General features: G+C 54.1%; 1 protein-coding gene across 1 annotated transcript; it reads right to left on the reverse strand.

The window, feature by feature from the left end:
• Positions 1 to 6: 6 nt before the first annotated feature.
• LOC124090038 (cGMP-specific 3',5'-cyclic phosphodiesterase-like) lies at positions 7 to 49239 on the reverse strand. Its single transcript, XM_046440384.2, has 8 exons — positions 49180 to 49239; positions 42591 to 42673; positions 35282 to 35410; positions 33903 to 34026; positions 33263 to 33681; positions 17698 to 18286; positions 11351 to 11440; positions 7 to 467 (listed from the first exon to the last, which is right to left on the reverse strand). Exons 1-8 carry the CDS (start codon positions 49237 to 49239, stop codon positions 453 to 455), a joined length of 1509 nt encoding a protein of 502 aa, XP_046296340.1. The 3' UTR covers positions 7 to 452.
• Positions 49240 to 59430: the final 10191 nt, after the last annotated feature.

The following is a 59430-nucleotide window of genomic DNA, read 5'->3' on the forward strand; positions in this document are numbered from 1 at the left end:
TCACTGCTAGAGTCTCCGTCGATTCCTTCTTCACACCTGCCTGTCCCTTCCTCTGCCTGTTACACCGGTGCCCGTCCTGCTCGCTCTCTCTGAAGGCACCGATTTGACTGTACGCTCCTCAGCAGGCGGCTTTCCATGGGGCCTCAGGTTCCGCAAGGGGCCAGTGTCCCTGCGCTGGTGGACGGGACTCCCTCCGGCTGTGTGTGGCCTGGTCCTGCTGCTCCAGGGGTGGTGCAGTGTGTGGCTCTAGTGGCTGTCCCCCGCTCTCCACCTCCCACCTGGGCAAGCCCCAGCCTGTGAGTGCAGTTCCCTGGCCACCCGGCCCGCGCCCCACAGCCCACCTGTCTCTGGTCCCTTGCTCCTCTCGCCTGGGACTCCCCTCCTGGTTCCGGGCACCTGGTTTCTCCCTGCCGCAGCTTGTTTATAGACTTTCAAGTTTGTTTCAGGGGACTCTATTTCCCACTTGTCTGCAGAATGGAAGGTGGTCTGCCATCTACCAGTCTTCATCTGCCCAGTGGGCCGTGGGCTGTCTCGGCCCCGGGAATGGGCTCCAGGCCGCCCCGTAAAGCGGCCCGGTACTGACAGCCTCCCCTTGCCGAGTCACCGCAGAGGCCGTGAGTGCCCACAGAGGACGCCAGGCGTGTCTGCTGGCTGCACTGCCCAGGGACCAGGGACCAGGGACCAGGAAGCCTCACGCGTTTGTGTGCACACGACTTTCCCCACGACTCCGATCTGCAGTTGGCTGAATCCACGATGCAGAGTCAGCCAGGGAGGGCCAACTCCATTTACATTCTTCCCCTCCAACATTAAATAAAATACTTACCATTAGGTGATTTTATGGAATGAGGACTCCCAACAACGACTTTTTCATAGTTCTAGTAACCAGCTATTTCTCCACTATTAATTTTATACCTTAGGTATTAAATGCTAATTTATTTAATGGATAACTAATTGAATGTAACTTATGTATTTAATCCCTATATTTCTAATTTCTATATTCTAAACATAGTATATAATTTCTATATTTAAAAATGAGGCAATGGCACACGCTTGTGATCTCAGAAGTTCAGGAGGCTGAGGCAGGAGGATCTCAAGCTCAAAGCCAGCCTCAGTAACTTAGGGAGGCCCTAAGCAACTCAGTGAGACTCTATCTCTAAATAAAATACAAAAAGGGCTGGGGATGTGGCTCAGTGGTCAAGTGCCCCTGGGTTCAATCCCCAGGGCCCTCCCACCAAAACAAGGGAGAGAGAGTCTCTCACAAGAGACTCCTTGACCAGAAAACGTACCTACTATGTGCCCTGCCTCCATTTACACATGGAGACGTCTTAAATCTACACTGGCATGAAGAGCAGGCCTGGGGTACAAGAAGCTGCTTGGTGCTTCTGAGTCTCCAGATGGTCAGAGGACAGCAGCTGGCTCCTCAGACTTCCAGGGACCGGAGCAAGCCAGGCCCTGCCCTCCTGGTCCCCTCTTCGGTAGCCATCGGGACAAATCAGTGTGTTCCCCCCCACCCCAATCACAAGCTTTTAAATGTCACTTTTCAAGGAAGCTTTTCAAGTAAGTAGGTGTTAGTGAGCACCCTTCCTCCAAGGTCACAGGGAGCAACCCCTCCTCCAAGGTCACAGGGAGCAACCCCTCCAAGGTCACAGGGAGCAACCCCCTCCAAGGTCACTGGTAACAACCTCTCCTCCAAGGTCACAGGGAGCAACCCCTCCAAGGTCACAGAGAGCAATCCCTCCTCCAAGGTCACAGGGAGCAACCCCCTCCTCCAAGGTCACAGAGAGCAACCCCCTCCAAGGTCACTGGTAACAACCTCTCCTCCAAGGTCACAGAGAGCAACCCGTTCCTCCAAGGTCACGGGGAGCAATCCCTCCTCCAAGGTCACTGGTAACAACCTCTCCTCCAAGGTCACTGGTAACAACCTCTCCTCCAAGGTCACAGGGAGCAACTCCCCTCCAAGGTCACTGGTAACCTTTCCTTCAAGGTCACAGGGAGCAACCCCCTCCTCTTGGACCCCCCTCCTTCAACCCACAGGCACGGAGGCCACAAGACAACCTCTACACTTCCCTGACCCCACTGCTGGGGATGCTCAGCATGGAGACCAAGGCAAGGGGCCCGAGGAAGACAGCCTGCCAGCCCAGCTCTCCTGGCTGCGGGACGCTCCATGGACCCGGCTAACCTCCGTGGACCCGGCTAACCTCCGTGGACCCGGCTAACCTCCGTGGACCCGGCTAACCTCCGTGGACCCGGCTAACCTCCGTGGACCCGGCTAACCTCCGTGGACCCGACTAACCTCCCAACACCCTCCTTGCTGGACAGCGGGACGTAAGGCCTCCTGGGGGCAGCAGCACCTTGCCAGGTGCTCTTTTGGCTCTTCCTGGACGCACTCTTCCACTCGCCTTAAGGGTCCACTCCACTATCACAGGCCTGACACAGAGCAGTCTCTGTTCTGGGCAAGGAACAGAGAGACAAGGCAGGTGAAAAGTCCTGTCCCCAAGGAGCTGGCCTTCCAGAGCTCTAGACAGGGTGGACGGGATTCCCACCCCGCCCCACTCCTCCCTCACAGACACACAGCTGAAGAGGGCTGCTGTCAGCCTGACAGTCACGGGGACCGAGGTCCACTCCCATGCCGACACATCACAGAGGCCATGGTCCACTCCCAGGCTGATGAGGTCACAGAGGCCATGGTCCACTCCCAGGCTGATGGGGTCACACAGACCTGAGGTCCACTCCCAGGCTGATGGGGTCACAGAGGCCATGGTCCACTCCCAGGCTGATGGGGTCACACAGACCTGAGGTCCACTCCCAGGCTGGTGGGGTCACAGAGGCCATGGTCCACTCCCAGGCTGATGGGGTCACAGAGGCCATGGTCCACTCACAGGCTGATGGGGTCACACAGACCCGAGGTCCACTCCCAGGCTGATGGGGTCACACAGACCCGAGGTCCACTCCCAGGCTGATGGGGTCACACAGACCTGAGGTCCACTCCCAGGCTGATGGGGTCACAGAGGCCATGGTCCACTCCCAGGCTGATGGGGTCACACAGACCTGAGGTCCACTCCCAGGCTGGTGGGGTCACAGAGGCCATGGTCCACTCCCAGGCTGATGGGGTCACAGAGGCCATGGTCCACTCACAGGCTGATGGGGTCACACAGACCCGAGGTCCACTCCCAGGCTGATGGGGTCACACAGACCCGAGGTCCACTCCCAGGCTGATGGGGTCACACAGACCCGAGGTCCACTCCCAGGCTGATGGGGTCACAGAGGCCATGGTCCACTCCCAGGCTGGTGGGGTCACAGAGGCCATGGTCCACTCCCAGGCTGATGGGGTCACACAGACCATGGTCCACTCCCAGGCTGATGGGGTCACACAGACCCGAGGTCCACTCCCAGGCTGATGGGGTCACACAGACCTGAGGTCCACTCCCAGGCTGATGGGGTCACAGAGGCCATGGTCCACTCCCAGGCTGGTGGGGTCACAGAGGCCATGGTCCACTCCCAGGCTGATGGGGTCACACAGACCATGGTCCACTCCCAGGCTGATGGGGTCACACAGACCCGAGGTCCACTCCCAGGCTGATGGGGTCACAGAGGCCATGGTCCACTCCCAGGCTGATGGGGTCACAGAGGCCATGGTCCACTCCCAGGCTGATGGGGTCACACAGACCCGAGGTCCACTCCCAGGCTGGTGGGGTCACAGAGGCCATGGTCCACTCCCAGGCTGATGGGGTCACAGAGGCCATGGTCCACTCCCAGGCTGATGAAGTCACACAGACCCGAGGTCCACTCACAAACTGATGGGGTCACAAAGGCCCGAGGTCCACTCACAGGCTGGTGGGGTCACAGAGGCCATGGTCCACTCATGAGCTGACAGGGTTTCGGGGGCCAGAGGTCCATCACTCACAGGTTATCAGAGGCCGGAGGTTCCGGGTGCCTACCCAGGCTCAGTTGGGGTCCCCTGCGTATGCTTATCTGGTCAGCAGTCCTTTTGTGAAAGGAGAGGAACAACTTCTCACGGTGACTTTAGGGAACAAAGGCAGAGTGGCTGCTGAGACCCACTTGGACTACAAGCCTGTGACAGGCTCCAGAGCCAGGAGTGATGTGGGAACAGGGAAGCAGGCCTGCGGCCATACTTGGGTGACAAGGACGTCTGAAGGCAGGCCACCTTTGGGATCCCACAGCTCAGCAGGGGCCGCTGAGTTGGGGTGGCATGGCGTTCCGCGCTGGAGGCTGGCACTCTCTGGCTGATTGCTGCCGTGCTCAGGAACGCTGGCCGTGGGGCGAGGAACCAAGGCCCCTGCCCACAAGTGGACCTGGAGCCCAGTGAGCAGCCCGCCAGGAACCCAGCAGAGCCACCCCCTCACTGGGTCAGGCCAGGACCCCTGGGCCACAGGCCGGCAGGATGACAGACAGACCCTGGGCTCGCAAGGTGGCAAGAGAGAACCAATAGGGGCCCATGCCTGTCAAATAGTCTGTCACCGTCACAGAGACCTGGAATTCTAAATCCGGGTCACTTTCACTTTACTTCAGCGCTTGTGAACTGGTGCAAAAAGCAATATTCAAAAGTGTCAAAAGAGGACCATCTCTTGCTCTTTAAATTCAACCTGAATTATTAAATTTTCACTCTATGGTAAATGGAAGCAAGTAGCAATTTTTAGATGAGGGCTCACTATTACTTTTTATATAATATAGATATCTTAACATTTGTTGGATTTAACTGGGGGAGGGAGGAGCAGAAGGAAGGGGAGATACTAGATAATGAAACTGACCAAATCATACTGCTATGTTGTTTGCATACAAGAATACGTAACAATGAATCCCACCATTATACAAAATGGTACACGCCTGTAATTCCAGCAGCTCAGAGCTGACGCACGAGAATAGCAAGTTCAAAGCCCACCTCAGCAAAAACGAGGCACTAAGCAACTCAGTGAGACTCTGTCTCTAAATAAAATACAAAATAGGGCTGGGGATGTGGCTCAGTGGCCAAGTGCTCCTGAGTTCAATCCCTGGTATCCCCCTTCAGCCCCCAAAAAAGAAAAAAAGTTTTTGGACTTAAAAATAAAGGAATGTAAATTATTTAATATAGATTGGTGAATACAGATGTTTGCACATGTATCTATTAAGAGTAGCAATTTAACCGACAAACTCCTTAACCAGTTAAGAATGCAGGGAAACACAGAAATTATTTAATAGGCAAAGTCCATCCAAGGATCTAATTACGTAGTGCTGGGTCAGACATCACACAAAGATGTGATTCATGCATATCTGCAACTGGTTCTACATCTCCAACGTTCACATTCAGAGACTGCGTGAAGCTCCTCAGAATTAAACGTGTAAATGATGTGTTAAGTCCACGCTTCGGTGCATCCCCGCAAGCTAATGCTCAGCCTGAATGGCCTCCTTTGAAGCACAACGAAGACACACCTTCTGTTGGTAAGCAGCACTTGGTGTGGACCAAGGTTTCTCTGGCGCAGAGGCCACCCTGATTTAACCTCTAGTCCCAGGCTGACGTTCACTCCGGCTGCTGGACCCGGGTCAGACGGAGGCACTTGGCCCGACTGTGCCAGGCCCACGGACTCCCAAGGAAGAGAGAGTGGTCACGTCCTCCTGTGAGACAGGCTTATGGATGGTGTGAAGGGCAGTGGGGAGGGACGAGGGCCCCACTGGTCACCACACGAGACCAAGAAAACGGACGCCGTGGGGGCCCTTCTGCTATCTCCACAACAAAGCCACGGCAAGCGCACTGCTGGGGACCAACAGAACAAAGGGACAACTCCAGGTCTTTAAGGCTGAAACAGATCAACCGTCAGCTGACTCGGCTTGCTTTTGCAGTGTTTCCCTGTGTTGGAAGCAGAGTGAAGGGTCGTGCAGGAAGCCGTGAGTTCACTCTCACGGGGTTCTCTCATCAAAGCCAGGCAGCCCCAGGGACAGTGGGCAGAACTGGGGGCCTAGCCTCCCCCACGCTGCCCCAGGGAGCAAGCACTGTGCTGGGCTCTGAGCTCCCAGACTTCCCTTCCACCCTGGGAGCTGCACACTGGACCTGACCGACACTCCTCCTGCCCCTCATCCAGATACTGCATTTCTGGTGAACAAGATCCATCTCTTCAAATCAAAAAAATTTAAAAGCAAGTATGTTCTTTGCTTCATTAAAAACATTTGTCTTTTCTGCCCAGACTAGTACTCTACATATTTCAGTGATTCAACGATTTCTTGTTCAAAATAAGATACTTTCGGGAAAATAAGTGAGACTATTATAAAATAAGTAGATACAATCACCAAGCTTAAATCCTAGAAAATACTGCTTTGTACACTGTTGGAGTGACAGGTCTCATATGCATGCCTTACTTGTCATTTTTGGCAGACATAAAATGGCTTTGATTCATCAAAGTTTTTATCTCGTATAAATCTCATAAAAAATAGCTGATATTCTTGCATCTTTTCAGATTTGTTTAAAAAGAAGATATAAATAGCTTGATATTTAGCTAGAATGCTGGGTGGTCACATTGCCAAGAACTCATAAATCCTCCACTGTAACTGCCATGTTAGATTCACATCAAAGAATCTCACTATGATAACCCAAGACCAAGATGATAGCACAGAAATGAGGACTGCAGGGAGCTCGATCCCAAACTGGACTCTACTTCCTAATTGAGTTGATTCGCACGTCCCCGCACCTCCCAGCCCTCGCCCAGCAGAAGCAACAGCCACTGAAGTGGGCAGGAAACAGTGGCCATCGTCCATGGCAGAAGCTTTTGAAAGACCTGTCCATGTGAGGACCTGGGAGTCCACCGGACTGGATCAGCATTTCCCAGGCGTGCAGTGAGCGAGCTCCCTCAAGTCCAGCCCCCTCACCTGTCCAGGAACACGACGACACCCCCAGGGCGTTATGAAGACCAGAGGACCCACTGCCAGGCCGAGGGCAGCTCTGCAGGGCCTGCTGGACAATACCGCTGGTCCCCGCAAACAGCACTGTTCCCAGGCGCCCGTGAGCTCCACGGCTCTCATGCACAGCCGGGCCGTGCAGTCTTGTCCCTCGACGATCCTCCTTTTGAGGTTCAGTCACTTCCTGCAGCGGTGGCTCTCCAACCTCCCTCCTCAGGATTCTGGGGTGCTGCGGGTACTTCCCGCTTTGCCCCCTGTTCTCTTAGAGGGGGGCGAGGGAAGACGCAGAAGCCATCTGCCCTCTGCACTTGGTTCCAAAACTCACTGTCACAGAAGTTGAGGAAGAGACCCTGCTGCAACTGCCACTCGCAGTACTGACCACTGGTGACTCGCTGAAACACCCAACTAGCTGAGGCTCCTCTCAGCAGGGGCAGACAGAGTCGGGCCCAGGGACGCCCGCAGGTCTTCCTGAGCTCCCCGCCAGGGTGCACTGGGGCCCTCGGAACCTGCTCCTCCCACAGCTTCCAGGCCGGTCCCTGCACCTCGGGCGGCCAGTGCCACCAACAGGCACACCAGGGTGCTTCTAAGCCGTCGACCACTAGTGACTCAACACCGCAGTTCTTTCTTGGTCCCCTGGTAAGTAGTGGGAAAGAAGAGGGTCAGGGGCTCTGCTGGTGACCCCGGGTCCCGGCTGGCTGGTTACGACTGAGGACTTGCCACGTGGCTGCTGGGCTCCCTCAGAAGCTGCCAGTTCTGGCTTCTTTTAAAACAGTAGGTGACGCTGATCCTCCATCACGGGTCTCCCAACACCCTCCAGGGTCCTCCTGTTTCCAGCTTCTGCAGCCAGGAGGCGACGCCCCAGGTTATGGGCTCCATTCTGGGAGTCACGAGGAAGCAGTGACTCCCGAGTCCTGGCCAGGCCTCTAAACTTGGATCTCAAGATCTCCACAAGAGAGGAGAGGTGGACACACAGGCAGGCGGCCCTGAGGTCTGGAGTCACGCGGAGGCTGCGGCTGGCCCGTGACATTTATACCACCACCGCCACGCCTGCGCACGCCTAGCGCTTCTCTTTCTTCCTGTCCTCTGGAGACCGATTCTCTCTGGACGTAATTTCAGCTGGGCCACACAAATCTGGAAAGAGGAGAGGCGGGGAGGGGAGGCTGCCCGCAGTGCAGAGCCAGTGGGAACCCCCTGAGTGACATCGCCAAGCCCCCGGGGAGGGCGCCAAGCGCTCCATCCCACGAATGGCTGGTGTGAGTGGACGGTCCAGAAACCAGTCGTCACAGCAACGAGGCCAGGGCAGGAGACACGGGGGCCGGCACCAGGGAGAGGCTCAGGGCCCTGCAGGCTCTCAGGGAGGGCCCCGGCCACAGGACCTGCCGCTGACCCCAGCTTCATCAGACCTGCAAGCCAGCACTGCAGTCACACATTCTGTGATCAAATCTAAGTCACAGGCCACCAGAATGGCTACTGCCACAGGCCCCCAAGCACACGCTACCAAGGTGAGGAGCACTGGGTACTGGGGATGGCCACACGGAGGTGTGGCACATGTCATGAGGCTGACGCTCCTCTACCACGGGACCTGGCGCATCCCCTGCCGGACATGCTCCCACAAGAAACAGAGTCAAGTCCACAGGACGCGCTTCGCAGACACAGACAGCAGGTTCTCCAGAACTTAAAAAAATAGAAAAACACTCCACTGTCTACCAGCTCATGAGATGAACAGGTCACGGTCCTTACCCACACCCCGGAGGAGCCAGCAGGCCACAGGAGGGTGCACTGCCGCCCTGCCACCCCAGGCAGGAATCTCCAGCCAGGAGGTGGACACGGAGGCCACGTGCCACATGGGCCCATGCTGTGGCACCCTAAAACCAGCAAACACAGCCCCAAAGCAGACCAGACACTGTGGTGGGGTGGGGGGCGAGGAGGCACAGCTCTGGGGTGACGGGGCTCCATGGAACTCCATGTGGTGGGGTTTCCTGACCGTGTGCTCATCTGCCCAGTCTCACCAGCCACGCTTACAGTGGGCGAGCGCCTTGCATGTGAGTCCTACCTGGACTCTGCAGGGCGTGGGGCTGTCAGCCGACCAAGTCGTCCTCACGGGCAGCTGGTGGGTAAAGAGAAGCCAGATCCTGAGGACATTTCTAAGCAAGGAGCTGCCTCACTTCACTCTAGTGACCCTGCTGACCCTTCTCCTGGGTTGCCTGGACCTACTGTGGAGAGACCATTCTTGCTACCTAGAAAGAGAAGTTCAGCCAGAGCGGGATTTGGGCTAAATCCTTTCACCAGCACGAAGGAGTCTTGGGAGCCAAGATTTTGAAGCTAAAAGCTGAATGTGGTCTTCAAAAGTGTACAGAATCAGTCTGGCCCATACCAGGGCTGACAGATAGAATTCGAATAAACTCAGGTTCAGATGCCAACAAATAGCCTGTCGGCATGACTGTACCCCAGGTCCTGTGTGGCACATGTCCCCCCGCCCATCAGTACCACCGTCATGGGTCCAAGTAAGGCCCTTGGATTTTATTTATTCTCTCCCGTCTGACCTGATGAACCTCGCATGTGTGTCAAGGCTGCAGGTATTTTTAGGAACTTCTGCTGGACCTTCCTCTTAAGAAACTGTAGCTGAAGAAACATGCAGGTGCTGAAGATGTGGACTTCTGAGCAGCAACTGCCTCAGGACTTTATTAACCACAGGGCGACCACTGACCCAGGGCATCGCCACCTTGGTCCTCATTAGAAAAGAAGCTTGGGTTCCACCCGGACCTCTGGAGCGCAGAGTCTGCACTGGGCAGGATGGATAGGCAATTCCTATGCCGTTGCAACTGCAGAAGCACCAATTCAGAAGACCGTGTGCTGGAGAAATTCCCAGGGCAGGGACACACAGGGTGTTCTGAGGGGAACGGGCTGTGGGAGTGAAACCCTCACAGGAACGTCTGGAACGCACAAGCGCTGCCTAAAGATGCCAACTGCTGCGCAGCAGCAAAATGAACAGAACTGAAGCGAGAGACTCCCGGGCCACGTCAGCACACCTGGTTCCAACTGGGCGACAGGACAGAGACGCAGAACCCGAGCAGACTGACGAGGAGGGCAGCCGTGTGGGTCATGCATGTGATTCACCCGGCTGTGTCGGCTCCAGCTGGCCCTCCTGGCCTGGCCCACTGGGCCCTGACGCTCCTGCACTGCCCGCCCTCACTAGCATGCTCCCGTCCGACCCTGGTCTGGGCAAGACTGAGATTCAGAGTCTGAAGTACACTTCCTAGCAAATGTGCGTTGCTTTTGCACCTACAGGAGTCAAAGCCCTGCGGTCAGAGGGTGGCCAGTGGGACGGCACTTCCAAGGACGGTGTGGGCCCAGCCTGGGAAGCTACGGTGCCGGGAGCCCCAGGAAGCACGGCACGGGGGAGGGCTCCAGGGGGCAGCCTGCTGCGCACTCGGCCATGCTCTAGGACTGCCTGGGCTTCAAGGGGACTCCAGCGTCCAGACCCTGGCCGAGAGACTCGAGTTAACTGGTGTCACAGGGAACTTTACACGTCAGCCTGCTGGGTCCAGGGCCACCGGGACGGCTGGCCAACATTCCTTCTGTGTGTGTTGGTGACAGGTTTTCAGAGGGAAGAGCGCAGGAGTCAGGGTCTGCCTAGAGAAGACCCTCCCACCCGCGAGGGCAGGCACCTCCCATCCACCTAGCGCCCCAGGGAAGAAGAGCAGAGGGAGGTCCTGCCACGGGACTCACAGACTCTAGGGACAGGGACGGCTCTCACCAGCAGCCTCCCTCCTCAGGGCCGAGCATGCTGGCCAAGCACACTGCCCACTGCTGGGTGTCCAGCCCAAAGACGGAGGACCCTGGGCGTCCCGGCCGGCCACGGGACAACCCCTGACAAGTCCCCCGTCCATCTAGACACTGCAGACGCAGCCCGGACCGACAGAGTGAGCCCCCGTGCGGCAGAGCGGGAACACACAGCCGAGGACTCAGCTTATCTGAGGCTCTGTCCACTGTCTTTTCAAGTAAATATAAAATGATGCCGTCTCTCAGAATCGGCAGACTGACACGATTCACACTGAAATCTACACAACTGGAATTAGCTACGCTTTCTATTTTTTCAAAATCTCAATTTGAATCCAAAGGTCAACTGATGATCCTTAGAGCTGAATGATCATTCATGATCAAAACTTATTCCAATCACAGCTTGGTTACTCTTCTAAGGCAGAATAGGTGCCTGGAGGGGGCAGGCAGGAAATAGCACGAATGACATTTGTTCTAGTCAAAGGCCACAGTGAAGCTGTCAGGATTCGTCCTGGCAACCGAGGGCTCGGTGGGGACACCAAGCTGAACACCGAGCAGGACTTCGGGCGCCTGCACGTGTCACTGTCGTATTGTTTCACTCATATGCAAAGTAAAAAATATGTATATTTATATTCAAAGAGAAAAGTATTTTCAAATGACCTTTAAAAATGAAAAATTGCCTTACCTCCTCCCTGTGATTCTTAATTGGCATACAGAGAATACTTTGTGTCCTGTAGCCTGTGATTTGGTCGACTTCTGCATTGAACCGGGGATCCTAGGGAGGAAAAAGAAATTCAATTTGATGACTGATCTGTACAAAGACTGATGGGATTTTTCTAATTTATTAGATCAGAGAATCTAACCTTCGACTTAGCTGGCCGAACTGAGTAAAAATGTCACGATGTGGCAGGCAGTCAGTCACGTGAACACTGCCATTCTTTGACAAAGATGAATCCAAGACTTTTTTTTTTTAGCAACTAGTGTTTATGAGAAACCAACAACGACCAAACAAAAAACAAAACAAAACAAAAAAACCAAACCGAGACTTTTAAAAAGAAAGGAAATTAAAAGTACTATTTAGAGAATCTCACATTCAGGAAAAAATTGGTGGCTGTCACCTCTGTGACACAATCTGCCGGTCCCTGCTGTCTCGCGGCCTGGTTTTGCTGTGCCATCCAGAGAGCACAGCTCTGGAACGCCCCTGGGACCGGCGGCCTCAGAGCCTGCACTGACCTCCCCTGCGGAGGCCACTCCCCTGCTTGCCTTCGGGGCCTCTACCTCAAGGGCTCATGAGAATCTAACTTTCTGTGTGTGCAAAAGGGTGTGTGGATGGACTTGTACGACTCCTCTGGCTCTCTTTCCCTTTCTACAAAGCATGTGGTGCACATCTAAGAACCACAGAGGACCTTCGTGGGGGTGTGGAAGTGCTGAATGTGGTTACGGATGGAGACTCGAGGGCAATTTCTCCACTAGGCTTTAGAGTAGGAAGACCTAAAATTAGGCTGCAGACTCCAGGAGGGATTCACTATCAAATGACTCTGCCGCTATCCAGTGTGATCAGGAAGGAAACCCACAGACACCGGGCTTGAGTGAGATCAGAAGGAAGCAGACGTGCAGACCCTCCGAGGGCCCCGCTCCCTCCGCACAGCCCTGGAAGGGCTCCCGATCTCTGCACCTGGAATTCCCTCCCTGGAACGTGGCCGGCCCACCTGGGAAAACCTCACCCTTTGAAGGTCACATCTGTGTATTAATCTGAAGTCAGGCACAGACAGAGCTGTGGTGGGTAGGCCACTGCATGAGCGTGCGCCAAATGGGGTCAGAAATGAGGCCAGTTCTCCTCCGAGAGGCCACACTTGGCTTTAAAGATGATTTCAAAAGAAAAGTTATAAAATGACAGAATACTATAAACACTTACTTCATTTTTGCTTTTTTCCCCAAACATGCTCAAGATTATATTAACTAAGATACACAAAAGCCTTAGCTAAATATTTCCTAAAAATAGTTCCTGTTTATCTTTAGATCTTTAGGTATCTTTCAACTGCAAGGGAAAGGAGAGGAGACAGGATCCCGAGACGGACGGATCACAGAAGTGAGGAGCGAGTGACGAGGAGCAAGTCATTCCACAAACTTACAAATAAGAAGGATAAAAATGCACCTTCTGTAGCTAATTTTAAACAAACATTAGAATTGTGAGACCGATTTACAAAGCAGAGGACTTGACCAGTGGAGGCCTTGGACTGTGAAATCAGGAGGACGGCGTGGCTTCTTGGTGTCACGGTGACGTTCACCTCAGTGGCAATCCTGGAGGCTGCCCTTCAAGGAGGAGGGTGGGATAAACACACCCCTCAAATGCATTCTACCTGAAGGTCCAGATTCCTGGTACTGCAAAGAAAAGTGTCCTTCACCAATGAGGTCAGCACAGAGGGACCCACACAGAGGAGCGCTCACTCCTCCAGGCCAGGAAACAAAGGAAAAATGGAACTCTGCTACCCTGGGATGACAGCGGCTGCCAGCTGTGAGAGCACGCTGTGGGGAGACCCCCGCTGGGTGTCCCCCTCAGCAGGCTGCACACTCACAGGTACTGGACGTGCCCTCCCGAGAAGACCACCACCATCCCAGACGAAGCTGCAGCCGAGGCAGAGGGAGACACGTGCCCACCTCACAGCAATAAGCTTGGTGCCCGGGACGCTCCTGTCTTGGAGAAGCAGGTGCTGCCCACGGAGAAGACCTGAGAGACCTCCAACCTCCGTGGCTGGAACTCGTAAACTAAAGAGAGATGCTGAGTTGAGGGCGAAGCAGGAGTAAGCAAGGGTGGCAGAAGCAGGAGTGGCCAGTCCCCTTGGACATGCAAGGGCCAAGCACTGAGAGGGCAAGCAACGTGGCCTGCTGAGGGCCGACGCCGGGCAGGGAAGGGCCTGTGGACAGCGACACTCAGCGAGGGCAGGGCAGGCCACTCCTGGGGAGCGCGGATCACACCCCGTGTGGGTGGCTCCTGAGGCCAGTTCAGAACCGGAGCTCACCCTCCCCAACAAATAATAAGACGGAGCCTGGCAGGATCAAATGATGTGCCCCAATTCCACCTCCCGCCAGAAGCCCAAAGGCCCTGCACGGCAGGCACCCAGTGTGTACCCACAGTCACAACCCCCCGAGGACAGGAAAACCCACCCCACGGAAAGAGAAGGAGTCGACAGAAATGGCCCCGATGGCCAATGCTGGACCTAACAGGCGAGGCTTTACAGCACCTTGACAAACAGACGTAAGGACTTAGGAGAAACCGGGTGCAATCAGGCACAGGGGACTCTGCAACGAAAGGGAACAGCGACGTGGGAATTCTAGAACCGAAAAACTGTAAAACGAAAGGTTCGCTGATGAACCAGCAGACTGGTGATGGGGGAAAACAGGGTCCAAGAGCTGACCGCGGTCCAGCGGGAGGCACTGTTCAGAGGACTAGGGGGTGAGACCCGGAAGGTGCTGGTCTTGTGCTTCCAGGACATACATGACCGGAGTCCCAAAGAGAAGGCCGTCAAAGGGCATCCGATCATGATGGGGATTCCCAAAGCTGGGAAAGCCGTCAGCTTATTCTCCCAGTGAGAAAACAATCCACGGGGGAAGCACATAGGTGCAGACGGAGGACAACTGGACGCCCCCGAGAAAACTGAAGTGCAGGAACAAATAGGAAACCCATTTAAAGTGCTGACAGAAAACCGCCCTCAGCTGAGAATCGTGGTGCAGTGAAAATGTCCTTCAAAAACGCAAACAGCAGCATTTCCAGATAAACCGACCTGCCTCTGTCACCACCAGATACCAGACGTTCCAAGAGGGGTTCTCCACCTGAAGGGCAGCGGGCAGGGACTGCAGAGGGCAGAGCGAGGAGCTGGCTTGTGCAGGAGGTGATGTCTAGGAACGAGGGAGCCGCAGCTTCCTCCGTGGAGCAGGAGGTACCAGACAGAGAAAAGGAGAGGAAATCACGCGCCCCCGCGCCGGGCTGAAGCTGGAGGCCTAATGGGGTAAGCAGAGGCCCAGGAATGTGGTGCAGGTGCACACTGTACTTTACGTCTTCTCCCAGTTGTCTCCTGACACACCCACAGCCACGAGCAGGGGCCAGAGCCCTGAGCACGTCTGGCGCCGCCATCTTGGTTTCTAAACACCACTCCCTGCACCAAAGGAACCAGGTCCCCTGAGAAAAAGGACAGTTCTAGGGCTGCAGAGGGAAGAACAGACAGGCTCGAACGTCTGGATAAGCAGAAAGTGGGGGAACACCCAAAAGATGGCTCAGAAGGAGAGAGAAGTCGGCAGATCCCATACGCGCTGAGCACCAGGACAGACAAAGGGACAGCAGGTCGAGTTCAGAAGAAGCCGTGAGCCACACTGAGTGAGCCATGAAGGGAGGAGGAAGCGCTTTCTTACGCCAGAAGCTAGGAATGAACCAGAAGGCAAATGGAGGCCAACGCGTAACCGCAGGCCAGATTCGAGGTCACGGGCACCAGGGTGAACCCCAGAGACAAACCTGGCACAGACCTCCTTCTAAAACTGATGTGATTTCCCTGGAAACAGTTGCATTTTTTATATTTGTGACAAGCCACTTCCAACCAGACCCGAGTCCCTGCTGACAAGATGACTTAGAGGGGTGTGGGGTGAGTAGAGAGCCGTCCAGAGCTTCAGCCTGGGGCCGAGTACCAGGAAACCAGCCAGGTGGTGCTGGCATCGAGCACTCAGCCTGGCCCCGACTGCGGGGAGGAAGGAGGGCCTGGGACTGCAGCGCCCAGGGCCAAGGATTTCATCAGTCTTGCCTGATTAGACGAAGCCTCAGCAAGAACTGGGCCCAGCTGGGAGCTTGCGGCTGGGGTTTGTGCAGGGGTGAGCCGGCCTGCGGCCACCTCTCCCACCCGGCTGCTGCTCAGGTGCAGCCTCTGTAACAGAACTCCCCCCAGTGGAGAGCTGCCCTGGGTCCATGAGCCGCTGCAGCGACCACCGAGCCCAAGGGGCCGTGGGCAGCTCTAAGCTGCGGCCAGCTGGAGGGAGGGCAGGGAGCTGTGGACCCACTGAGGAGGTACCCGGAGTCAGGCAGGGTCCCCGCCAACTGCAGAAAGCGTGGGAATTGAGAGGGACAGCAGAACCCGCTGGTGCTGGAGAACCAAGCAGGGTCCTGATATCAACCTCTGTGGCCCAGCCGCAGTCTGCACGAAGGGCGTCCCACAGAGCTGCTGCCCGTACCCCTCTGAGTGTCTCAGGAGAGAAAATGGAGAGGCTGAGCACTGCTCTGGACTGACAGGTGACCAAAGAGACACCACGACCCTGGATCCTGGTCAAGGTCCAGCTGAGAAGGAGACGTAACTCCTCGTGGGTGATCCACAAGTGGGACCCTGGGGTCAGGAGCTGGGCGGCTCCGGCTCCTCGGGTGCACCTGCTCTCAGCACCTGGCGAGCCTCTTCTATGCCGTGACACTCTCTCGTCTTCTCACTGACCGGAGCTCTAAGGTCTTCTTCCTACAGCTGGGCCCTGCATGCCCCTGGGCTGCCCGGCTGATGGGTGAGTGGGGACAGTGTGCACCTGTGGTCTCTGCAGCTGGACTAAGTGGTGGATCTGGTCTTACATGTCTATGACCTGTGTCATTCTGTCAGTAATATAATTGCTGCATTTACAAATCTGTGTCATTTTGTATCATTTTCTATTATGGGCTTGAAAAAGTGAATCAAATATTGATAATTTCTTACAATTAATCTGAGATTATGTTCTTGATTCTTGCCTTCAAGCTGAGCACTATTCTATTTCATGGTCACTTCTTGCTTTTCCATGGCTATGTCACAACCTTTCAAAGGTCCTGTGGTCAAGTAAGTACAAGGAATATGGCTACAGAGCACCACCCCTTTTACAGCTGCAAGTCAACAGAAGGAGGGCTCAGAACACCTGAGAATGCATCTTCATATTCTGATGACTTTCACAGACTATGAGACTGGCTGGATGTGGTGACACATGACAGTAATCCCAGCAGCTTGGGAGGCTGAGACAGGAGGATCACAAGTTCAAGAACAGACTCAGCAACTTAGCAAGACCTGGTCTCAAAATAAAAAGTGAAGAGGGCTGGGGAAGTAGCTCAATGGCACAGCTCCCCTGGGTTCAGTCCCCAGGAAGGAAGGAAGGAAGGAAGGAAGGAAGGAAGGAAGGCAAGCTACGGGATGGTATTTTGATTATCCAAGTCATGGTGAGGCTGAGGGACTTCCTGTGCCTGGGAAACTAGAACAGACCCAGCCCCACGGCTCAGTATGAGCCTCTTGCCTGCTACAGCTTCTGTGAGCCACGGCACACATGGGTCGAGGGCACTGAGGGTAAAGTCCACAGACCTGTTAGAAGGCAGCACCACTATTAACCACTATTAACCACATTAACAGAGCAGCAGGAGTCCGCAGGGGTCCTCAGAGTGTGGCAGCAGGGAGCTGGCACCCCCTCACCCCGCCCCAGGGCTGCACCACCTCATAAGCATGCAGTGTCAACCAAGATGCCCTGCTTAGAAAGCATTCATAACAGGGAAATGGGAAATCTGAAGACTCTGAAGAGTGTAATCTGTAAATCCATAAAGGCCTGTGAATCGCTGTAGCAAAATCAGAACTATCAGATCTTTCCACTGAAATACCTTAGAGCAAAAATCTCCATATTCAAAAAGACATTCATAACTTTATTTGTTAAAAAAAAAAGAGGGTGGAAGGAGAGAAATCATTCTGTTATCAAGGGGGCCTGAAGGAGGGATATGACTGAAGGGATGAGCAAAGCCCAGGGTGGGTGGGTTGGCAGTGTCTGCACCTGTCACCTCAGAACCTCAGAAGGACCTGAGTTCACGCACGTGGAGACGGCACAGACCAGGACGAGTGTGACAAGGCGAAGAGGGAAGCGTCCCCTCACGCTCTGTGAAGGAAGGACAGGCCAGTCCCCTCAGCCCCGTCTCCAGGGACCCCGGGAGGTGCTGAGGTGCTCAGGCATTTGAAAGGCAGGACCGCCCCCGCCCCTCCGCGGCCGCCCGCCGCCCTGCCCTGGTACCTCGTAGGCATCCTTGATGTTCAGGGGCTCGCCCAGCGCGGCCACGTGCCCCACGATGCCTTTGTTCCACTCCAGGCGGATGCAGCTGTTGGAGGCCTCCTCCAGCGTCGTCCCCTCCGCGACATCGAAGAGCCGGCTGACCAGGAACTTGTCGTTGGAGCTGTCCTCGCACACGAGGAACAGGGAGTAGCGGTCAGCCGCGATGAGCCCGTGGATGTGCAGGAAGATCTTGTGGCACAGGGCCGTGACGTCCAGGTGGCTGGAAATGTCCTTCACTAACTCCAGGAGCCTGGAGCACTGGTCCCCTTCGTCACTGTCGAAGCGTGGAGGGGTGAGAGGCATCTGCTCCTGCTTCCCTGCGTCGGACAGGAAGCTCACGGCGCCCTCGGAGTCCTTGACGAGGATGGGTCTCAGGGGCCTGTCGAACTCCGAGGCAGAGATCTTCCTGGCTGGTGTCCCAGGGGCACTGCTGTCTGCGCGGGGACTGGGCGGCAAGGGGCACGAGCAAGACTCGGGGTGGCCTCGGACGCCGTCCCTGCACACGGGGATGGTGTGCACTCTCTCAGCAAACCACGCGTTGACCATTTCCCTGCAGGAAGCACAGGCACACGTAAGGCGGGGGGTGGGCAGTGCCTGGAGGACTCCCAGCGCGGGGAGCAGGCACTCGCTGTCCTGCACCCGGGGAAGAAGTGACTTGAGCCCTGGAGGCAAGCAGGCAGTGTCCACCAACTTAAAGGCCCTGCCCCTCACCCCGGGGCCTGCCCACATGTGCAAAGTGCAAGGCAGGCACCTGGCACTGTCTGCACAAGGAGGGGAAGTGGCTACCTGATGCCCTGGCTGGAGGCTGACTGGTCACCCAGTGGACGCCCACCTGCCCAATCTCCACAGGCGACAGAACATGTTCTTAGCATGTGCTTAGAGTGTGCTTGGCATGCTCAAGGCCCAGGCTCACGTGAACACGTCGGACACAAGGGAAAAAGTAGCAGGTGGGAGTCGAGAAGGAGGCTCTGACCAGGTGGTCACTGCTATGCCCGGGACACACTGCTACTTTCCCTCCTCTTTCTGGACTCCAGGGGACTCAGAAGAACATCCCATTACAGACACAGAAGCAAACATCATCACTTATTTAGACCTGGAGAGGCCGATGCTGACAGCCCTCTTTCTAAATCCCGAGGCTGACTTCAGTGGCTGAGCTGACCCGTTCTACAGCTGCCCTGCAGAGCCGGACCAAAGTCCAGTCTCCTGGTGGACGCAAGTTCCAGGGGCACCAACGCCAGCCGCCAAGGCGGCCCCAGAACCCACCAAGCTGGAGAGCCAAGATCAGCTGTGCGCAGAGGAGGACGCGGGGGAACGGCCAGCCCCGCACCCGCTCTGCACAGGAGCCCCGCCCTCAGACACTCTTCACCTGCACTGCACCACTGTTCCCAAGCATCAGAGACGGGGACTCCTGGGGATGGCGTCCAGAAACTGGGACATGGTTATAAACTGAGAGCAATGTATGCAGGGGACATGTGATGAGCACCCGAGAGCCGGTCCCAGGTCACCGGGCCCAGCACAGAGCGGTGCAGGGTGCGGGCTGGGTTCAGACACAGAACGAGTTCTCAGCCTGGCTGGGTGTCCTGTCCTGTCCTCGCCCTGGCCACTCCAGCCATCCTATATTGGCCGCTTCTAGCTGAAATCACTGGCTGACAGACAACCAAGAAAAGGTAGTTCCAGGTTCCCACAGCAAACCAAGAGCCCCAGGCCACCGCGTGACCAGTGTCGTCACCAAGAGCACAGCCACCCATGCTGCGATTCTGACGTGATAACCAGGGCTTTTCAAAGTTCTTGGATTAACAAGTCGTACGTAGTAAAGCTAGAGCATAAAATTTCTCCTTAAATCAAGCTCTTTCATTTGCTCCCCAAACCACATCGTATAATAGACTCCACAGCTGGGGGTGGGGGTCACCTGCCATCTTCTCACCAAAGAGAAAAGTGTCAACTGCTGGAAGTCCCTGGGCTTTCCCTTGGCATCTTCCCCTGGGAGCCTCAGGGTCATCCTTGATAAGCTGGGAACTGCTAACCGTCCCAACCCCTCACCAAGTTCAAGGTTCTGACCCCCTCAATCAAGATGTCCAGGCCAGCAAGCAGGGTGACCCTAGCTCAGCCATGAGGCTGCAGACCTGAGGGCTGGACAAGCACAGCTCTCTGGAGGTCCAGCTCTGTGGTGGTGACTCGGCTGCTGTGCCAGCTGGCCATGGAGACCCCACGCAGCCTCACGGTCAACGGGCCAGGAGGCGGCCCCCAGCAGGCGACCCACTCAGCCTCCAAGCGTGGGAACCCTTTCAAACTCCTTCCCAGAAGTCAACGTCAAAGCTAAGCAGAGAGCACAGGGTCACCACCTGTGAGGTTCGGCCATCCCCACGCCCCACTCGCTCCCTGGAGGCGGAGGGCTGGGTAAGGGGCAGCACAGTTCATTCACTCCTGAGGCTCAGCCAAGAGAATCAGGGCTCAGGAGCCCCAAGCAGGGCGGACTGGCGCGGTCGTATAGGCTTTCCAACACACCACGAGCACCCAGGGGCTCGCCACAGCAGGTGCTGGGAATGCCCTTCTGTAGACCCTCCAATTGGAGGGGAGGGGGCTCTTCTTTTAAAGAAGTGGTATTTAAGTCACTCATGCGAGGTACTTCGCCCTTTGCTACAAGCACTGGTGATACATAGTGATTCTGAGTATAAGCTGGTCTTCACTAACTGCCCTGCAAACCTGGGAGCCGTCAGAGAGCACAGCGGCTTGAAGTCCGCCGCTGACGCAGCTTTCACAGGCTCTTCAAAAAGGACAACGGGCCCTGGACACTCAAGGCAAGCCCTGGCCAGGGGCAATGCAATGAAAATCCATGCCACAGCTTTGTCACCCACGCCCAGAGCCTGGTGTTGAGCGCCCTGTGAAGGTGCCCCTCCTCCACACTCTGCTGTATGCCCGCCCCTTGCTCCTTGTGCTACAGCACCACACCCTGTCTCCCACCTACCAACGAGCTGCACCCCACAGCTGCTTCCCCACTTTTTGAAGACGTCCTGGGCTAACCAGGGAAACCTGAAGTCCTGGAAGTCGACCTTGGGGGAGCTCGGCCACAGTACAGGTCATGAGGAACCCTTTCCCACGGGAGCACAACCTCCCAAAGACGCATGCCCAGTCCAGGGGGGGAAGAACCCACCCGCAGGTGTCCTGTGGTGATTGAGACCTTGAGTCTCGAATCTTTTCCAGCGATGGGTCTGATCCGATCTGAGGGCTCATCCTGCCATTCCACTCCAGGACGACTCTAGCAGCCCAGCCTGCTCATGGGGCAAGGGCTGAGTACAAATACCAGCACCCCAGGAGCTCACCGGTCTCTTCCCGAGGCCTCCCAGGGCACAGCAGCACGGCATCCTTCAGGATCAGAGCCTGGGTGCAGAACCGGGAAGCCGGCAGGTACCCACACTAGTGCCCCAAGCTGGACACACAGATGACTCGGCCAATTGTGGCTGATAACACAGGATCACGGGAATCCCAGGGATGGGAAGCTTGAGTGTTTTACACAAAGAATGTGTCAAGAGTACACACGGGAAGGAAAAAAGTGCTCCCCGTGGCCGCCTCCGTGCCCCACTTTCAAAGTACATGAAAAGGGTCTGTGTTCTTAAAATGACGGAATCAGTCAATTAATGACCAGATGAAATGATGGCCAGCAGCAATGACTCCATGGTGCTGACACAGACGTAGGTTGTGCACACTGGGCTTGCTTCATCTTGGACACTGGTCAGTAATGACTTTGAAACAGTGAAGGGCCCACAGGGCACCCCCTGAGGGAAGAAGCAAAGCATGCCCCCGGCCAAGTCCTCAGTTTAAATCAGATTATTATGACCCTGTCACAGAAAGGAAGGCCACAGCATGCAGTCCATGTTTTAGGAACTGTCCATGAATCTGGACAACTCAGTACCTGCTGATGCCGACGCTAGAGGCCTCAGGGAGAAGCACCAAGTAAAGCCCACTGACGACCCGGGAGGCCCATGCCACAGCGGCTCAGATGCAACCCGCCACCAAGAACAGGCCACATGCCACACACAGGCTGACTACTCACACACGTGCACATGCACACGCCTGCACACACAGGCATTCCTGTGAACACACTTGCACAAGCACACACATGCACACAAAAGTGCGCACACCCACGTACACACACATGGACACACACATGCATGCACAGGCACACCTATTAACACACACAAGTGCACATGCCCATGTGCCACACACATGCACACACAAGTGCACACAGGAGAAAATACATGCAAAGCACACTGTGAACACACTTGCACAACCACACACATGCACACAAAAGTGCACAAACATGAGCAAACTCATGCATGCCCAGGCACCTGTGAACATGTTTGCACAAGTACACACATGCACACACAAGTACACACATGCATGCACATGCACGCCTGTGAACATACACACAAGTGCTCATGCTCACGTGCACACACATGCACACACAAGTGCACACGCCCACGTGCACACACATGAGCAAACAAATGCATGCCCAGGCACGCCTGTGAATACACTTGCACAAGCACACACATGCACACACAAGTGCATACATATGCATGCCCAGGCATGCCTGTGAACATACACACAAGTGCACATGCCTACATGCACACTCATGGGTATATACACGCATGCACAGACACAACTGTGAACACACACATGCACACACAAGTGCACACACCCACATGTACACACATGGGCACACACAGGCATGCCTGTAAACACACACACACACACAACACACACACACACACACACAGTGTTCATAAGGGACCCCATTAGCAGTAACTAGTTTCTACCAAAGTCAAACTGTTTGTGCATCTTAAAATAAGCATCTTGGAAAAGACAGAAATGTCTTAAAGTACACTCAATATTCCAGAGGTCTCTAAAGGGAAAAATACTGGAAATGTTTTGTCTAAGTTTTATAAAATATTTCTTGGCTTCTAGAAAAGCAGGAAAAGAAAAGAAAAAAATTACAGGGCAAAGAAATTCTAACACAAACCTAATAACCCTGGTGAATCAAAAATATAATTAGATGGAACCCACTAATTAGATGGCACTAGTTTAATGTGCCTGTACCTTTGCCTAAAATAATGCAGCAGAGGATAAAAATTCTTTGAAAATATCCTGTACTTAGGGTATTTTTGCTCTAATACTAAAAATACAATTGTAATGGCCCCGTACCTGAGCGTTCAGCCACTCTATTTTAAGCTGTCATTTGAGATTTCCCACTTTTACACTCTAAAATTACAAGTGGAGTTGGAGCCCGCTCGGGCAACGTCTCCAGGCACATCCTTCAGCAGCGTGCACCTGGGAGACCCGGAAGAAGCCAACTCCTGACTGGGTTCCCAGTGACGTGGGTCCACAAGCCTGTGCTTCTGCCCCAGGAAGGCACCCTGAAGTCAGCCCAGCACGGGGACAGGTGCACACTGCCACCACAGACCACTTCTCTCCAAGCAGTGACTCTGGCCACATTATCTGCACTCTGTGAAATGCAGTCACCGGCACCTCCCCAGGGGTCCTTAAAGTGCTAAGGATGACAATGCCCACGAGTGCCAGCACAGAGTCAGCCGGCAGTGCTGGCCCCAGGACGCACACGGGAGGTGCCAGCACAGCTAGGGCAGCCTGGCTGTCAATCAGCATCTGATTAGCCTGCTCGGGGACGCCACCAGGGCTTCCTTCAAGCCCTAACTTAAAAGCACCAAGTGTTGAGAACCCTTCATACAGAAGAAAAAGGTTGTTTCAGTGTGTTTCTTCAAATTAAAACTGAGAAAACAAGGACCCTCCACACAGGTCACTGTGCTTCTCCGTGACGTCGTTTTCTGATCAGGAGCTGAAACACAATGCCAGAAAGCAACACGTTTTTCTTATGTTAATTTTTTTACAGAAATAAGTTAGACATTTGGGGACTTCTCTCCTCGACACCAAAGTGAGGAAATACAATAACCGCCTACGGCACTGACAGCCACGGCCATGTCCCAGGAGGAATTCTACCCCACAGCCTTTCCATCTGGACAGGAGGGCATGGACACTGCCACAGGTGCCTGGAGACCCACCCTGTGGCTTCCTGGGGAACTCCCAGGCAGGCGAAGACACCAGCCTCAGGGTGCACAGCACCAGGCCTGTGCGGCTCTGGGGAGAGATCCCAGGGAGCCTCCGACAGGACGGCACAGGCTGCGGGCCCCAGATCACCCAGAAGGACGTCCTCGGTCTGCAGGTGCACCACCAAAATGTCCCCCACTCCTTTCTCATGAGGGCCCCCTCAGGCCTGGGACCCAAACTGCAGAGGAATTAGGTTTTCTGACCATAAAGGACAGTTGTGTGCAAATCTACTAACATCATCCATAGGGAAACAGAAAAATAACCCACGTAAGACAGGTTGGCTATTTTTCTGGCTCTTGGATCTGTATTCTACTCGTTTTCTTTATGTTGTTTGCGCGATTGACCTGGATCCACTACTCAAATTTGGGAAAACCACTTCCAAGACGGAGAAGGTGGTGCTCTGCTCTCCCAGTGAGGGTCAAGAGCTGAGGTCGAAGGCCGTTCTAAAGCGCATTGAGGGCCTTCCCATCTGACTCCTGCCCTCTCTCCACTGTGAAGCCGAGGTTTGCTAATCTGGGCCAGGGCAGAGCTCATCTAGTGGCCAAGCTGGGAGCACAGTGTGGGTCACGTGCCCGTCAGACCCCAGCTGCTCACACAAGCCCACTGGGCTCTCTTCAGACCACGGATAAAGATTCACCCAACAACGAGAAAGACTCTGAAGGTCATCCATCTCCCTTCCACTGTTCTCATTCCCATTTACCAGAAGGAGCACGTGCCACCAAAGCTGATGACTGTTCTGCAGGTGCCATCGATTCCCAAAGCAAAACACAGAAAGTCACCAAAGAGCAAGTCACGCTGACAGGTAAGGGGAGGGAAGGGAGTATGCACGGTTCCCCTGACTCCTGGGCCCCCGTGGAGAAGGCCACCTGCCATCCTCTCTGATTCCAGAGAGTGAACCCGAGGCTGGTCCTTCTCCAAGGAGGGTGGTTCTGGGGTTGCAGCTGAACTCTGTCCAGTCTCAGGCTCTTACTCACCAGAAACAGAAACTAAGTCTACAGCTTCAGGAGAGGGGCTCCCAAGCAAGCAGCGGAGCCAGGCCTCGGGGTGTCTGGAAACGCGGAGGGCAGATGCGCTGTCACCATCACTCGGGCGCTGCTGGCATTTAGCCGGCAGGTCCCAGGGGCTAAAAGTCCCACAGGGTGCCAGACGGCCCATCGGGACACAAGCGACACTGTCCAATGCCAACTCCTTCTTCTGAGAAGCATGGCTTAGACGAACAGAGGGTGGGCTCACTGTTCCTGGGCATCAAACAGACGCCTGACCCTCCAAGGCTTTGCACTGGTGTCCGAGGGAGCGGTTTCCTGGGTCTGGCTGGGACGGAAGTGAAGGCTCTGCCTGAAGTGGCTTAGTATTTCAAGATTTCTCCAGCTGAGAAAACATCTGAGCGGCCTACTGGGACCAAATGGAAACCACACGCAGAACCGCTCACACGGGTTTAGGCTCACTGTCCAGTGAAGGTGGAAGGGACACAGGCTTTGTCATGCGTGGTCACAGTCACATGGCATGAAGTCTACCACAGCTGAAAGAAAACATGATGACACACAGCAAATATGGGCATAGATCTTCTCTGCAGTTTAGATCCAGGAGAGGGCAGGCTGGGTTGGCCTTTCTCAGCCCAGGTGCTGAGTTCAAGACAAGGGCATTTTGAAGACCTATGAATCTTTTGTAAAAAATGTTTTACTTTTGTGTTTTCAAACTGATCACAATTACAACAAGAACAGGTGGAAGAGCATGCCTTAAATTATTAGAGTGACCACAAATAAAATGGCCCTGCAATCTTGGCACACAGATTGACATTTGTGTTCATAAAAAAGCAAAGCAGGTGAGCTTGTTGTGCAAATGTTTCCCACCAAGTAAAACCCAAGAGCTGGTCTGCTATGCTGCAGGAGGAAAAGTCCCAATCTGTCCATAGACCCAGCGAGAGAGCCAAGTCATCTCAGGGCCACTGCAGCAAAGGCCCGGCCCTGGGCTGGGCCACACTAACCCTGCAAGGGAAGTGACGCGTCTGCATCAGCTGTGGTTTTATTATTTTGTTCAAGATTAAACTAAAATTTATTTTGGTATTACAGTTGCACAAATTCTATAACTATGACTAAATCATGCCTACTTTTATTTATTCTAGGAATTTCACATGCAACTCACAGTAAAATAAAAGGAAGTAAGCCCTAGATATGGAAGACATCTAGAACTTGTGGGCCTTCCCACATCACTTTCTTCTGAGAATTCTGACCCCACCCCTGATGGACAGACCACACTACAGGCGACCTGCCTGGCCCAGAGTGAGCAGATGACCCAAGCAAGGCCAGGGTAATTTGGGGAGTATTGATATGAATAAAAATATATCTCCAATACCAGAGGCTCAATGCTCACCTAAGCTACCAGGAAGAAACCTTCCCGGCACCTGCAGAAATCAACAGAACAGGCCAACACAGTGCAGGCCACAGAGGGATGGACCAAGAATAGAGAGGGCAGACAGCACATGGAGAGATAAGAGCACAAACACAGACAGACAGACAGGGGATGGGTGGAAGGAAGGGCAGACAGATGGATGAACAGAGACATAGATAGGATAGAGGGTGGGTGGAGGGAAAGGCAGATGGATGAAGAGAGCAACACAGACAGGACAGATTGTGGGTTAGGGAAGGGCAGATGGATGGATAGATAGACAGACAGGACAGATGATGGGTGGAGGAAAGAGCAGGATGGACAGACAGGCAGGACAGATGGTGGGTAGAGGGAAGGGAAGACGAATGGATGCATAAGCAGACAGACAGACAGGACAGATGGTGGGTGTAGGGAAGAACAGATGATGGATGGATGGATAGATAGACAGGACAGATGGTGGGTGGAGGAAAGAGCAGATGATGGGTGGATGGATAGATAGACATCGACAGTCAGGACAGATGGTGGGTGGAGGGAAGGGAAGATGAATGGATGGATAGATAGACGTTGACAGTCAGGACAGATGGTGGATGGACGGATAGATAGACACAGATAGGACAGATGGTGGGAGGAGGGAAAGGCTGATGGATGGATGGATAGACATGGATAGACAGGACAGATGGTGGGAGGAGGGAAGGACAGATGGATGGATGGATAGACACAGACAGGACAGATGGTGGGAGGAGGGAAGGGCTGATGGATGGATGGATAGACATATAGACAGGACAGATGGTGGGAGGAGGGAAGGGCTGATGGATGGATGGATAGATAGACACAGAGAGACAGGACAGATGGTGGGAGGAGGGAAGGGAAGATGGATGGATGAATAGATAGACACAGACAGACAGGACAGATGGTGGGAGGAGGGAAGGGAAGATGGATGGATGGATAGACATGGATAGACAGGACAGTTGGTGGGAGGAGGGAAGGGAAGATGGATGGATGGATGGATGGATGGATAGACAGGACAGATGGTGGGAGGAGGGAAGGGCTGATGGATGGATAGATAGATAGACACAGTCAGGACAGATGGTGGGTGGAGGGAAGGACAGATGGATGGATGGATAGATAGACATAGATAGACAGGATATGTGGTGGGTGGAGGGAAGGGCCGATGGATGGATGGATAGATAGATAGACAGACAGACACAGACAGGACAGATGGTGGGTGGAGGGAAGGACAGATGGATGGATGGATTAGATAGACAGGACAGATGGTGGGTAGAGGGAAGGGCAGATGGAAGGATAGATAGATGAAGAATGGGTAGAAGGATGGGTAGACAGATGGATGATAGATAGATAGAGGCAGGCAGATAGAAACAGACAGAATCTTGGCAAGATTATTTGATCAACTGAATGAACAATTAAGCCAATTCTGTGGGACTTAAATGATATGAGTCAATTTTGTACTGGTTACTTATGATCAATTTTGAACTGGTTTGGTTACTTATGTTATGGATAGACATAGAAAGGAGACGGTGGGTGGAGGTGACCAAAAGCCTTCTCACTCCTATCCTGGAGATTGATAAGAATATCTTTCTTCAACAAGTTGAGAAATGGGTTGTATGCTGTCCTCTGACTCTGCAGTCAAAGGCCTTATGTATGTGTGCATGCATGTGCATGTGTGTGTGTCTGTGCATGTGTGTGCCTGAGTGTGCATGTGTGCACGCTCTAATTATTTCATCAGCTCAGAAGACCAGGTCCTTCTCTCCTTAGCCAGGTGTTCAACAGAGAGAGAATTATATTTTGTATAATTATATTTTTGTATAATTATCACTTGGAAGATGAGATCAAATGGGGATCTTTCTTCTCCAAAGATAAGGCATAACAAAATTGTTCAGAGTATGTGCGAAAATTACTTTATGATTAGAATTAAGGGAAGACTCCCTTCTCCAAAGAATAAAGAAGTTAACAATGGCAAATAAGGCTTAATAAAGAGTTCACCACAAACTAAAAGCCAGAGAAATATTTGTCTTTTTAAAAGGCCTCTAAAACCTTTTTAGAATATTTAACAAAATGATTCTCTTTTTAACATTTATTTTTTAGGTGTAGATGGACACAGCACAATGCCTTTTATTTTTATGTGGTGCTGAGGATCAAACCTGGGTCCCGCTCGTGCTAGTAGAGTGCTCTACTGCTGGGCCACAATCCCAGCCCTTTACAAAATGATTCTTATCAACTCAACACTCAGTTTGTTTATCTGCCTTAAACATTTGTTTGGCAATAAATATAAATTCCTAACATTCAAAGAAAATGGACAAAGCGCTCAGGATGAGACACCAAGAGGGCAAATGAGATTGCAGAGCTAAATATCAAGTGAGTGACTCACACGGAAAGACTTTCTTCAATTTTATTTCCAGGTATGTAGCTCACAGGCTTGTCCCTGAGAACCTGAGATGCCTACCAAGGTGACGCCACCCAGAGAAGCTGCAGCCGAGCAGCTGCACTAGTGTCACAGAGAAGAGTCACTGCTCAGTCCCCACCACCCGTCCTCGCTAGGTTGGCTTAGCGGTCCTGCGCTACTGCCCAGGGAGAGGCCCTGTCCTCCGGTCAGCTCCGAGAGGAAAACAATTGCAACTCAGTTATAATGACAGGTTTAATAAATTATTAGGCCCAGAGTGTCTGCAGTATAAACTAATAAGTGCCAAGGAGTTCTGTTTAGCCTTCCCGTCTACAAAAGAAATCACTCAGAGCGCACGGCAGTGGAGCACAGCTCCAAGCTAACTGATGTTTTCAACTCCAGAGGAAATGAGGCTTCTTATTATCATCAGACCAGGGTGAAGGCACAACTGTCACGCAATTTGAAAAACTTTCAAATATTTTAAAAGACATGATGTTAGAAACCAGAGTCAAATTTAGGTGGAATTATTCAAAAAGGAAGTTTTGTTGCTTAACATAATCAAAAGGCAAAAATGTTCCTGATTCTGAAGTGCTGTGCAAATTACCTCCTGAAAACACTGGCAATTTCTACAGATCTTCAGATCACAAACAGAAAAGGGAGCTATTCATTTTACAGCAAGCCTACTTAGGTCTGCTATACTGAGGAAATCAGCTTATTTCAAGATACCCATCTGTGATTAACACTTATTGCATTATATCTCCAGAGTTTCAAGAATCATGATCATGCAGTTCAGGCCCTAAAATGAGCCTGAATCTGAACTTTAAAAACAGTACAGAAAGAGGGTGATGGGATGCCTACTTCCAGGGCGCCTGTGGATTCCTCTCGGCAGGAAGAATCCTACCCTCAGGAGAGGTCAGAGGCCATGAAGGCAGCATAGAGCTGGCCCTATGGACCCTGCTACACACAGCACAGGGAGAAAAGGCCATTCTGCACCAGAATTGCCATCGTAAAATATTATAAATAAGATCAACTTTTCACAAGAGCCTTTGCCTAACAGAACACGCGTAACAAATCATTCATCTGAACACTGTGGAAAATGTTTATATCCCTATCTAATTATAGAAACAATCATTTTTAAGAATGGATAGCAATATTTATTTTATATCCATCATCTGAGTTTAATGTAAACACCTTCCAAATAAAAATGCTGCAGGTTTTAGAAATGAGAAAAGAATGGCAAAGAAAAAAGAAATAAGAAGAATCCCAAATGGAGGACCTTGAACTTAACTCATTCAGCACAGCTTTGCAGTGTCAAATAAAACATCCGCCACAGAAAGCTGCGTGGGAGTGGAAAAGTTCTGTTTCTGGACTTTGACCCACACTGTCATAAAAGCTGTCCTCACTGAATCTCTCCCATTTCCATTATATGTCAAATACTCTTCAGCTTTTGCCTGCTACAAAGCAAAGCAATAAAAAGTCAACCATGTCATCCCACAATACGAGTGACCTAAAACATCACCTGCAGTCACAGGCTGATTCCTAACTCAGGAAAGGTAAGGTTATTCTCGCAGGCTGTCAAGAATCACAGCAGCTGCTGGAGGCATTAGCACAGGAAGGCTCCACCTGGAAGTGCGAGGTCCGGGTGCAGAGCACCAGGCCCCAGGACTGCAGACCGTGTGCAAGAGCCAGCCAGGCACTTCACAGTGCCACCCTCAAAGGCACATCAACAGGTTATGATTACTTAAAAACATCTATTTCCATGCTGGAAACTATAGCTTTTAATGAGCTGCTTAGCTCTGTATTTCAAGATAATTACAGGAAACAATGTAATTATACAGCATGACTGTGTTCAAGGACAACCAAAATCCACAGGTTTTGAAAAGAGCTCAGGAATGCCAGAACCCACTGAAGGCAGCTCATTTGGTCTGCAGGTAGGATACAGGCATGTGTGAATGTCAATGGCAATGATTAAATAATGCAGAAATAGTTCTGCAGCAAGCCTGGGTGCTGATGGACATCTGAAAGAATCTAAGTCTTAAAATATTCCACATGCCTCTGAAGAACTGTTCTGCTTCATGAATTTCCCAAATCACACATACAGTTTTCATTTTACACTTACCAAGACTAACAAAGTGATCTGCACTTCTAATTAAAAAACAAACAAACAAACAAAACCTTAGCTACGAAGTGAAAATGTTCACCATAAATCTTACCTCAGTGTGGACCAAACTGGGCTTAGTAGTTTGCATGTTTATAAACAATTAATATTCAACTTCTTGTTCTTATTTTAAACGACTGCAGCTAATGACATTTAGTACAAAGCCAAACGGGAATACTATCTCCCAGAGTTCTCAGCCTACACCAAAATCCTCAGATTATACTCTTTACAACGACAACCTTCAGCCCTTCATAACTGCTAAAGCTAAAGGCCTGCAGGGCTCTAAAATACTGTGCACTTTCGTTTTCCAACGTGTATTCAACATGAACTCTTTGGTTAAGAACACACACACACACACACACACACACACCATGCAATGTTCTGCCACTGCAAACATCAACTGTAATATAGAAATGGGGGTGGGGGTTGAAGTGTTAGTGATCTAAACTTAACAGTGCATCCTAATTTTGAGAGCTGGGATTTTAATCCTATATCACTTGGAAGAAAAAGCAATGGCAGGAAATGTAACAACAACGTTGCAACACTTTCAAAGTTTAGTGGGCTCTGCTGTGAGGGCCCTCGTATATTACAAATAACAAAACACGAAGCCATTAACTTCAAGAGTAAAACAAAGACAGGGACATCCACGCTGATGTACCAACAAACTAGCTCATTCTCTGAACTGTTAATAATCTATCTAAAAAACGTCTCCCACATGCTCCACACTGTCCCGGGGCCTCTCCAAGACTGCCCTCTGCTCAAAGAGCGACAGCTGGGAGTGTGACAGTGCCGGTGGGGACCTCACTGGACAGATGCCCTGGGGTAGAAGGTGACCCCTGAGAATTGCTGGCTCACAGCAATTGATGGTTCCAGATGAAGGTGGGCTCAGGGCCCCACCCCCAGCTCACGGAGAAGTGCTGTTTATAGAGAAACCACTTTCCTCTCATGGTTATGCTCTGACCGCTCTGGATTCAGGATTCTGGAGGTAGAAGGAGAAATCTGGAAAGAGGATCGAAACAGGAGGGCGTGGGCACTTTGAAGGGGGTGAGATTTGCCCCCCCCCCCGCGAGGGTTGGCCTGTCCAAAAAAAGAAAAGAAAAACTAAAGATATTAAATCTACACTAACTCTGAACATTCTTTGGAAAAACAGGATTTAAGAAGGCCGGATCTAAGACCCCAAGCAAAACCTCTGCAAGTCACGCTGTCCCTTCCCAACCAGGCATCTCCCGCGATGCGCCCCAGGCGCCCCACCCGCGCCGGGGAGCGGAAGGCGAGCGCAGCAAGTACCTGGTCTTGTCTCCGAAGGGCAGCATCGCGGGCGCCCAGGGTCACACTCCAGGAGGCTCCCAGGGAGGGTGCGACCAGGTGCAGCCGCTTCGGGGCTCGCGTCCCCGCCCTGTGCGGGCCGCCCAGGGGAGCGCCCCGCAGCGCGGCGGCCGCGCCGGCTCGGGAGAACGCGCCCGCCGGCGGCCGCTCCAGCATCGCCACCGGCCCGCGGGCCGGCACTGGGCGAGGCGCGCGCGGCCTCCCCCTGAGGGGCGCGGGCCGCACACTCCCAGGTCCGCGCGCGGGAGCCTCCCGTGCCCCGGCCCCGCGCCGCCTCCGCAGGCTCCGGGGTTCCCGCCCGCCGCGCGCTCTCTGCTCCACCCTTCTGGCCCCTCTGAGCCAGTCTCAGTTCCTCCAACTCCTCAGCGAGCGTTTCCCACGCGCCACTGCCCGGTGTGCCGTCGCCTCCCAACGCGCAGGCTCCCGCCCCGCCCCACAGGGCCCCGGCGCTTGGCCCAGGACCAGGCAGCGCGGGCGCGGGTCTCGGCGGGGCCGAGAGCCCCGGGTCCAGTGCCACGGCACCGCCCTCCCGCCTGTGTGCGCTCCACAAGCCCCCGAGCCGCCTAGGGTGAGCAAGCGAGAGAAAGAAAGCGCGCGGGGTAGCCGGGGACTGGAAGGGGCCAGAGGCGACGCACTTACTCCGGGAGGACTCGGGCAGTCGTTGCCGCGGGCTTCCCGGGCGCGTCCCCACCCGCTTCCCCGCCCCGCGGCCAGGACAAGGGGCGCGGGGGAGGAGCGGGGACCGAGCGGCAGCGGCGCTTCCGGAGCGGGAAAGGGGGCAGAAGCTGTTTGGATTTTGCTAAGAGGATTTAGGGGGACCCGGGAATGGAGGCGGAAGGAAGACCCTCGAGCGCGATGCGAACAAATGATCTCGCTTAGGGGAACGCCAAGGGCTCGGGGACAGGGGTCGCGAGCACGTTTTCGTGTTTGAACTTTGTAAGCGAGTCGGATTGAACCCCACGCTTTAGTTTTACGACCGTGCAGGCTTCAAGTCGAGTCTGCGCCACACCAGGGGACTGAGGACCTACTTCCCGGGACAGCGGCCTGGGCAGGGGTCCCGGAGTGGTGAGCGGGGAGAAGTTCGGCGGCGAGAGACCAGCAGGCCACGCTCCAACCCGGCGGGTCTCTGCGATCGTTCTTACCTGGTGGCCTTTCTAACAAAGTAGGAAGAGGTGAAGTCCCGGTGGTCGTCCAGCCAGGCTTCCACCCAGTCGGGGTCCGGCCGCCCGGGGCCCGGGCCCGCGCGGTCCATGGCGCTCGGGGCTGCCTTCCGCCCGGGTCCCTCCCGGAGCTGCGTGCGCGCGACCCTCCCCGCCTCGCTGCGCCGGCCCTGGGGAGCGCCCGGGGCCACCTCGCGCCCCGCCCCGGCCCGCAGGCCCAGGTGTGGAGGGCGGGGCCGCACAGCAGCCGCGCCCGGGGTGTGATGAGGACCGGGCACCGCGTGCCGCTCCCGGGCAGCGGCGGCGACTGCGGGCTCGGGAGGCAGCGGCTGCAGGAGGCGGCGGCCGCTGGGGTGCGCCTGTGCGCCGGCTGCGGGGCGCGCGGGTGTGTCCGCGAGGTCCTGCTCAGGGCGGGCAAGGTCACCGAGGGGCGCCCCTCCCCAGCCCAGAGGCGGAGGTAGCGAGCCCACGCGAAAGTGAGACGCTGCGGCTCCGGCAGCCTGCTCAGCGCGCGGGCTACTTGGACTTCCCAGCCCGCAGAACTGTCTGCCGCTTGTGACCCAGACTATATAGTTATCACACCACAGACCCGCGCTCCCAGGAGCGCTGGAAGGAAGCCCACGGGGCGCAGCTCCGCCCTCCAGGAGCGGGGTGGGGAGAAGCGAGGCGCGCGCTGCCACCCGGACAGGCCCGTGGAGTAGCTGTGGGCCTCCGACAGGACCGTGCCCTGCTTGAAGCTAACAATACTAAGGGCATTTAGTGTTGCATCAAACACCCTTCTCATAACTGGAAAAGATTTTCAGGGAAAAAAAAAGGCAAACAAAGCCGGAATGACAGCCGAAGTTAGGAAACCAGGACACCTCTGCACAGTTAGGTCAGCTGGAAAGACCAGTGCTGCGGGCAGTGGAACCACAGTTCAATTTTACACTGATCCATCACTTTCATTTAACTGGAATTAACATCGCCTCAAAAATACCCAGTGGAAAAACTCAGCCTTCTTACCCTATTTTGTGTAGCCTATTGTGCTGTGTGTGTGTGTGTGTGTGTGTTTTAGAAATAGGGAACTGGTTTCTTTCTTTGTCTCATCCTGATCTTCCTGTTGTGAATTTGCAGTTTAATATGGCATTTTGCAATGACCTAATTTTGGGGCAGAATTAAATCTGGGGTGTATATTGCACAACGTGTGAATGACACCATTAGCAGTGATACACCAGAGCGACTTAGCTGACATACTTTCAGCAAACTCCCTTCAAAGTACCCTTGGCAAGAATGTAAGACATTACTCACTCCATGGAAACACATAATTAGATTGATAATATGGGGACTTTGAGAAATTCCTTCCAATCCTTCCATACAAGGGCTTATTTTCCTGCATCTAATGATTATCCTTTTGTAATTTGGGTTCCTCTGAAACTTGAAAGTTGTGTGCAAGTAAACAACCCACGTCTGAAGGAGAGTGGTCAACTAGCTACTGGGACAGTGGCCACAGTGCTCACGAAGAGGAGGCTTTACCCCTCCCTGCTCAGCCTGGTGGAGGTCCATGCCTCCTCCTTGCTGAACATCAGTTCATTTAAAATTGAAACTGAAGACTGGATGTTTGGCTTGAATTGATTGCTTTGGTTGGCTGCTTTGGTGAAACAGACAGGTGTAACAACTTGAATCTGTATCCCTCTCCAAAGTTCATGTTGAAATGTCAAGCTCAGTGCACAGACCTGGAAGTCTGTGCCCTTATGAACGGCCCATGAATGGGCTCCAGGGGTCAAGCTTGCCCTTCCGTCCCTCCCACCATGCCAGGAGCAACGCTGGCCCTGCAGAGGCCCAGGACAGCCCTCACTGGACTGCAGCTCCGCTATGCCGTTGTCTTGGACTTCCCAGCCCGCAGGACTGTCTGCCGTTTGTGACCCAGACCATATAGTATTTTCTTATCACAGCACAATGGACTGAGACCATGGCAAGATTCCGATGTCCCTTTCCTCCCCTACCCTGAAAGCCCTACATTACCAGAAACAGGAAGGGCTGAAGAATGGCTGAGGGTGAGATCGTCCATGGATTCTGCCATCGGGGATGCCCAGGCTTCGAGGGCTAAGTGGTGGCAGAGGTGGCGATGGGGTTACTGAGAAGGCCTGTTGCCTGAAAGACACGCCACAGGGCACCGGGACAGGGCGTTTCAGCCCATTCTGGTCTCCAGGAAGCCAGGCAGAATCCCTAGCGGTCCCTCCTGGAGCCGTGACGGGCCCTGGGGAGCGTCTTGAACTGGCCTTTCCTCTCGTTCTCAGCCTGCCTTCCTTCTTCTTCCACTTTCCCCGATCCTTTGTCTTAACTTGTTGATGGACGATGCTCTAGACATCTCCAACCTTGTTTTGGAATGAGGTGAAGAATAAATAACAATTATTCCCAGGAAATAAATTGATATTTATTTCTTGATACTATTTATAACAAATAAATGTGCTGTGACTTCACAAAGCCCTCGACACCCTGTGTTCCCACTGTAGAGAGGAAGACTCCACTCTGACCTGTCAGTCAACTTTCCAGTACTCTCCCGAACCCCTGAGGGAGCCTACAAAGAGGAACGACTCCTCTGGGCTCCGTTTTGGGGGCTCCATTCATTTGGGCCTGGGGCCCACAGCACATCATGGTGGAAGCACATGCAGAGGTGGCCCATCCACCTCCTGAAGAGAGAGGAGGCGGCCGACTCCCACGGTCCCCTTGGCACCCTCCCACACGGCCCAGCACCTCCCACCAGGCCCCACCTCATGGTGCCCACTGCAGTCTGAGCCTTTGGCATTGGGTTAGGGACACTCCAGCTCCAGGGGACAGACACAGTGGGCCAGGTTCACATCACATGGTTTGACCACCTCTTCTGGGGATAGTTTTGGTCTACAACTGGAAGAAGCAAATAATCAAATTCCTTTTCCCAAAAAGAGAACAGAGGTGGCAAGAGCCACTATGCAGTCCCTGCTCACTACCACCACCCACTGTCTGCGTTCCTGCTGCAGACTGTACCGTGCAGGTGACATGCACACTAAGCAACTTTATGCCAATAAATTCAATAATCAACACAAATTGGACAAAGTCCTTGGGGGGAAATCTAACCCCAAATGATTCAGGATGAAATTAGAAATTTCACTGAAATGGAATTCAATAACATATTGATTTTAACTACTTAAAATGCTGTCTATAAGGAAACCTTCAGGTGAATTTAATCAAATGTTTAAGGTAAAAGCAATAAAATATCAATATTTTACCAACAAGCCAGAAAACCCTGATACTAGAGTATGACACAGAGGTCAGAGGGAGCCACCTGCCTCATGATGGGGATAGGAAATCCTCAGTGAGGCATTAGTACGTTGAACCCAGAAATACTCGCAGCAGCTCTTAAAGGATGACCTCCAATGACCAGGTGCGATTTGCCCCAGGTGCTTATTATCGGCCCAACATTCAAAGGTTGTTTAAGGCAACTTACCACTTTAACAAAAATAAACCAATGGCCATCTCAGTTGATGCATAAAAACCCACCTGATAAAATTCAGCAGTCATTGGTGATAAAAGGAGATCATCAGCAAGCAGAAAAACACTTTCAACTTGACAGCGAGCATCTTCAAAGAACCTCCCGTAAGACTGGAAGCAGCCAGTGCACCCTTACCATTTCTATGTGACTTTGTGCCAGGGTCCTCACCAGGGCAGTAAGTCATAAAAACAAAAAGAAACATGGAGCACACACGCTGGAGAGGGAAGAGGGGACTTTCCCTGCAGATGTGTCTGTGATGAACACTTTAAGGAACACGTGAAGCAACTGCAGGATTTAAGAGGTGAGTCACCAGGCTACAGGTGGTCAGCATGCGAAGTCAATGCACTTTCTATACACTAGTGCTACAGACCTTTGTGCCCCCCCCCAAAGTCCCACGTTGAAGTCCCAACCCCAGGACCTTGGAACGTGACGGTATTTGGAGGCAGGGCCCTGAAAGGTGCTGACGGCCAGACAAGATGGCATGGTAGGCCCTAACCCAGGCTAACTGGGCCTTTGCAGAAGAGGATATCCACACACAATGAGACCCTGACTTCTCAAGCAGAGGGACAGAGGGAGGACTAGTGGGGAGGAAGCCGAGGACAGTAGAGCACAAGCCAAAGAGGAGACCTCAGGACACCACATCCCTGCCACTGTGGGCTTGTCTGCTGGTCTCCAAAACTGTGGGGTGTGATCCTGGTGTTTAAGCCACCACTCTGTGACACCCTGCCATGGTGACCCTAGCAACATAGTACAGCTAGCAAGGAAAGAGAGTAAGGCCATTTTTGTGTGTGTTAAAAAATGAATAAATACTTGGAGAGGAACTGAACCAAATATATGTAAGATATACTGCGGGGAGAAATTCAGGCAAGAAGATCTAAATAAGTGGGCAGATACATCATAATCTCAACTGGAGGACTCAGTGTATTGTAATTTCCGTTCGTTCCAAAGTGATCAGCACGATTCCAGCCATGAGCTCAGCAGGCATTTTCACGGAACGTGAAAGTCAGATGCTGAACTTTTATGTGAAAATGCAGCAGACACAGTGTGGCCAAGACTCTCCTGGGAGAGACCGAGGTGCTTCCTGAGTTTCCTGGCAGCCACAGCACGGAGGCGAGCAGAGCCTGGGGGAGGCAGGCCCAGGAGAGCAACAGGCAGAGCAAGGGCTCAGTAGGTAACAGGTAGAATCAACTGATTTTGAAAACAAGCAGCCTTTCCAACCAGTGGTGCTGAGACAGGCAAATCCCACACAGATGTAATCAGGATCAAGAACCTGAACACCCAAGCTGGCTCTGGAGGGCAGGATCTGGTCCCTCCGTGCAAGCCCAGTGTCCTCAGGGAACATCCAGATTTCATTCAGATCTGCTCTTTGAGGGGCACCAACAATAAAAGAAAAATTCAACCTAAAGATTAGAGGAAAATATTTGCCAAACAAATCTGACAAAGACTGGCATCGAAACATACAAGGAACCCCCCGATTCACATCCAAAGGACAAAGACCTGGTAGGGAAACGGCAGAAGTTTTAAGCCTCTGCTTTACAGAGAGACTAACTGGCGGCTAAGCAGAGTGCTGAAGCCAAGCCTTCAGGGGATGCAGGTGAAGAGATCAACCCTGAGACAGGCCACCCTTCAGAATGACCAGACAAGACCTGCGGACCCCTGGAACTGGGCGGGGTGCAGCAGGACTCCCCACACTGCCGGAAGAAGTCGAAACAGTACAGACACTTGGAACATGTTTACAGGTTCTTACAAGGTTGAGGTGGACCCACCCATCCCCTATCAATTCCACCCCTAGATACTTACCAGAAGAAATGAAGACTTGTGTCCAAAAAGTTATATAACAATGTTTGAAGTCTTTAGTCTTGATAATGGAACATTCCCAAATGTCTCAACAGGGAAATGGATAAACAAAGTTCAACACAGTTGCAGTTGTTGAATGGAGTAGAGTCACAAGGTATTCAAATACATGGTGACTTCCGTGCACATGCCGTGTACACAGCAACACACGAGGTGCAGAGTTCTAGGGAGACCCCCAAAGAAAGCGACAAGACTGGGCTGCTCCAGGGAGCCCCACAGAATGGGCTGACAGAGTCCTATGTCTGCAGACTGGTGTGGGTTATTTCTGTATGTGCCTTTTTCAAACATCAAATTTTACAAGATGAAATCACTACTTAAATTTTGTCTCAACAAATTATGAAGTATTAGAATCTACTTTTTTGTGGGGAATGCGCTAGCCATTCTGGAACTACTTTCTGCCTACTCGAGGCAGGAGAAAAATGAGTCGCTATTGCAGTGTGGGAGAAGGGAGCTACACACGGATGAGAAGTCACAGTGTGGTGTTGAAAGGGAAGTGGAGTCAGTTTTATCATTTTAATTAAAAGACTATGAGTCCTGTAGGGACACTCCATGACAAGGAGACCCAGGCATTTCTAGGAGTGACGGGCAGCCTACAGGAGCTCTAGCCAGAAACAAATCCTACATCTCGGAATCACAAGGAACTAAGTCTGCCAACAACCCAGGGGAGCTCAGAGGCCTCAGATGAGGCCACTGTTCCAAACAAGAACCTTATTTCAGCCCATGAGAAGCTAAACAGAAGCTTAATGATTGATGGAATAAGAACGTCGCGTCTTGCGATCCGTGAACACAGTGTATCTCTTCATTTATTCAGACCTTTTAAACTTTTTCTAGAAATCCCTTGAAGTCTTGGAGCCCATGTCTCGTGGGGTTTGTTAATGTGTCTCTACATATGTGGTTCCTCCTGCCTCTCCCACTGGGAAGTGGTAGGCATTGGCATCCCCGGAGCCAGGAGTGCACTTGGTGCCAGATTTGGCTCTGAATACCATTCTCCATCAAGAGACAAGTCCAGGTCTGGGGAAGGTCAAGAACAAGATGTGCTTAGAAAATCTTACTTTTCTAGAAAATAAAGAGGTCTTAGGGATGATATGAGGACAGAGGACGTGTGTTGAAGAGGACTCCTAAGAGACAAACATGAAAATGCAGATATGGAAGCACATAATAGAAACAAACTGAACACTATTGACTAAAATAAGGAACTGGGACTCCACTGACATAAATAAGTAAGCAAACAATAAAGGAATTGATTTCACAGAAGAAGGTCACCTAGTAAATGTTTAGATCACTCAAGGCTGCTGAAGCTAACAGGCTTGACGGTAGATGGGATATCTAGGTCGTCCTGCGGTATCTCAACCCAGGTCACTTACTAGTTAACCACGGGGAAATGCCTGCTTTATGGTGGGCTGAGTTCTTGGAGGCCACCACAACCAAGTCACTGATTCAATACCACTGTTGGGACAAACCCAAGTACCGCCTTTCACAGAATGCACCGGGAAGCCCACAACATCACTCTGCTATTGCTGCCCAAAACACAGTCTGAATCTGATCATGAGGAGACAGCAAACACCCCCGAGTGAGGGACTTTATACAGAACAGTAGGCCTGTACGCTTCAAAAATTCCAGGACAAGAAAGACAAAGAGGCGAGAGGATGCGTATTCATCACTATTGCTGTGTAACGATCTTACCCAATCTCATGGCTTAAAGCATCAAGCATTCGTTATCTGCCCGGTCTCTGACTGGAGTCCAGGCAGGCTTAGCTGGATTCTCTACCCAGGACTCCTGACAGTGCTGCAGGCAGGGTGCTGGCCAGAACTGTTGTCTCCACCAACGCGTAGCTGGGGAAGAGTCCACCTCCAAACTCCCTGGGTCGGATGGAATTCAGTTCCCTGTGATTGTAGACCCAAGGGACTCTCCTTATCACCAGGTGCAGATTCACAGGCTGCTGGCTGGAGGCTCTGTGCACACCACGCTGAGACCCCGCAGGCTGTGGTGGGGTCTCTGTGTCACACACAGAGGTGTGTGTGTCACCACCAGATGCTGGCGACCCCGCAGGCTGCTGTCTGGGGTCTCTGTGCACAGCATGATGAGACCCCACCAGGGTCTCTGTGTCACCAGGTGCTGGAGACCCCACAGGCTGCTGGCTGGAGGCTTCTGGGGGTTCTGAGACCACCAGGGCCTCTTGCAAGGTGGAGTCAGCCATCATGGCTGTGAACTTGCTCCACACCAGGAGCAGAGACTCCAGCAGGACAGCTCCGTGTTCTGATGTCACACTCAAAGGCACCCGACATCTTTACCAGATTCAAGTCTTGCCCTCCCACGAGGAGAGGGGATCACACACACATACACACACACACACAGTGCTGAGACGTGGAGCACACATGCTGGGTGGCTGCCTGCTGGGTCAGGGTGGCCAGGCCTGGGGAGTCCGAGCTCCTGAGGTTCTGTGTGCACCGTCTGTGCCTGCACCAGCACCCCATCTTTGGGAACACAGTCAGAAGCACTGGGCTCCCATGAAAGGATGCTTTCTGTGGACAGTGCAAGTTGTTACACAGCAGCTGAACCCGGCCTAACGCTTCCCACGCAGCCTGATGTGCTGGACATGCCGATTCAAACCCATCCTGATCCTCCACTCCAGTACGAAGCCAGCGTAGGCGTGAGAGCACCGAGCTATGGTGCTGATCCCAGAGAGCCAGGCATTCCCTCTCCCACACCACCAGTGGCTTCCGCCCAGGTCTCCCATAGCAGCCAAGAATTCAGTTTGTTATATGGAGCCTGATCTGAGAGAGCAGCCCGCCCCCCGGGAGGCAGGGAGCAGCTGCTCTTCACATCAACCCAGTCGTAGGCCGGGGAAGTGGAAGAGGAGGGCTGGCCAGGCGCTGAACAGATGAGGTACAAATGCACTCGCTCTCAGGATATGCACAAACAGGTGGATGCCATCGGCTGAGGACGCTGCCGTCCTGTCTGGCAGCCGACCCACCCAGCACCTCCCGCGGTGGGTCAGCTGCCTCTCATGGCCCACAGAGTTCCGAGGGTGAGGAAGTGCACCGTGTTCATTGGTAAGCGCAGCAGTCACTCACCGAAACCTGACTGACAGGTGGCCAGGACTGGTCCACTCCTCCCATGCCCTCTGCCGCTGTGGACGAGAGTCCCCTCCCTAGAGAAAGTGCCGTGTGCTGGTCCGACCAGTGAGAATGGCAGTAGTTTAGGAAGAAATAGCAAGGACTGGCACACTTGTAATCCGACATGTCAGGATGGAACCAGTGGCACTGAAGCCATTCTAAAAGCCGATCACTGAAAACAGACTCCAAAGTCGAGGAGCAAAGGTGTCTGCTCTCAAGAGAGGATCTGGGGACAGAGGTGGACTGATCTCGTCCAGAGAATCGCATGTCTTTCCTCTGCATCTCGTAGGTACAGAATTTCAGTCGAAGATCAGACTCTCATTTTGAATCTCTCAAAAGTGCACGATTCACAATTCACAGTCACATGGAGGAGCCCTCCTCCCAGATGTGCAGGGAAAAGTCCAATTTAAGTGTCATGCCAGGGACAAAGAAAAGGCCTACCAGACCGGCAATTTCCATCGTTTACAAAGAGCCATTGGTGCAAATGTGCAGTCTGCAGCACTCGGTGGCATGCCCGGCGTGAGTTAGGCGGACTTCAAGACCAGCCACTACGGAGCGAGCAACTTTGTACACAGCTCTTCCCAACAAAAAGGAGGGTTTGCAAGACGGGCTTGCAGAAGCCTCCCGCCTCTGAGGATTCTAAATGCAGAAGGAGGCTCCTGTGGAGGAGGAGGCCCTCCCACACTTCCTCCTGGGCTTTTGTGCATGGCCGTCAGTCACGTCTCGCGGCCACCAGCATTCTTGCCTTCTGTCCTCCTTCCTCGTGCAGGTGTCCCCCCTGGACTTCACATAGGGTGGCTCAAGTCCCTCTAGGAGAGAGCCCATCCCTACCAGAATCTGGTGCGGAAGACGCTATGTGACCCTGTTAATGTGAGGAGGTCTCCTGTGATGGCATAGGTGTCCCTGAAGAGCTCCTGTGTGAGACAGGGCAAGAACTCTCAGAGGTGGAATGATCAGTGGTTGGTCCCCTGACCCCACAGCTGTGGGCAGGAAGGCTGTGGCTGGAGGAGGGGTCCCTGGAAAGGCGCCTTTGGGGTCTCTATCTAGTGCCTGGTGAGCACACTGCCTCTGCTTCCTGGGGCCCTGTCCTGAGCTGCCGTCCTCCTCCACACCGTGGTGCCTGCCTCACCTGGGCCTGACCACGGACTGAAGCTCAGAACCAGGAGCCAAAGCGGATTCCCTCCTCTGACGGCTCGGTCAGGACTTCCGGTCACAGAGGTGCGAAGTTGACTCTAACCGCCCTCAAGAGCTCTAGGGAAGGACAGGTCACGCCATCCTGGAGAACTCTTCCTCAGATGTTGCTGGGGTCTCCTGCAGCCGTGACAGTGCCCTGCAGAGGACGCCTCTGTTAAGGGCGGAGAGGGGCGGCTCCTCAGGAGGAGCCACCAGGACCTGCCCTTCTCTCTGCCCATCAGCCAGTACATATCTGGCTCTTACGCGGGTTCAGCTGGTGTTTTAGAAGAGGAAAAGTGTATTTAGAGGCTCTCATCCATAGACAGCCGACTCATCCTCAGGGCTTGAGTGAGGCAGAATATCACGGCAGAAGCGTGTGGCAGAGGGAAGCGGCTCACAGGGTGATCGGGAAGCAGAGAGACAGTCCACTCACCAGATACAAATGTATCCCAACGCCACGTCCCCAATGCCCACTCCTCCAGCCACACCCCACTGCCCTCAGTCACCACTCAATCCCATCAGGTGACTAATTCACTGATTCATCCACCGACAAAATTCAATCGTTTTTTCTCTGAACCCTCTTGCACAGTCTCGCATGTGTGTTTTGGGGGGACACCTCTCATCCACACCATAACGTTGGGTCTGTCCACATTTTGTGAGACTCAGAGGCTCTGCCTCAAATGCAGCTCTGTGTCAAGTCAGCAGACCAAGTGGGAAAGGCGGTCACACGGTGGAATCCAGGGATGGGAGGCCACACGTGGGCTGCCAAACCAACACACAGGCTCTGAAGACCACGCTGGTCCACACGTTGCCAATCCGCACCTGCCTGTCCACCCATGGCCGTCAAGGTCCACGTCCCCACTGTCACACACGTGCGCGCGCACGTACACACACACACACACACACACGTGTTCTGTGGAATCTGCTTTCTGCACAACAAGAAGCCCTCACCATGATTCACCTGGTGAAGGAGAGGGAAGTGTGTACGTGGGTGAGGGTTCCTGCTCAGCCTTTGCGTATTCGGACACCACTGAAATGAGTCAATGTAAACAAAAGGGCTTAATAGACTTTAAGACCCGACCAATCAAGTCAAGCCCATGAATTGCGTTGAAGCACATTTGAAGAGGATCGCTGGATCATCCCTCCAATCTTCTCCAAGTTGCAGTGGTACCTTCTGCCTCGAGAACCTGGCCCTGGAGTGGACAGCGGCAGTGTGGGGAATGTGGGGGGAGCACTCAGGACCTAAGTGAGCTTCCACGGCAGGCTCTGACGGCGGCACAACTAGCCATGTGTGTTTCAAATGGACGCTGTCCTGAGCTGTCCACTTAAAACAATGTCTCCGTGTCATTTAAAGACCTGGCATGGAAGACCATTAAGAGGTTAAGAATCACCATTTCACTTACACTAAACATGCTCTGGAATATAAAGATAGGATCTGGATTCGTTTTAAAAGTTTAAAAAGTTCTCTTTGTTAACTAATTAGGTATGGCCTATAATCAAGTTAGTATTTGTTTAAAGAAAAAAGCAATTACTTTTTGCCTGAGGGCAAATAAAGGCCATTTCTTAAGTATGCTGTTTTCCATCCAAACCAGCATTCACTATATATTATTTGCAGCAAAGGGGTAAAAATAGATCTAAGTTCTTGTGTAAGTTAGAAGGTTGGCTTTTGAAGTCTCAGAGAGATTTGCTCTTAATATTTTTGCACATACTCAAATAAACCTGTTTAATAAAAAACTGAAGTAAGTTGTAGGCTCTGACCTGTTGGTCAGTGTCTGCGGGTGCAGAGTCACGGTATTGTCCCCCAAGGATCCTTCCAACCCATTCTTAAACCTCATGATAGTGAAATGCCTCTAATATTGAAGCCAAATTAGCAGACACTTCATGACAGCAAGTGCAACTGCTGTGTTCAAATACTATTACTTTCCCTGTGGGACACGGAAATCCAGGCTCTTCAAGCCTCATCGTCCCCTCTTAAGGTAGAAGCAGGATCCTGGATTTCTATTTAAAGTAAACCTGATCACTAACTGTAAAGAAAACGCCAGTGGTGACAGCAAGAACAGCCAGATCCACTACTCGCTCTGGGTTAATATGGCAATATCTCCTACAAGCCATGTGAAGTCTGTCACTCCGGTGGTCTGCCCCTTTCCAGTATCTAGTAACAGTGTGAGCGGTGGGGCGGGGGGGGGGGGGTAGGTCTCTTCTTATCTTTCCTACAGGGCTGCAGGAGGTGGGGCTAGGAGCTGCCTCTGCAGACCACAGGCTGCACTGTCCTGCAGGGAGAGGCCTGTCCTCTGTCTGGCTGTGCAAGACAGAGCCTTTGGATGCCTCCTATGTAAAATAAACTGTGATGACTTAAAAATGGCTTGTGAAAATATACTGTTGCTGGGAAGAAGCTATCCGAGCATTTATTTTCCATTTGCTTTGCAGGGAAACGTATCCCTGCGAGCCTGTTTGATTTGGATATTATTCCTAAAGTAAACATGGTCGGGCCTGCTTCCTGGTCCCTGTCAGCTGGTCAGCTGGCTGGAGAGATCTCCCAGTTGGGATGCCGTTTCTTCACATGGATTCCAACAAAAAACTTTAATGGTAGTGGATGCATAAAAGCCAACTACCTCCTGAATTCAAGCTTTTACAGGGTTTTTCCTCCCATTTACCAAGAGACTGGATCTACTGCACAGAAGCCACGGCTTCAGTTTTCGATAATGATACCATGTCCCACTTACGTCAGCATCTATCATGTCATATTAATTTGTAGATAGGAATTAAATTAGCTCTTCTGGTTTCCTGGTTGTTGGGAAGCTATTTAGTACTCTCCCCCTCAGACCCCCCCCGTAACTGCAAAATTAAGTTCCACCAAGTGTATCGCTCTTCCCCAGCTCCGCCTTCCCAGCTGCGGGGGATACGCCTGGCTGCAGCCTCTGCTTGGAGTGTCTTCCATCAAGCCCCTGGGAACGCCCTCCCTGGCCCAGCCTCCAGCCAGCTGTGCCCCTTCCTCTGCTGGCCCCACCTGCTCTCTGTCCTCAGTCCTCCTGTGGCTGCTGGGCCTGACCCAGCTGCTCTGTCCTCACAGACCCTGTCTGGACTCACTGCCTCCCTCCGCCCCACAGAAGAGCGCTCAGCCAGGCCACACGTGACCCTGCTTTGCCACATCCTGCCCACAGGGCTGGTCCTCCACCAGGTGACCCTGACCCTGGTGCACCCCTCCCCTGCCCTCGCCCTAGCTGACGGGCAGCCTCGCCTCTCTCCAATGTCCACGGGCCTCCTCTTCTGGACCCAGACTCAGTCCTCAGCTCCCTTCTCTGTTCTTTCTGACTTCCTTGGCCAACTCCTCTCTGAGCTGCAAACTCCCAGGTTACATGCCCAGACGACGGCGAGCCAGCGGGCTCCTGCTCCTGCCTGCAATGCAGGCACCAGGGAAGAGAACTTGATTCCGTATGCACCCTGCTCCCCTCTGCTCTCCTTGGGACGAAATGGGAGGATTATCTGTCCCTTCATTTGACTGATGAGGACTTTCTGAACAGCACATGTGAGCCCCATGCTGTGGCATCCCGGGTGGGCTTCCGCAGCTTCTGCCCCCTGCCCGGGGCCTTCCTGCCTGTCTCCTGGGCAAGCTCACCCTTTCCCATCATTCAGGCATGCTCCAGTGACCCCTGGGATTCCTCAGGCCAGCCCAGACGTGCCCCTTGACTTGAAACACTGCCCTCTAAGTTTCCATGCCTGGGGCAGACGCTCAGATCCAACATAACCTTTAAATGCTGTTTGTTAGAGACACAAACAGCACGACAGACCTGATCTTCTTGCCTAACCCAGCTGAGTCACTCTGAATTCCTCTCCTTCCCCAGCTCGTGCCCACGTCCTCTGTAAGCGGCCCTCTTTCCTCTGCTCCTCCTAACAGCTCCGTGGGTCCCTTGCCTCAGCCACGTGCCCTGCCAGGGTCCCCAGCCTCCAGCCCAGCCCCTCGGCTCCTGCCCCCCATCTCTGCCAGGTGATCTACCTAAATGGAGGTCTGAATGACTCCCTTCCTTGGCTGCTGCCCTGGGTGCTCCCCACCTGCCATGGAAGGGAGCTCCTGCGTTCTTTCACAGTAAGAGCAAGACCTCGGGTGCCTCCCCAGCTCTGTGCAGAGCTCTGGGGACCTCTCTGTCTTCACCTGTGTCCGAGAGCTGGCACTCCCCCTCCCCCACTCCCGCGTGTGGCGAAACTGAATCTTGCATGAGGCTCAGAGGAAACTGACCTCTCCCAGATGGCCCGAAGCCCTGAGGCCATCACGTGTGGCCTTCCCTCCTGCGTCACGACGGGTAGGCCATGCCACTGTGGTTCTGCACATGGGGCAGGGGAGATCAGGTGATTAACCTTAGGCCTGGTCTCTCCACCTTTATTTCATCTTTTCAAAGAACAGGGACGTGTGATGTGCACCATCCTTTCCATGAATATTTTATAAGCTGTAGGGGTTTAGATCATAAGACGTTTTCCCAAAACTTGATACCTATTTTGCTAATGTTGCCATCTCACTTCTCACTGATGAGGTTTTCCCTTCAAATTGGAGTGCAATTCACCTTCTGTAACACCTGCACAGCACGGGCGTCCAGCGGTCAGCAGAGTTGAGCAGGCATCGTCCCTCATCCCAGAGCATCTCTTTGCCCAGGAAAGAAAGCCTAACCCCCCTGCCACGCTCCCCACCACCTTGGGCCGAAGTTCTGTCTTCATGGCCTGCCTGTGGTGGCCATCCCACACAGTGGAGCTGCGTGACAGGTGGCCTGCTGGGCCTGGGTTCCAGGCTCGTCCGTATCGTGCGGCTCATTTCTCTTTATGGCCCCACAGCATCTGCCCTGAGAGGTCCCCCAGCTGTTAGTCCTTCTTCACTTGAAGGACATGAGGGTGACCACTTTGGCCATGATGGGCAGGGCACCTGTGGCTCTCCATGTGCACATCTTTGGTGGACGTGCTTTCCGCTTTCTTAGGTGTGTTTAGGGGTAGATCTACTGGGTCACACAGTGACCAGCCAATCACTTTCCCGGCAAGCACCACTCTGCCCTTCATGGGCGGTGCCCGAGGGCCCTGACTCCCCCTTTTACCAATGCCTGTGGGGCACCCCTCGTCCTAGCCATCTGGGTGAGGTCAGCAGTAGTGGCTGTGTTCGTGTGGGATGGACACCTCCTCCAACAAAAGCTCAGAGCTGCATTTTGTCTAGAAGGAGCAGACGAATTCACCCTTTTCTGTTGAGCTGAATAAAGGGAGGCAGGGCTCTCAGAGACAGAACTGCCCGCTCTCTTCCCAGGGCCGTCGGTGTCCCCCAGGGCTGCCAACACTGTGCCGGGTTCTCACTCTTCCAATTCTCTGTACACCCCATCCTTTTCAACATGAGGCCCCGACTGCAAAGGGCTTAATTAAGACTTGACTAATGTTAGTTTTGAGGGAAATGCTGTCTAGCTCCATCCATCTATCCTATCCCTAGTGTGATGTGACATCGTGGGGACAGGGGTAACCATGTAATTTTTAGCTCCCTGTGACTCCATAGACCATTTTTTTCATGTGTTCTTAACCAGTCTTCCCTAGTAACTAGTTCTTAGCCTTGTTTTTGCTATACTCAGCTCTCCTAACTCAGCACTATTTGAGAACTTAACAGGCACTGGTGAGTTCTTTTCTGCACGGTGTGCAGCTCAGCGTCTGCGGGGTTTAGCGGCTGGTGCAGTTGCTTGATCAGGCCTGGCCTGATTGGCAGGGTTGCTGAGCTGTGGAGTGCTCAGGTGGAGTGCTCTGTGTCACAGCAGCTGGCTGCACCTGGGCACCCAGCCCTTGGCCTGACCCTGTGGATGAGGTGGTGTGCCGTGCTCAGCACTCCGGGCTCTGCATGGCAAGAGAGATGGCCCAGCTAGACTTCCGTGCAGGCAAGGCAGGGCCAGGTCCTGCCAACTCTGCCCTGCAGGGTGGGCCTTCTGGGACCCCTGTGTGTCCACATCCAGGTGTGCGCTGACAGGCCGTGGCTGTCTTCTCAGTCTCACCTGAAGGCTCATCGGAGAGCCCGGGTTCAGGCCCTCCAGGGATCCTGGGGTTCCTGTCTGGCTTCGTGGCTGACTGCAGTTTCTCTCCCTGGTCCACTCGCTGTTCACTGGCCCAGGGACCTTCATTGTTAGTAGTCAAGCACCACCCCTCAGGGCCTCTGAGGCCTTCTCTTCAAAGCCCGTGTGTCTGTGTAGCTGCACTAACAACCCACATTCACTCAGCCCACACCCGGCCTGCCGCGCACCTGGGCCGAAGGCGTCCCTCCAGTGTCCACACGGAGCTGAATGTCAATCACCATCCTCATCACGCTGCGGATTCACACGATTGTGTACTTGTGTCCTAGGACCCATCTCCCCGCCCCCTAACACACCGTGGGAAGGAGCAACGCAGCTCCCCGGTGGGAGAATGGCACCTGCTGTTAGCATGAGTATGTCTGAGCCAGGGCTGGCAGTGCCCTGCTTGCCCACCCCACCAGCACCCCGGGAGCCTATGGCTCTGCTCGTCCTCCCCCAGGACGAGGCTGGGAGAGGGACATCAGCAGGCCACTGCTTCCTGTGGTCCTCTGACTCTCTCCTCACACTTCCTGCTTCTGTTGCCTGCGTTTCTAATGAGATTACGTTTAATTTGTGCCACGGCAGCGCTGTTGATGGACCACGTGGAATCCTCTCCATGCCCCTCAGGGGACCTAAGCTCATCCAGCTAAGGACTGGAGGAGGCCGCTCTCTCTGGAATAGGAGGGGCACAGTGGGCAGCTGTGTGTACTGGAGCACCGCCCCTGTCCAGGGTTTGCCTGAGCAGCCACACCTGTAAAGCTGGGCCTCAGGGCCTCTCTGGATGCAAAGCACCGGCCTTCCCAGCAGGGCAGATCACCAAGTGATGTAAGTCGCTGCCTAGCCAGGGCCCTGGAGCCGGGCGGGTGGCCACTGTGCAGAGAGCCAGCCTGAGAAAGCTTTTCCTCCGGGACCAGTCCATTCCAGTCCTCCCTGGCCTCCAGGCAGTGGGCTCAGAAGGCCCTGCAGGCCCGGTGCAAGTCCTCGGCCCCTGCTCTCCCGGCTGAAGTGGCCTGAAGCGCCCCACCCCCTGCCCCTTCATCATCATTCCCTCAGGCATTTTTGTGATCAGAGTGCTGCTGGGGCCCAGATTTTGGAAGCCACACTTTCTAGGTACCAAGAGCACGTCTTTCAAGCCGAGTGCCCTGGCTGTGCTCTGGGCCATGTCCTGGAGCCGCTAAACACCTAGTCTCCATGAACAAACATGGGCACAAAGAACACAGGAAGAGAAACCCACAGGACGAATCTTCGTCAAGCCGCTGCAGACGTGCATGGGAGGTTGTGACCAGCTCAGAGACCCACGTCCACACACCCGGTCTGAGCTGTGTACAGGAGAGAGCTCACCCTGATTCAGAGTCGCTCTCTCAAAGGCATGCTGCTTCTCAACACGAGTAAGGAGTCAGGTATGATTTTGGCGTGTTTTCCTGGGGTTCAGCTACAGGACGGCAGGACAGACAACTCGGTGGAGACTACGTTCCAAGCAGCTCCACTCCTTTGGTATATGAACCAGTCTTGGAAGAGCCCTTGCCACAGCGGGCTGGCGCCTCTCACAGCTGTCAGCTGCGCTGCGCTGCCCTGTCCTCCAGGCCTGGCCTGATTGGCGGGGTCGCAGCCTGCCTGCCACCCAGACCTGGGAGTGTCGTCTCGGTCTTTGCGCTATCACTCAAGCCGGATACAGCCAACGAGAAGCCGAGGGCAGGAACGCAGCTGTCGCCCCCCCGCAGACGCTGCCTAGCGAGGACCCTGGAGCTGGGTGGGTGGCCACTGTGCAGGTGGCCCGACTCTTAGTGACCTCCCTGTGGTGGCGACTTCTGCCTTCACCCTAATCACAGGGACTCAGTAGACAAATTCGAGGCTCACCCACTGGCCACCAGGGGAAGGTCAGCGTGGGATGGCACCACACACTCCTCAAACCTGCCTTAGTGGGGTCACTCGGTGCTGGCACCATGAACTTTCCCTGGTGGAGGCAGCTGACTTCACATGTGCAGAGTGGACCAGCCACCAAGCAGCTCGGCTTCCAGGCTTGCTGGTCACTACGTGCTCTGAAGGGCCCCTTGTGGTCAACTCCCCTGAGGTCACAGCACAAACACCAGGTAAGAGCACCTTTCAGGAGCTCTGCACCCATGGGTTAGCCTGCTTCCCTTCAAGGGAGGCCCAGGAGGGGCGGACCCACCAGCCGAGGAGGCTGAGGGCGCTGGGGGCTGCAGGGGTGGGCACCCGGGCAGCTCTGCTGTGCTTTCCGCAGGGTCTGCCTCCCTCCTGCTCCTGGCCCCCCACTTCCTCCCCACAGCCCTCTTTGAGCAAGGGTAGAAATCAAAAGTGAAAGTCGGTGTGATCACTGATTTTTGTCAGAGCTGTGGAGAAGGCAAAGACGAGAGACCTGGAAGGCCAAGCTGCGCAGCTGAGAGCCCGCGGGCTCCCGCCAGGACGTGGCAGAGACCTGGCAAGGGAGGTCCCCCCCACCGTCTCTCTGTCCCCACTCCCACTCCTAACTCCAACGCGTGGTCGTCGGAGCAGCAGGCGTCAGTGTCTGGGCCGGCTGCTTTCCAGGTCAACGTGTGTGAGACTCACCTGGGGGTTCTGCTGCCCGGTTGGCCTGGGGAAGGCCGCAGACAGCGTCTGGCTGCTGGGAGGCGTGATCCTGCTGGAGCCCACCCTCGCAGGGGCCTGGGGTCCAGCCTCCCAGGAACGCTGGGGGTTCACTGACCTCCTCTTGGATGAGTCAGAGACTCCAGGCCCAGCGTCTGCTCACCAGTGGCCACACACGAGGAAATCGCCACGCCTTTCTAGACTGTTGGGGCCAAGAGGCTTGCCCTTCGCTGCCCCTGACCTTCCAAGGACGTTTCAGGGTGATGGTGCTCTACCTCCTCGTCTAACTTTGCTCTGAAACTGTGGAAGGATAGTTTGGGGTTTTCCCGGTGTCCGCGTTCCCCCACAACCTCCTGCCTTCTCCCTGAATGGGGCGCTGGCCTTGTCTACGTAGAGCAGGCCTGGGGGGCAGCCTCGAGCCCTGACATGGGACACGCTGTTGAGGTGCTGGAGACACGGGACAGGGTGGAGTCCAGGTGCCGCTCCACATTCCCCAGGAGACAGGTGTTGTTTCCATTTACAGCTGAAACCCACAGTACCTTAAATCTCCGCAGGGCGACCGCAGGCCTGGACAGCCCCAAGGCCGCCCCTCACAACTCCAAAATCCTCGCCCGGGACCTTGAATGCCAGGGCTCCTGCTACCTACCGTTCAAGTGATTTCTCTCCTTTCCTCTCAGAGTCCAGCTGCCCTCCCTGTGGCCGCAGTTCCCTGTCCCCACGAAGGGGCCCCCGTCAAGCCCAAGGAACCGGGCACACCCACGCCTCAGACTGCTTCTCGTTGCAGTGGGCTTTCCTCGTCCTCGCTTTTGTTCTGGATGATTGACCAGAATTGACAGTTTTCAGAAATAAAACCCTACCCTCCACAGAAACCCACCTGAAGGGGTGGTGAGAGCTAAGCCAAAGGCAGAGCCGTCGAGTTGCAGGGATAGGCCAGAACGAGGTCCCCGTGAACTCGGAGAAGAAGGGACAATCCCAGAGGGAAAGACAGACAGTTGTCCTACGTCAAAGCTTCTGCTGATGAAAACATAGTACTGAAAAGAGAGACGGCCACCGTGGGAGAGGGACCGGGAGCCTGGGGGCTGACCAAGGACCAGCCAGGACTGCAAAGGGGAAGATCCCAACAAGTCAGTAAGGGACAGTCAGGAAACATCACTCACGGAAGCCTGACCTGCTGACGAGCACAGGGCTCCTTCTCCACCGCGTCCTGAGGCAAAGCAGATGGCCAGCACTGACAGACTCGCAGGCCCCAGGCGGGCGGGTGGCGCACCTGGCCCACAGCCCTGCTGGGGCACACCGGAGCTGCAGCTTTGGGAGACCCCCCCCCCCCGGCTGTGCAGACCACAGGCAGGCAGACTCCCGCAGGACTGGGCAGTTCCACCCCAGGTGTCTCTGCAGGGCTGGGCAGCAGGAAGCAGGCACACCAACACGCACACACCCAAGCATCCGCAGAACTCACGACCAACAGCGACCCCGACGTGTGCGTGTGGACTGAGGGTCGTGTTGTGTCTTTCAACCACGCAGTGCCCCCAAGGAACATGAGCGAACACCGCTGGCAGCCACAGGCGCGAATGCTACAGACAGCCGAGAAGCCTGAGCTGCAGAGGCCCACCCCGCGGGTTCTGCTCATGGGAGGGCCAGGTGCACAAGTCAGAGGCAGAGCGCGGGGACAGAGAGGGCACGAGGAGACCTGGCGGCATGGACTGGGCTGCCTTTTGGTCCTGGGGGGTCCTGGGGAGTTCCCTCAGCGAGAACTTGGAGCATGACACTCTGTCTGTGGGCCTGGGGCAGGCACTCTCCTGTGCGGTCCCGCGATCTCAACGCAGCAGGCCTGCCAGGGACTCTCACCGCTTGGCCTCTGCTCCAGCGCACCCAGCCCTCACTTCTGTCCTGAACCCAAGAATCCAGGGTCCTCTCCGTCTCACTCCTGTCTGCACGACCGAATCTCTCAGAAGCACGTGTGGACCACGCCAGCGAAGGGCCTTTCCGTGGCTCTCCTGCAGTCCCCGGGTCCCGCCCTCTACGTGACATCCCTCCTGTATTCTTTCTGGAGTTCTGAGGTGGCTGCTCTTGGCCACTTTCGCCTGCCTGTAATGTTTCAGGAGAGCTCTGGGAACAGTCCCATTTGACTGAAGACATGCACCACTGGGCTTCAATCCAAGCAGCACCCTGGCCTGCAGGTGACCTCTCTCCACCTGGCCTGTAGGGAGCCTGAGTTCTGCACAGCTGCTCTGGACGGAAGTGCAGAGATGCTCCTCCTGTCAGGAGCGGGGGTGGGGTGGGGTGGGGGGGGGGATGGGCAGCCACAGCAGGGGAGGGAGAGCTTGGGAAGGTACGTGAGTCCTGGGATGAGTCCTGGGGCCTTGGAGCCCACATGTCCAAACTCGGACCCCACTAACAGTGCATCCAAGGGAGTCAGTCCTCCGAACTTCAACTGACTTTCTATAAAAATAGGAATAAAAATAGCTGCACCACACAGCCATTGCGGGATCTGAGTTACACAGAGGTATCATAGACATCCAACATGACACTTAACACATCTAGATGGGGAAAAGGTGAGCTGTCATCCTTCCCATCCATTTCCTTTTAAGGCAAAAGTAAGTCATCACACAGTTTGCAAGGCAGCCATTGGACCCAGCGAGCGGGCTTGGGGAGGACAGCGTGGGTGTCTATTTCAAGAGTACATTTGGATCCATAGATCTTTTCATATCAATTTTTTCTCTTTTAATTTCCCAAATAAAACTGAGCTTCCAGTGGGATAAGGACATAATAAAGAGGATTATAACATTCCTTTTCTGGAATAGGATACTTGGTCTGTTATCTTGAAGGAATACATAGAAATAGCATAGATGAGAATTTATTTTATATTTTTTCCTGGATGTAAAGTGCCACACATTTGGCCAAACCTCTGTGAGGACCTGGACATCATTAAGATCTTAAAGAAACGCATGTTTGACTACTTTTGATTAAGACCAGTTGAATCTGACTCTTCAGAACCGTGGACGGTACGGTACGTAGGGAAGCTGTGAACAAAGTAGCTGGAAGGACATTCGTAGGGTTTGGTCTCCTTAGTCCACATCTGAAACCTCCAGGGAATGGAGGCCGCTTGTTCAACACGGCGTTGGACGTTGGAGTGGCTGGACTGTCCTTCTCTTCTCCAGGCCCTTGCTGGTGGACAGTAGACACCAGTGCTGAAAAAGGGAGAGCCAGGTACCAGCAGCTGGAGAATGCAGCGGGGCCGGGTCCTGGACCAGGTTGGGGACCTCTCAGAGCCTCTGCGGGTGGAGCTGGCTCTGCCAAGCTGCCTCCACGTCCACTTGGGACACCTGGCAGACCCTGGCACAGGAGCCGAAAGGTGGGGAGGGAAAGATGCACCCCCAGGCTCTGCACGATGATCCCCCAGCCACCCCTGGAGGTGCCCAGGGGAAAGTTTTACCTGTGCATCCCCAGATACAATCCCAGGGGGTCTTCATCTTGCCTGCTGTGCTCATCTTACCTACCAGGGGGCGTGTCTAGCCCCTGTCTATCAGGGGAAATGACAACTTGGTCTCTCCCACATTCACTCCCTGCCAGGTCTTCTTATTCAGTAGATCTCCCCTCAGAAGCAAACCCCTAGGAGCACTCCCCTGCCATAGAAGGGACGTCCCCAACACTGTGGCTTTGCGCATTGAGAGTTTTGTGGAGTTCTCTGACATTTCAAGGATTATAGTTCCGTACCATGAAACTGCTCCTTCAAACTGCAAAGCCCAAAGAGAGAAAGACAAAAGAAAGAGAGAGAGAGAAAGAGAGGAAGGAAGGAAGGGAGGGTGGGAGGGAGGGAGAAAGGGAGGGAGGGAGGGAGGGAGGGAGGTGCCTGAGACAAGGCCCAGCCAGGTGAGCTCTGCAGGACCAGCGGGCTACCTGGACCAGCGGGCTACCTAGCCCTGCAGGCATGGACTTAAGGGCGAGATCAAAGCTACCTCCTACTAAGTGGCCACACTTAGCAAACCCACCAGGGCCATGGCAGGAGTGACCACAGGTGTGTCTGAGGACACACAGGGTTGATTTAGCTTTTTATGCCCCACTATGCCACAGAGGGGTGAGAGCACCTGGGCCATCACTAGACAGAGGCCAACTATTTAACAGGAATCAGGAATGAGTGCAAGGCACAGTCACATGTGGTCTAAATTCCCAGTCCTGAAGGGGAGCACAGGAGGCAGGCGCTGCCTGCTAGGCCTCCATAGAAGGAGACGCAGACCCACCCACGAAGGTGGTCCTCAACCTCGGCCCTGGGGCTGGGCCCCTTCCTTGCTCTTGTGCTCTCCTGTTGTCCCTTCCCCATGTCCTTATACCGAGGATAAACTAATTGAGCTCCTTGGATCTCTGTCATCTTATGCCCAAAATCAAAGTTGTTAAAAAACATTTTGCATACTTTTCACTGCAAAACTTAGTGTAAAGGCATTTTTCATCAGGAGGACTGTGGAGTAGAGGCCATTCTACCCTTTCTACCCCCTCCAACTGAGTGGAGCTCAGGGGCTGGGAGGGAGCCTGCGCAGTGGCCCTGTCCCTCCTGGAGGAGGTGAGGACTGGGGCCTCTAACCCCCTCCACTAGGCACAGAGCACTCAGGGGCTGGGAGGGAGCCTGCGCAGTGGCTCTGCCCGCTTTTGGACGAGCTGACCCCTCCCTTCCTCTGCCCACATGGTGGTTTCCTTGGCAGTGGGTGGTGGCTCTAGTCTCCTCTTGCTGTGCTCTTGGAATTAGTGTTCCTGCTCGTCAGTCTGGTGCTGCCTTCTTTGTGATCCATTCCACTAGTGGATGCTGGGAGCCTCAGGCTATGGAAGCCCTTCCAAGGCATAACAGTGTTCATGTAGCAGCCTTGGGCTCCGAAACCTCAGGGCTTTAGAGAGGCACATTGTGCTGCGGAGGTCCCCAGGGCCTGAGCTGAGCGTGTTTCAGCCTCTTCCCCTCCCCTAGGCTGCACCTGCACCTGGCTCTTGTCCTCTGTGGCCAGAGGGGCCGGCTGCTGGAGAGGCGTGGGTGCCCTCTCCAGCCCATGGGGCCTCAACTCCTGCTGCAGGAGCAGGGGGTGACTTCAGGCAAGGCCCTGGCTGCTCTGAGCCTTGGCTTCTTTCTTTCTGAGATGGGGACCATGGTTACTGAGCGAGAGGAGCACAGCGGAAGTGGCTCCCACATGTGGCAGAGGAGGGTGTCACGAAGGTTTCATGCTCACGCCCAGCACTTAACGACCTCCCTGAGTTAGGGAGAGCTGGGCTGCTGGTGGTTGTGCGGTGATGACCAGGGCATAACCCTAAGCAACAGACAAGGGGCTCCGCTGCTCCTGTGTTTCATTGTGTCCACGACCTGACATTGATGTCACTGCATTAAAAATTCATATTCATACCATTGCATTATTCTGAAAGGATTTGGGGCAGGTATCTCAGCATACAGGAAGAGAGACCAGCCTTTATGCTGGGGCCTGAGAGGTGCCGGCAGGGACTGTTCTCTGAGCTAGGCACCCAGGCGAGAGCTCACACGGTGAACAAGAGCCTCCTGGATCCATCCCCAGGAGAGAGCTCACACTGTGTGTAAGAGCCTTCTGGATCCATCCCCAGGAGAGAGCTCACACTGTGTAAGAGTCTCCTGGATCCATCCCCAGGAGAGAGCTCACACTGTGTGTAAGAGCCTCCTGGATCCATCCCCAGGAGAGAGCTCACACTGTGCAGGAGCCTCCTGGATCCATCCCCAGGAGAGAGCTCAGACTGTGTGTAAGAGCCTCCTGGATCCATCCCCAGGAGAGAGCTCACACTGTGTGTAAGAGCCCCCTGGATCCATCCCCAGGAGAGAGCTCACACTGTGTGTAAGAGCCCCCTGGATCCATCCCCAGGAGAGAGCTCAGACTGTGTGTAAGAGCCTCCTGGATCCATCCCCAGGAGAGAGCTCACACTGTGTAAGAGCCCCCTGGATCCATCCCCAGGAGAGATCTCACACTGTGCTGGAGCCTCCTGGATCCATCCCCAGGAGAGAGCTCACACTGTGTAAGAGCCCCCTGGATCCATCCCCAGGAGAGAGCTCACACTGTGCAGGAGCCCCCTAGATCCATCCCCAGGAGAGAGCTCACACTGTGTAAGAGCCCCCTGGATCCATCCCCAGGAGAGAGCTCACACTGTGTAAGAGCCTCCTGGATCCATCCCCAGGAGAGAGCTCACACTGTGTAAGAGCCCCCTGGATCCATCCCCAGGAGAGATCTCACACTGTGTAAGAGCCCCCTGGATCCATCCCCAGGAGAGATCTCACACTGTGCTGGAGCCCCCTGGATCCATCCCCAGGAGAGAGCTCACACTGTGCTGGACCCTCTGGATCCATCCCCAGGAGAGAGCTCACACTGTGTAAGAGCCTCCTGGATCCATCCCCAGGAGAGAGCTCACACTGTGTGTAAGAGCCCCCTGGATCCATCCCCAGGAGAGAGCTCACACTGTGTGTAAGAGCCCCCTGGATCCATCCCCAGGAGAGAGCTCAGACTGTGTGTAAGAGCCTCCTGGATCCATCCCCAGGAGAGAGCTCACACTGTGTAAGAGCCCCCTGGATCCATCCCCAGGAGAGATCTCACACTGTGCTGGAGCCTCCTGGATCCATCCCCAGGAGAGAGCTCACACTGTGTAAGAGCCCCCTGGATCCATCCCCAGGAGAGAGCTCACACTGTGCAGGAGCCCCCTAGATCCATCCCCAGGAGAGAGCTCACACTGTGTAAGAGCCCCCTGGATCCATCCCCAGGAGAGAGCTCACACTGTGTAAGAGCCTCCTGGATCCATCCCCAGGAGAGAGCTCACACTGTGTAAGAGCCCCCTGGATCCATCCCCAGGAGAGATCTCACACTGTGTAAGAGCCCCCTGGATCCATCCCCAGGAGAGATCTCACACTGTGCTGGAGCCCCCTGGATCCATCCCCAGGAGAGAGCTCACACTGTGCTGGACCCTCTGGATCCATCCCCAGGAGAGAGCTCACACTGTGTAAGAGCCTCCTGGATCCATCCCCAGGAGAGAGCTCACACTGTGTAAGAGCCCCCTGGATCCATCCCCAGGAGAGATCTCACACTGTGCTGGAGCCTCCTGGATCCATCCCCAGGAGAGAGCTCACACTGTGTAAGAGCCCCCTGGATCCATCCCCAGGAGAGAGCTCACACTGTGTAAGAGCCTCCTGGATCCATCCCCAGGAGAGAGCTCACACTGTGTAAGAGCCTCCTGGATCCATCCCCAGGAGAGAGCTCACACTGTGCAGGAGCCCCCTGGATCCATCCCCAGGAGAGATCTCACACTGTGTAAGAGCCCCCTGGATCCATCCCCAGGAGAGAGCTCACATGTGCAGGAGCCCCCTGGATCCATCCCCAGGAGAGAGCTCACACTGTGCAGGAGCCCCCTGGATCCATCCCCAGGAGAGAGCTCACACTGTGTAAGAGCCCCCTGGATCCATCCCCAGGAGAGATCTCACACTGTGCTGGAGCCTCCTGGATCCATCCCCAGGAGAGAGCTCACACTGTGTAAGAGCCTCCTGGATCCATCCCCAGGAGAGAGCTCACACTGTGTAAGAGCCCCCTGGATCCATCCCCAGGAGAGAGCTCACACTGTGTAAGAGCCTCCTGGATCCATCCCCAGGAGAGAGCTCACACTGTGTAAGAGCCCCCTGGATCCATCCCCAGGAGAGAGCTCACACTGTGCAGGAGCCCCCTGGATCCATCCCCAGGAGAGATCTCACACTGTGTAAGAGCCCCCTGGATCCATCCCCAGGAGAGAGCTCACATGTGCAGGAGCCCCCTGGATCCATCCCCAGGAGAGAGCTCACACTGTGTAAGAGCCCCCTGGATCCATCCCCAGGAGAGAGCTCA

The sequence above is a fragment of the Marmota monax genome, unplaced genomic scaffold (genome assembly GCF_021218885.2).
Source record: "Marmota monax isolate L192 unplaced genomic scaffold, Marmota_monax_Labrador192_F-V1.1 WCK01_AAM20220418_F8-fsc01534, whole genome shotgun sequence".
NCBI classification, from domain to species: domain Eukaryota; kingdom Metazoa; phylum Chordata; class Mammalia; order Rodentia; family Sciuridae; genus Marmota; species Marmota monax.

Bases quoted from the DNA above. Each gene is read 5' to 3' on its own strand.
- LOC124090038 (XM_046440384.2), bottom strand. From the start codon at position 49,239: ATGAGGATGGTGATTGACATTCAGCTCCGTGTGGACACTGGAGGGACG. The intron at 34,027-35,281 runs GTAATGTAGGGC...AAATGCCCTTAG, and splicing joins TTCAGCCCTTCCTGTTTCTG to TATTGTTAGCTTCAAGCAGG. The intron at 33,682-33,902 runs GTGGGCTTCCTT...CGCCCTGAGCAG, and splicing joins GGAGGGCGGAGCTGCGCCCC to GACCTCGCGGACACACCCGC.